The 69,628-nt window shown below is 44.9% G+C and overlaps 3 protein-coding genes and 8 non-coding genes across 12 annotated transcripts; 1 reads left to right on the forward strand and 10 right to left on the reverse strand.

The window, feature by feature from the left end:
- Positions 1-13,992: 13,992 nt before the first annotated feature.
- Positions 13,993-15,570, reverse strand: Rnase11 (ribonuclease A family member 11 (inactive)). 2 transcript variants are annotated; one of them, XM_070024740.1, is made up of 2 exons: positions 15,481-15,570; positions 13,993-14,786 (listed from the first exon to the last, which is right to left on the reverse strand). In XM_070024740.1, exon 2 carries the CDS (start codon positions 14,762-14,764, stop codon positions 14,177-14,179), a length of 588 nt encoding a protein of 195 aa, XP_069880841.1. In that variant the 5' UTR covers positions 14,765-14,786; positions 15,481-15,570; the 3' UTR covers positions 13,993-14,176. The 2 variants fall into 2 exon arrangements, with proteins under 2 accessions (XP_069880841.1, XP_069880842.1); XM_070024741.1 differs by lacking the exon at positions 15,481-15,570 and adding an exon at positions 15,357-15,445.
- Positions 15,571-23,296: 7,726 nt separating this feature from the next.
- Rnase12 (ribonuclease A family member 12 (inactive)) lies at positions 23,297-24,528 on the reverse strand. Its single transcript, XM_070040896.1, has 2 exons — positions 24,421-24,528; positions 23,297-23,968 (listed from the first exon to the last, which is right to left on the reverse strand). Exons 1-2 carry the CDS (start codon positions 24,452-24,454, stop codon positions 23,493-23,495), a joined length of 510 nt encoding a protein of 169 aa, XP_069896997.1. The 5' UTR covers positions 24,455-24,528; the 3' UTR covers positions 23,297-23,492.
- Positions 24,529-33,191: 8,663 nt separating this feature from the next.
- Positions 33,192-33,263, reverse strand: Trnap-agg (transfer RNA proline (anticodon AGG)). Its single transcript has one exon. It is a non-coding gene; the product is annotated as a tRNA-Pro (tRNA).
- A 564-nt stretch (positions 33,264-33,827) lies between these two features.
- Positions 33,828-33,909, forward strand: Trnal-aag (transfer RNA leucine (anticodon AAG)). The gene has a single exon. It is a non-coding gene; the product is annotated as a tRNA-Leu (tRNA).
- Positions 33,910-37,033: 3,124 nt separating this feature from the next.
- On the reverse strand, positions 37,034-37,105 carry Trnap-agg (transfer RNA proline (anticodon AGG)). Its single transcript has one exon. It is a non-coding gene; the product is annotated as a tRNA-Pro (tRNA).
- A 290-nt stretch (positions 37,106-37,395) lies between these two features.
- Trnat-ugu (transfer RNA threonine (anticodon UGU)) lies at positions 37,396-37,468 on the reverse strand. The gene has a single exon. It is a non-coding gene; the product is annotated as a tRNA-Thr (tRNA).
- An 8,180-nt stretch (positions 37,469-45,648) lies between these two features.
- Or6s1 (olfactory receptor family 6 subfamily S member 1) lies at positions 45,649-46,644 on the reverse strand. Its single transcript, XM_070040923.1, has one exon. It carries the CDS (start codon positions 46,642-46,644, stop codon positions 45,649-45,651), a length of 996 nt encoding a protein of 331 aa, XP_069897024.1.
- Positions 46,645-56,998: 10,354 nt separating this feature from the next.
- Positions 56,999-57,092, reverse strand: Trnay-gua (transfer RNA tyrosine (anticodon GUA)). Its single transcript has 2 exons — positions 57,056-57,092; positions 56,999-57,034 (listed from the first exon to the last, which is right to left on the reverse strand). It is a non-coding gene; the product is annotated as a tRNA-Tyr (tRNA).
- A 3,387-nt stretch (positions 57,093-60,479) lies between these two features.
- Trnay-gua (transfer RNA tyrosine (anticodon GUA)) lies at positions 60,480-60,573 on the reverse strand. Its single transcript has 2 exons — positions 60,537-60,573; positions 60,480-60,515 (listed from the first exon to the last, which is right to left on the reverse strand). It is a non-coding gene; the product is annotated as a tRNA-Tyr (tRNA).
- A 3,511-nt stretch (positions 60,574-64,084) lies between these two features.
- Positions 64,085-64,178, reverse strand: Trnay-gua (transfer RNA tyrosine (anticodon GUA)). Its single transcript has 2 exons — positions 64,142-64,178; positions 64,085-64,120 (listed from the first exon to the last, which is right to left on the reverse strand). It is a non-coding gene; the product is annotated as a tRNA-Tyr (tRNA).
- A 3,499-nt stretch (positions 64,179-67,677) lies between these two features.
- Trnay-gua (transfer RNA tyrosine (anticodon GUA)) lies at positions 67,678-67,771 on the reverse strand. The gene is made up of 2 exons: positions 67,735-67,771; positions 67,678-67,713 (listed from the first exon to the last, which is right to left on the reverse strand). It is a non-coding gene; the product is annotated as a tRNA-Tyr (tRNA).
- Between the last annotated feature and the right edge of the window lie 1,857 nt (positions 67,772-69,628).

Raw genomic sequence — 69,628 nt, forward strand, 5'->3', positions numbered from 1 at the left:
ATCCATTTATTTACTCAGTTTGTTCCCACAATGATAACACTTAGCAGAGCCACCTTCCCATCATAGACAAATGCCATAGATGGGAGAAAAAAAGCTTTTATCTGTAATATTTAGCCAGGCATGGTGGTGTACACTAATAATCCCCACAGTTGGGGAGGTATTTGGGGAAGTCATCATTGTTACATCATATTTGTCTTCACCTTAATTACTACAAACAGCTTCCAGACCAGTACTATCAGATCTTCACTTGTGGAATTTCTTTCATTTAACCTTCTTCAAAATTCTGGAGTCATAAGGACACAACCCTTCCTTTCAACAGATTCACACTCACCGTTTGGTATGTTTCTTCCTTCTGTTAACTTGTAATTCACTGCCTTTATTATTTGATTTTACCCACCTACATAATTTCATTGATTTAATAGTTGACTATTTAAGATTTCAGTAATTTGTTGAAGAAGTCAGAGCAATTTTTATGAAAAACAAGAATTAACCTATGATGGAATGAGACATAAGCGAAGAGTATAGATGCATCTTAAGCCAGGAGAAGGTACCTTGTTCTATTGGTGGTAGGCCACTTTCATCAAAAAGCCAATATAAGTGCTTGCTTTTGTTGTTTTTTGGTGGGGAGGGGGTCCGATCGTGGGGCCTGAACTCTGGGCCTGGGTGCTATCCCTCAGCTTTTCAGCTCAAGAATAGCACTCTACCACTTGAGCTACAGCACCACTTCCGGCTTTTTTCTTTTTGCTTATGTGGTGCTGAGGAATTGAATCCAGGCTGTCATGTATACAAGGCAAGCACTCTACCACTGAGCCACCTTCCCAGCCTCCAATCCCATTCTTATATGATACCAACAACTTGTTGCTACAGCTCTTCTGAAGTGCCTCATATGTTTTATTAATAAAATAATGGGCAGCACATAACAGAGTTTGTAGTGAACAATCTTATTCTTAATGCCATCAGTGCTGTATTTCCTTTTCTCTATTCTTCTAGCATTAGCAATGTCCTAGTCTGAATTTTTGTTTGGTAGGCAGCTTCCAAATAATCTAAAAAAAAAAAATCTTTGCTTCAGCTAGAAGCAAAGATTTGCTATATTTGTCTCTGTTTTCACTGGTGGTGGCAGCAGTGGAGGCAACATGTAGAGAGTCTTTATGCTTTTATGCAGGAGAAAAAAAAGTGATGAAGAGTGATATTTTACTGTGATGATGTGATTGTATTCCTATGCAGGAAGTACTTCCACTATCAATTCTGTTCTGTACAACAAGAATATAGACCGTTTGAAAATCATAGTTGACTGTTCAGAATTTATTTCAATACCTCTGAAATGTTGACTACAAAATAACAAAAACACACACAAAAATAACTTTACCAGGTCTTTGTTTGTGCTAAAGACAATGGATTGGGGAAAGAAGGATAAAATAAAGAGAGGGAAAGACCAAGAGGAGAGCAAGAAGAGCAAGGGGGTGGGAGGAAAGAAGAAAGGAGATCAAGACCATGGCACGAGAGAAGAGGTTCATGTGCCACCTCCATCTGAAACAAATTACTCCTGGTAGGTAATTTGCACAAGAAAGAGATAAAAAGAGACTCCCCTTTTTAATATCCTGCTGTGATGAAGAAAGTAAGACTTTCAGGATTCTCATTTTTCTCACATCTGGCCATAGATGACCTCAGGAAGCATCAACCAAGGTACACAGAGCAAATGGATACAATGCTGAGCTTCTTCTGCTGTCTATGTCAATGACTGGAGCAGTTTTGCTCATTTTACAGCCACCTCTCCTTTGTGTAACCCTTACATTGAGCAATGGTAATATATTCCCTTGGGATTCTTCCCACTTCCAAGAAACTCTTGGATCACAACCACATGATAATTATATCACCTCAGTCAATACAGGAAAAAAATTAATGAATTGTAACTTTCAAATTGGCAGCGGTTAGAATTTGTATAAACTGGGACTGGGAAGGTAGAGCGCTTGCCTTGCATGCCTGAGGCCCTGGGCTCTATTCCTCAGCACCACATAAGCAAAAAGAAAAAAGCCGGAAGTGGCACTGTGGCTCAAGTGGTAGAGTGCTAGCCTTGAGCTGAAGAGCTGAGGGACAGCACCCAGGCCCAGAGTTCAGGCCCCACGACTGGACCCAAAAAAATAAATAAATAAAATAAAAACAATAAAAAAAAAGAATTTGTATAAACTCAGTATTGTGTTAGTATTATGAAGTGAGCAATTAAGCATTTTTTTTTTTTTTGGTGCCAGTCTTGAGGCTTGAACTTAAAGCAGGGATGCTGTTCTTCAGCATTTCTGCTCAAGGCTAACATTTTACTACTTGAGCAACAACTCCACTTACGGCTTTTTTGGTACTCAACTCGAGATGAGTCTCAGATCTCAGCCTCCTGAGTAGTTAGGATTACAGGTGTAAGCTACCTGCACCTGGCTAATTATATACTTTTGTTGTTGTTGTTGGTGGTGGTGGTGGTCTTGGGACTTGAACTCTGGGCTTGGGTGCTATTCCTAAATTCTTCAGCAGAAGGCGAGCACAAGGCGAGTGCTCTACCACTTGAGCCATAGCATAACTTCCGGTTGTCTGGTGGCTAATTGGAGATAAGAGTCTTGCAAACTTTCCTGCAATCCTCAGATCTCAGCCTACAGAGTAGGTAGGATTACAGGTGGGAGCCACTGACACTCAGCATATTATATACTTTTTTTTGGGGGGGGGGTCCGGTCGTGGGGCCTGAACTCTGGGCCTGGGCGCTGTCCCTCAGCTCTTCAGCTCAAGGCTAGCGCTCTACCACTTGAGCCACAGCGCCACTTCTGGCTTTTTTCTTTTTGCTTATGTGGTGCTGGGAATCGAACCCAGGGCCTCAGGCATGCAAGGCAAGTGCTTTACCACTGAGCCACCTTCCCAGCCCCAGCATATTATGTACTTTTGATCAGAAAGAAACTATTTGGGGGATACATTTAGGAAACATAATAAAAAATCTTGACATATTTTTCCTCTATATTTTAGTAGCTAGAATATTAACCTCCAAAATAAAAATATGGACAGCATTTTGATGTTAAATAATAGCAAAAGTTTCATTTTATATGTTTAGCCTGTATTTTAAAAAGTTAAAATTTTGAGCCAGATTTACACCTGTAATCCTAGCTACTCAGGAGGCTGGGATCTGAGGATTGTGGTTCAAAGCCAGCCTGGGCAGGAAAGTCTGTGAGACTCTTATCTCTAATAGACCACCAGGAAACCAGAAGTGGTGCTGTGACTTTTTTTATTAATAAGTTTTCTATTGTGAAAATACCGTACAGAGGGGTTACAATTACATGAGCAAGGTAATGAGTACATTTTTTTTTTTTTTTTTTGTCGGTGGTGGGGCTTGAACTCTGGGCCTGGGCGCTGTCCCTCAGCTCTTCAGCTCAAGGCGAGCGCTCTACCACTTGAGCTACAGCGCCACTTCCGGTTTTCTGGTGATTTATTGGAGATAGGAGTCTCACCGTCTCTCCTGCCCGGGCTGGCTTTGAACTGGGATCCTCAGATCTCAGCCTCCTGAGTAGCTAGGATTACAGGCGTGAGCCACCAGCGCCCGGCTATGAGTACATTTCTTATCAAGCATTGTTGCCTCCTCCTTTGTTTCCCCTTCCAATCCCTGCCCTCCCATCTCCCCGCCCCCCCCAAATGCCTTTAATTTTTATTTTACTTCTTTATCTTTCTCCATAATTTCTAGGTTTGATCTTTTGATGGACTCCAGCAGATCTTGTAAGTCCTGTGGTATCTTTTAAGTATTTTTCAGTGTCTTTGAGTGTTTGAGCTTATTCTACTTTATTTTCTGTCACTGATACCTTGTTTTCAACTTCTTCTGCTCTGTTACCTAGATTTCGGATTGTGTGTGTGTGTGTTTGTGTTTGTGTGTGTGTGTGTGTGTGTGTGTGTGTGTGTGTGTGTGTGTGTGCACCCACACACACCTGTGCTGGACCTTGCACTCTCACTTGGCTTTTTTCACTCAAGGCTAGAGCTCTACTTACCACTTGAGCCATAGTTCCACTTCTGGATTTTGGTGGTAAGTTGGTGGTAAGACTCTCATGGACTTTCTGTCAGTGCTGGCTTTGAACTGTGATCGTTAAATCTCAGCCTCCTAAATAGCTAGAATTACAGAAGAGCCATCAGAACCCAGCTGGATTAAGTTGGGCTTCTTTTTTTTTTCAGTCATGGGGCTTGAACATAGGCCCGGGTGCTGTCTCTGAGCTGTTTTGCTCAAGGCTAGCACTCTACCACTTGAGCCAGAGCTCTACTTCCAGTTTTCTGGTGGTTAATTGGAGGAGTCTCATGTACTTTCCTGCCTGGGCTGGCTTTGAACCACAATCCTCAGATCTCAGCCTCCTGAACAGCTAGGATTACAGGCGTGATCTACCAGCAGCGCTGGGCTATGGATTCAGTTTTTTGTTGTTGTTGTTGTTGGTCGTGTGGCTTGAACTCTGGGCCTGGGCACTGTCCCTCAGCTCTTCAGCTCAAAGCGAGCACTCTACCACTTGAGCTACAGCGCCACTTCTGGTTTTCTGGTAGTTTATTGGAGATAGGAGTCTCACGGTCTCTCCTGCCCGGGCTGGCTTTGAACCGTGATCCTCAGATCTCAGCCTCCTGAGTAGCTAGGATTACAGGAGTGAGCCACCAGCGCCCGGCTTGGATTCAGTTTTTTAATTTGGGCAGTTGAGCTATTCATTTCCATCCAGCTATTTATATTTTCTTACTTAATATCTTTGTTGTTTGTCTGACTTCTCTTGGAATTCATCAAATTTTCTAAACATCTGTTCCTTTATGTCACTGTTAATTATTGTTGTTTTATTGAGCTCCTTGTTTGGAAGTTTTTCCTCTTCACTTTCACTTAAGTCCTTCATTGTGGTCTTACTGGTGTTTGATGGCAGCATGTTGGCTTGTAAATTCAAGAATTTTGAGATCATTCACTGGAATTTATACATCTACATCCATAATTTGCATGGATTTCAGCTTCCTTAATTCTCTCAGTTGGTGGTTTCTTGTAGCTCCATTAAGATGGATAATGGCTGCTGCTAGTGTATGGATTGGTGAGTCTCTATTGACAAATAATTGATTTTGATGCTCAAGACACAGTTGGGACTCTTCTCTTCTTAGGGTAGGAACATTGGTTTCGAAGGCTATTGTTGGGACTGGGAATGTGGCTCAGTGGTAGAGCCCTTGCCTTGCATGCCTGAGGCCCTGGGTTCGATTTCTCAGCACCACATAAGCAAAAAGAAAAAAGCCGGAAGTGGTGTTGTGGCTCAAGTGGTAGAGTGCTAGCCTTGAGCTGAAGAGCTGAGGGACAGCGCCCAGGCCCAGAGTTCAGGCTCCAGGACGGACCCCCCCCCCCAAAAAAAAAAGAAACAAAGGCTATTGTAGATATAGTCTTGAATTTAAGTTCTAAAGAAGATGAGTTTACTGCTCCTGTTCCTATCTTTGTAGACAAATATAGAATCCAAGGTGTAGTTCCTTAACCATAATGGTGATAGAAAGGAAACAAAGGAAGTAGTCCTGTTGGAATAATACTAGCTATTTAGTTAGATAGGCTTTGAAAAGGTAGGAGTTAATCATTATGAGAGATGCTAATGCAAAGGTGGAATGAGGTAAACAGAAAAAAATTTTTGGTCAAAATTGTGGTGAGTTCATGCTCATTGGAGGTGAAGTTAGGAAAAATGTATAGATATATACACATACAAAATAAAAAGAAGCAAGCAACACTAATGATCAAGGAGAAAAGAAGAAAAACAAAAACAAACAAGCAATAAAAAACTACCAAAACCCAGAAAACAAAACATGAACGCCCAATTGAAACCAAAGAACAATCACAAAATAACAACAAAAATAACAAAAAAGAGCCTAGTTACCAGGTAAATATTTAGGTACTGAGGAATATGAAGGGGTGGGATGTAGAGGTTAGGAGAGTGAAGAGTTTCATTCACAGATGTAACCAGGGTATAAAAGGGTCTAAGGGAAGGGAATAAAACTGAGTAAAAAGAAAAAACTGAATCATAGGTAATGGGGTTCAGATATGATGGCTTTAGTTAAAATAAGGGAAATAAGCAAACTCCAAGTTGAAATGAGAAGGTATAACAGGTCTATGCTAGAATGTAGAAATAAAAAAAAAATCAGAGCCTTTTATCTTATTTACAAGACAGAAAACCCATACAGCTAAGTAAATAGAGCACTTAAAATGGTTGAACCAATACAGGAACAAAGACAAACAGACATATACAATAATTATAAATTATGCATTGTTCATATATGTCTCTCTCTTCTCTTTCTTCCTCTCTCTCCCTCTTTCTCTCTCCCCTCCCCTCTTCCTCTCTGGGGTGCAATAATTTTAGGCCTAGATGTAGGATATTTGCTTCCCTCAGAAGACCTTCCATGGGGGAAGAGTTCAGAGTTTAAGTTAATGACTGATGGCTCTGTTATTTGACTGAACTGGGAATGTCAAGGCTGCTTATCTAAGCAGGCATGTCCCAAGCATGGCACAATAGCCTCTATCTAATGGTGGGCTGTGCCAGACTGCTGAATATCCTCCTGGGAGAAATGGCCCCTTCTCTTTTTTTCTCTCCATGTGAAGCTGCATATAAGATTGGCCCTAGATTTCCCCTGATTGTTTCTCCAGATGGTTTGCTTATATTTAACATGATTATTAGGTTTAAGTGACCTCATCTGGTTTTCTCTGCTTATGTATAAAACTTTTGTTAGGTTTCATTCCTCACACCTTGTGTAGTTTTTGCCCCATATAAGCTTTGTGCCAGCTGCATTTGGGGCAACTGGTCTTTAAGCCAAGAGTCCATCAGCAGTCCTATGGCCCTCCAATAAAGATTCATAATTTGGCCTCTTAAGTGGTGGCTTCTTTGTTTCTCCAGACTGAATTTCCTTACAACACATGGACCCTCCCCACTCCCCCCCCCCCGAAGGACTGCACATGGCCCTTCCTTAGAAGTCCCCTCTCAGCATATGTAACCCAGGTAACTGGCACACTTGGCAGGGTGCAGTGGGAGGTACCCCAGTTTCTGGGGTCACTTCCTCTTCCTCTGAGATCATGCCTCTTTCAGACAGAGAGAGCTTCTCTGGCTCTGAGATCACTTCCGCATCCACTATGGCAACTCCTCCTCTCTTCCCTCTACCTATATAACCTCAGTCCCACCCTACGTCGACCCTCTACCCGCCTCCATTTTGTGTGGACTGGTAGTTTGATTATCCTAAACAAACTTTTCTGCCTGGCAGTCTCCTTTCAGTAAACCTTACAGTGTACCTTGTTGGTGAGTCCCATACTAGTGCTATATTTGTGGGGTACAAAAGCACTTCCTGAGGTGGGTCCCAGAGCTGCTCCTTTGGTGCCTCTGCTCTTTGGCTTAGAGGGCATTTCCAACTCTCTGTCTGCTGGTATAGTCACTAGAGGGCTTCTTCACCCTCTGGCTTACTGGTTTCAGCCTTTTCCCCCAAGCTTAAACTTTTGTTGTTCTCTGCTGGCAGTCTTCCCTTCCTTCCTAGGCTTTTTATAACTGATTTAAACCCAGGTTATATGGCTAAGTGGCCTGTACATCACCAGATTGTCACTGCCTCTGGTCCCTGAGCTTATAGACAAACTCTCAAGATGATGACTCTTTGTCACTCCCTGGGACATAGGGGACACAGAATGTCCCAATTTTGTCCCAGTTCCCAAAGTCCAGCCTCACACAGAATATTGGTCTCCATATCCCAAGTCCCAGGGCTAGTAAAAATTCTTGGATTGTCTGTTTTCACAAAGCTGAATTTGGACATCCCTCAGCAGGATCCTCTGATTTCACCTACTGTTATTGACCTTCCCATTCCCAGTCATCTGCCAGGAGAGCTAGACCCCAGTTCCAAACGATCTGACATAAGGAATAAAACTATAAAATTATTTTAAATGTGTTTGACTTATGCAAAATAAATGGAAATAATTTGCCTCGCATTAACTGAAGCTCATAAGCGTTATACTGTGCCGTAAGAGGACATGAGATATAGCACACAGAAGAGCCTTAAAAGCTGAGTAGTACAAAATCTGAAGGAAACCTGTATAGAATCTATGGCAAAGTGCAAATGGCAATATATTCAAGAGTAGAGAACAAGGAAATTGTATGAGGTGAGAAGGGGAGAAAGGGGCAAAGAGAATAACCAGGACGTGGAAGAAGTGGACTCTATGTGGCTTCCTTAAGATTCCAGCCTCCAACTCTGCCCCACCAAACCCCCTGGCTTTCACACATTCCTCCTTTAAGGACCCACTGTTTCCTGTACCAAAGAAGACTTCAGAAGGCCATTTACTGTGACATGTCAGAGAGCTTAGCCTCTTTTCTTTCTAGAACAAGGAGTATTGAAGGAGTTGAGAGTTGGAAGAACAAGAACATGCATAGCCTAGAGCTCTCACAAGCCTGAGGCTCTGAGGCTATGCAAATAATTCCCAGGGCCTACTCAGGCCTTGCAATCAGGCCTAACCTCAAGGACTGTTAGAGCCAGACTTGGCTTAGATGTCTTATTTGCCAAAGAGGAGAAGCAGTGTCTGCAAAGAGGTAAAATTGGCCAAGGTGCCCAGGACCAAGCTCTGATTGCTTAGTGATGATTGCTTTCCAGAACAGCAACACTGAAAATAGTTTATTTTCGCATGAGAACATGAGCATGACCTCTCATATTTTTTTCTAGGACTATGTTGTTGTTTTCTTTCTTTCTCTCTGTCTTCCTTCTTATCTCTCTCTTTTTCTTCTTTCTTTCTCTTGTGTGTGCGTGTACATGCATGTACACGCATGCCAGTACAGGAGCTTGAACTCAGGGCATGGACATTGTTCCTTAGCTTTTTTCACTCAAGTCTGGAACTCTACCACTTAAGCCACAGCTCTGCTTCCAGCTTTTGCTGGTTAATTGGAGATAAGAGTCTTGCAGACTTTCCTCTCTACTCAGGAGTCTGAGATCTGAGGATTGCAATTCAAAGCTAGCTTGGGCAGGAAAGTCTATGAGATTCTTATTTCCAGTAACCACCAGAAAACCAGAAGTGGTGCTGTGGCTCAAAGTGGTAGAGCATTAGCCTTGAGCAAAAGAGCTCAAGGAGGGTACCCAGTCCCCAAGTTCAAGCTCAGGACTGAAGGAGGAAAAAAAGTCATCAGTCAGGCATACCAGGGGTCATGCCTGTAACCCCTGTAACCTTAGTTACTCAAGCAACAAAAAACTGGAAGTGGAGTTGTGGTTCAAGTGTAGAGTGCTATCCTTGAGCAAAAACCTCAGAGACAACACTCAGATCCGAGTTTAAGCCCCAGGACTGGCATTAAACAAAAATATCAAACAAAAAAAAAGGTCATCTTATCACAGATCTACCCATATTTTGGTCTTGGGTAAAAAGGATGGATTTCACGTGTGTGCTATTTCTTTATACTTTCCGGCCTGTTTGGTTTCTTCACTCAAGACTGGTTTTCTACAACTAGAGCCACACCTCCACATGTGCATTTTCACTGGTTAATTGGAGACAAATGTCTCATGGACTCTCCTTCTCAGACTGGCCTCGAACAGCAATCCTTAGATCTTAGTTTCCTGAGTAGCTAGGATTACAAGCGTGCACCACCAGCATCAAACCCTCACAGGATTTTTGTGTGTGTTTCCAGATAGGTTCTGTGATGAGAAGCTTTCAGAATGAAACACTACCTTTCTATACTGAGAGATTGGGGTAAGAATATAAACTCAACTCTGAATCTAAAAACAGGAACTTTAAAAAAAATCTCACAAATAGAATTAGACAGTCTTTGACTAGAAAAAAAAATCCCTTTATTCATTTAGACTAGTAGTATTCAAACTTTGGAGCAAATTTATCAACTGCTAAAAGAACGACATGATAAACAAATGCCTTTGATCTCCAGAAGCCAAATCTCTAGTATTGTGGTCTAGGGAAGTACCGTTAGAGCAACAATCAGTTCTTATGTTTGTTAGGGTAATGGCAAGCTCATAGTTCAAAATCTTGGAGTTATAGTAATGAAAATATACATAGTTTTTTTCCTTCACATAACAGCCCCCAAAAGAGCACTCCAGATTGACAAAATAACTGCTTAACACAGTTATTCAGAATCATGGCTTCTGTCCATCTTGCTGTCCCATCTTGTCATAGGTAGGATATTGCCATCATCAGCATGATTATAGTTGATCTATACTCAAATTCATTTGAGGAATATTTGTGTTCAGAAGTGAAGAATTACAGAAGAGGCTAGTCCATTGTGGTGAGACCTGGATTTAGGAGAAGCTACCATCATTCTGCTCAATAACTTGAAAATGAAGTGGGGCTAATGGAGACCTTGAGAATGAGGAGGGTATTCTTTGGGTAGGCAAGTGGAAACTCTGACATTGGGATCCTGATGTACATCTAAGTCTAAGGACCGAGATCCAATCCAGCATCCACGTTGTACAGATAAGGAAATTGAATCCCAGTGCAGTTATATGATATTGAGGGTAAGACCTTCCTCATAAACTATAGGATAATTCATCTGTGATGTCACACTGGCTCTCTGCCTTCTGTACTATTTTAGATGCTTGAGGTTAGGCACTTGCTTTCACTTCAGAATTGTCTGTCATGTAAGAGAAATTTAGTACACTTTATGTTGGGAAAGGGGAGGAACTAGAGACAAGAAGGGTATTTCTCTTGTGCTGAATATCCCCTCTGAGCATCTTGTATGTGCAATCTTCTCTCTCCAATCCCTGTGTCCTTTCTCTATCTAACTCTCCCTTCCATGGCCATTTTATAGTTGGATCTGCCTCCTGTACTCCATTACTTTATAGCCTTCTACTTTTCCTATTAGCTACAGGATTATGTCTACTTATTTTTTATTTACTTATTTTATATGTGCTGGTAGTAGGGCTTAAACTCAGAGTTTCATGCTCTTGCTTGGCTTTTTTGTTCAAGGCTGGCTCTTTGCCACTTGAGTCTCATCTCTAGTTCTGGCTTTTGGTAGTTAGTTGAACTTTTTTTTGGATTTGTCTGGTGGAGATGCAATCCTCAAAGCTGACTTCTGAGTAGCTGGGATTACAGGCATAAATCACCCATACCCAGCTGCAACATCTCATTATTTTTGAACAAATACAAAAGATACTGCTGTTGGCCAGACACCGGTGGCTCACACCTGTATTCCTAGCTACTCAGGAGGCTGAGATCTGAGGACTGCAGTTTGATATCAGCCCTGGCATGAAAGTCTGTGAGACTCTTATTTCCAATAAACTACTCAGAAAAAGCAGGAAGTAGTGTTGCAACTCAAAGTGGTAGAGTGCTAGCCTTGTGCTAAAGAAGCTCAAGGACAGTGCCCACACCGAGTTCAAGCTCTAGGAGCGGCAAAAAAGAAAAATAAAAAGAGACACTGCTGTTTCTAGTTGGGTGCAGCTTGGGTGATTGAGAGGATGAGGGTGAATGAAAAAAGAAACAGGAAGGACAGAGGTTAAGCCAGTGACCAGAGTGAAGACAACGGCACAAATTCTGTGCACAGTGATATGAGGCAGGTGCTGAAGATAGACTGCATGAGCCTGGAGCATTCAGGGCCTGAAAGTCCCTCCTGTTACCTACCCATCTCCAAGGACTTAGGGGTAAGTCTACAAGAACAAAGAGCTTTCTAAGGTTTGGGGGCAGAAAAAGATGCCATGAAAACTCAGTATTTGAAATCTGAAGTCCTTGCTTATTGTCTTATAAATGAAGGACCTATGATGCCCATTATGTCAGGAGGTGACAGACCTGAAAGATCTAAGTGTTGTCACACAGAGCATCTTTTAAACCTCTCAGTATGATGATGGGTTAGGCCCTGGCAGGTCTGAGCAACAAAGGACTGGAGGGTCCAGCAGAGCTTTTGGTTCCCCTCAGAGAAGTGGAATATTTGGTCAATATCTTATCTGAGCCTCTTAAAAAGATTCTCCTGGATCAAAGAAAAATCTTCTTTCTGGTAAGGAAAGAAATCTGTACTAGGCAGGGCTTAATATTGTTATTTGTTTGTTTTCATGTTACTAAAATAAAAAAAAGAAAATGAGCCAGGCATTGGCTGTAATCTTAGCTACTCAGGAGGCTGACATCTGCAAATGACAGTTTGAAGTAGCCTGATTAGAATAGTCAGTGAAACTCTTATCTCCAATTAACCAGCAAAAATCTAGAAGTTGTGGATAAAGTGGTAGAGAGCATCCTTGAGTGGATAAAGCTAAGGAATAGTACCCTGGTCCTGAGTTCAAAGCCCACTACCAATGGAATAAAGAAATGACAGAGACTTTGGGGATTCAGGCATTTCCCTCCTTTCACTACCAAGAGCAAACTGTGTACTAATTGCGTACTTGTTTGGCCAAACACCCAGCAAATGTTGCTTTAAATAGCTATCACATGACAAGATAAAAAACAGCTCAAAGTCACCAAAATGTTGTATTGCTACATACTGTTTGATTGTCCATTTTGTAGTTCCAATATAATGAGGATTCTGTACCAAATGTGAAAAACATTGGGGAAACATACCAACTTGTGTATGACAAGAAAAATGGGGGCTGGGAAGGTGTCTCAGTAGTACAGTGCTTGCCTTACATGCATGAGATACTGGGTTTGATTCCTCAACACCACATAAACAGAAAAAGCTGGAAGTGGCACTGTGGCTCAAGTGGTAGAACATTAACCTTGGGCTGAAGAGCTGAGGGACAGCGCCCAGGCACAGAGTTCAAGCCCCACGAATATTTTAAAAAAGAAAGAAAAAAGAAGAGAAAAAGTTACATCTGTGACATCTGTTCATTTTTGTGCATTTACGAAAAATTAGATCACTATACACAGAGTGTCTCAGGATAGAGGAAAGGTTTCAGAGGAAGAAACGGAAGCACATACAAACTCAAATCAATGAACAAGGTAACTGATCAGAGGTTATGCAGAGTGCTGAACCATGAAGACATATATTACTATATCAGCAAATGACAGGATCATTTTCCAATCCTGCCAACCACTTATATAGAATTTTAATCCTCACCTTTTCTAACTTCTTTATTTCTCCTCAGCATGCCACTCCTCTTTCACAGGTTTAAAATAACAATATTTTGCTTGAGTAAAAAATGACAAGAAGCCAGGTGCTGGTGGCTCACACCTGTAATCCTACTACTCAGGAGGCTGAAATCTAAGGATCAACATTCAAAGCCATCCAGGGCAGGAAAGTTTGTGAGACTCTTTTTTTTTTTTTGGTCCGGTCGTGGGGCCTGAACTCTGGGCCTGGGCGCTGTCCCTCAGCTCTTCAGCTCAAGGCTAGCACTCTACCACTTGAGCCACAGCACCACTTCCGGCTTTTTTCTTTTTGCTTATGTGGGGCTGAGGAATCGAACCCAGGGCCTCGAGCATGCAAGGCAAGCGCTCTACCACTGAGCCACCTTCCCAGCCCCTCGTGAGACTCTTATCTCCAATAAACCATCAGAAAACCAAAAGTGGCACTGTGGCTCAGGTGGTAGAGTACTCACCTTGAGCTGAAGAGCTCAGGAACAGCACCCTGGCCCAGAGCTCAAGCCCCACAACCACCACCACCACCACCAACAACAACAACAAAAACAAGAATTTTATTTTTTCTCTTTATAGCAGCCTATACACCCATCTATGGGGGAAGGATGTACACTACAGGCCCTTGAGCTGTAGGCACTAAGGGTAGCAGCTAAATCAAAGGGTCTTTTAGCCTCTTGCAGGGCCTAGAGGACAGGCAACTCCCACATGGGTGGACAGTGACACACAGAAGAGCAGCAGTTTCTTCCACCCTCATTCACTACCTTTCTCATTAGCAGTACAATTAAAGTTTGTTAGCTATATTAATTCAGACTTTCTGTCTTTAATTTTGTTCAGTTAGATTAACTCAGCTTTTTGGCTTTATAGTGGAGCTAGGATGGAATTCAGTTTGGTTCAGGGATGTGTGTGTGTGTGTGTGTGTGTGTGTGTTTGAAAAAGAGACAGACAGACAGACAGAGAAAAGTGAAAAATGCATCCACATTATGGGATCAGTTACAAATTTTTTAATGGAATAATTCCATTTGAGGTTTTTTTTTTCCAATCTTCCAGTTAATATACTTAATGGGGTTTTCTAGAGTACCTAGGGGTGGGGATGAATCATAGAAAGAAAGGAGCAATGATGAGCATGAGCATGTCCTTCATACAGACCCAAGTCTCAAAGTACTGGAACATTTACAGTTTAGAGCCACTAACTAACCAGCTCATCAGAGAATGACCTGTCAGCACCGTGAACATCTTCTTTAGCGAGGTAACTCTGTGGTATTGGCACCTGTTGGACTGTCTGCCCGTTGAGAGCTGGCACATAGTATTCTCCACTTCTGGGCTCTCCCAGATGTTCATGATGGGGTTCTGTCCACACTCGCATCCAGGGGCCGTGTGGCCATGGTGGGTCACTTCCATGGTGCCAGGGATAAAGTTATTTCTCAATCTGCAGGACCTATTAGCTTCTAAAAGTTTCCTCCAGACTGTTATGTTGCAACACTCTTGATGGTTACCCAGAATGTTTCCCTTGGGGGTGCTAAAATGCGATCTTCTGAATGTCAGTAGTGAGGAAGGAAAAACCTTGGACATGCTGGTATTTTGATCGAACAGGGTGAAGTTCATTAATACCTCAACAGTCTGTTCCAAATGGCCACTTTTTGCCACAGAAGATTGAATTTCTTCCTTTGCAAATTCTTCCTTCATTATCTCCAATATGTTTCCAGAAGCTCCTGTAAGAACCAGCCCCAGGCCAAGCAGCAGCAGAACAAAGGTCTCCATCTTGGATACACTGCAGTCTCTTCTGCAGTAAAGATAAAAGGATAAAGATAAAAACAGGAACAGTTAGGAGACAGTTTTCTTTTCCTTATGCCAATTATTCCCATGAGTCAGTCTAGATGTAAAACAACTATGTATGTTCATGGAAGGATGATACAGGAGAAGGACAGTCCACTGTGGGTCTGACTGTCCATGTTAAAATCCCTGCTTCTCCTCTTATAAACAATTCACTCCACGTCACTTAACTTCAGTCTAGTCATCTCAAAAAAGAAACTGAGATAAGTAAAAAGTGCTGGAAGCAAGTATTTATTTCATTTTTCTCTCCCTTCCTCCCTTTTTTATGTGCCAGTACTGGGATTTGAACTCAAGATCTTATATTCCCACTTGGCTTTTTTATTGAAGGCTGGTGCTCTACCACTTGAGCTACAGCTCCACTTCCAGCTTTTGGCTGGTTTATTGGAGATAGAGTTTACCAGATTTGTCTGCTCTGGCTAGCTTTGAACTGTGATCTTGGTTAACTAGGATTACACTCTTATTAGTGGGGTCAATAGTCTCCCAGAAGAGCCTCTATCATCTGACCCTACATATCCCTTACCACTTCTTCTGTCTCCTACAGCCCCACACAGTTCCTGGAAGGTGGAACAAATAAACACATAATGACATTTCCTCATCTCTCATTTCTTTTCCCCTATTCTCAATCATAAGATCTGTGTCTTTACCAGGTCCCTTGGCAGATGGATCTTGTAGTGAAGGATTCCAGCTGGTAGCAGGGTTAGAAGTGAAACTGCTGATATTCTAGGAGTTTCTGTTATTGGTTGGAACTAAGTGAAGGAGGGGCAAGAGAAGGGCAGAGAGATTTGAATGAGGGTGACGTAGGAGACAATGGGAGCCTAGACTGAACATGGAGAACTGGACAGAGTGTCCATCTGGTAGTCAGAATCTCAGTGACCCAGGAAGTACTCTGCTTCCTCTTCTGTGAAACCTTTTTGATTTCTATATAAATCTAAGAGATACCTTTTCTTTTCTGAAACTCTACAGTACAGATTATGTTGTTGAGTGTCATTTTACAGAATTATTTTCTTTACTTTAATTAGTTGGCACATATCAGTCTTCCACTCCATTCTTTATGAGGCTGACCAAATCCTTGAGCTGGAACAGTTTCTTATAATTACTGTTCACATTATCACAGAACTGTACATACTAGGGCTGGGAAGGTGGCTCAGTGGTAGAGTGCTTGCCTTGTATACATGAGACCCTGGGTTCGATTCATCAACATCAAATAAGCAGAAAAGGCTGGAAGTGGTGCTTTGGCTCAAGTGGTAGAGTGCTAGCCTTGAGATGAAGAGTTGAGGGACAGCTCCCAGGCCCAGAGTTCAGGCCCCATGACTGACAAAAAAAAGAACTATACATACTAGTTTCTCAACAATATTTGTTGCCAGCCTAACTGGCTTGTCTAACAGAAAATTTTTATTTTAAGTTTATGAGAATCCCCAAAAGATGATTATTTACCATGATGATTCTAGGATGATTTTGTTACTTCTTTTCCCTCCCCTAACTGTAAAAGCTTCCTTCTCTTATGCAGTGTCTCCTCCAATATCACCCTTACTTTTTCTAGTTCTTGTCTCTCCAATTCCTTCAAAGAACCATGTATAATGGCATTATCTCAGAATTTATTATCGTGTGTGTATATGTATGCATGTGCATGCACACACCAGTACTAGGGTTTGACTCAGGGCCTGGACTCTGCCTTTTATCATTTTTGCTCATGGATGGTGCTTTACCACCTGAACCACAGCTCCACTTCTGATTTTTGGTGGTTAATTGAACTTTCCTGCCCTGTTGGCTTCAAACTCTAATCCACAGATCTCAGCCTCCTCCTGAATAGCTAGGATTACAGATGTGAACTATCACAGGTGACTGGCTAGAATTTGTGAGATATTTCTGATTGCCTGAAAGAGGAAGTCTAATCTGATCTCACAGTTAAGGCTCTCTACCTACTCTCATCCCAATTAAGTTTTCACAGTTTGTCAATATTTGGCTATAGGAACCTGCTCTGGTCAATCCAAGTGATCCTTTATTTTTTCTTCTGATATGCTTTATGCCATCTCTCCCTTTATGTGCCTTTCTTTTTTGTCTCTTGAAGTCCTTCAAAGCTGAGTTCAGATCCCTTCTCACTTGGACAGATTTTCTCACCATTTAAGTTTACCAAATTGATTTCTCATTTTTCTGAATCTCCTATTATTCATTTTATTTTTACTTTAGACAGAATTCACCATGTAGCCCAATTGATCTGTGTGTGTGCACGTGTGTGTGTGTGTGTGTGTGTGTGTGCGCGCGCGCACATGCATATGCATGTGTACTGGAGCTTGAACTCAGGACCTTGCTCTGTGGTTTGTCTTTTTGCTCAAAGCTAGTGCTCTATCACTTAATCCACACCTCCATTTTTAGCTTTTTGCTGACTAATTGGAGATAAGAGTCTCATGAATTTGCCTGCTCAGGCTAACTTCAAACTGTCCTCCTCAGATCTCAGTTTCCTGAGCAGCTAGGATTACAGGCAGCACATCCAACAGCCCTCACTTCATAAGTTACTTATAAGTACACATGAACTACTTTGTTAACTATGATTTTAAAATGTCTTACAATCAAAATGAACTCCAGGAAACAGAAACAAGAGGTTTTTTTCTTTGTTGTTGTTTTCATTTTCTTTTCTTTTTGTCTTCTGTGTTCATTTATCTGTCTTTGGGAGGGTAATGGGGAGCATAGAAATGGGCAGCTGGGCACTGTTGGCTCACGCCTGTAATCCTAGCTACTCAGGAGGCTGAGATCTGAGGATCACGATTCAAAGCCAGCCCGGGCAGGAAAGTCCATGAGACTCTTTTTTTTTTTTTTTTGTCGGTCGTGGGGCTTGAACTCTGGGCCTGGGCGCTGTCCCTCAGCTCTTCAGCTCAAGGTAAGCGCTCTACCACTTGAGCTACAGCGCCACTTCCGGTTTTCTGGTGGTTTATTGGAGATAGGAGTCTCACGGTCTCACGGTCTCTCCTGCCCGGGCTGGCTTTGAACCGCGATCCTCAGATCTCAGCCTCCTGAGTAGCTAGGATTACAGGCGTGAGCCACCAGCGCCCGGGAGACTCTTTTTTTGGAGTGGGGGAAGGGTCTGATAGTGGGGCCTGAACTCTGGGCCTGGGCGCTGGCCCTCAGCTCTTCAGCTCAAGGCTAGTGCTCTACCATTTGAGCCACAGTGCCACTTCCGGCTTTTTTCTTATATGGTGCTGAGGAATCAAATTGAGGGCCTCATGCATGCAAGGCAAGTGCTTTACCACTGAGCCACCTTCCCAGCCCTCCATGAGACTCTTATCTCCAATAAACCACTAGAAAACCGGAAGTGGCACTGTGCTCAGGCAAGCAGTAGAGTGCTCGCCTTGAGCTGAAGAACCCTGGGACAGCACCCAAGCCCAGAGTTCAAGTCCCATGACTGACAAAAAAAAAAAAAAGGTGGAAGGACAAAGGATGAATAAATGCAGCAGTGGCACTCACTAGACACTATGTTGAAAATCAACTATACAACTTGTAGGTGGGGACAAGAGGGAAAAATTGGGAGGGAATGAGGGAAGGGTGACATTGCCCCTTTACTCTTTACAGGTAAAGAATACATTTACCTGTAACCCTTCTGTACATCACCTTTATAATAACAATACAAAATTAAATATCTTATATGTAAAATTAGCACAAAGACTTAGCCTCAAGACTATGTAAGCAATAATAGTTTGTTGATATATTAATAATAGGTTATTAAGAATTTAGTGGATTAAGGATATTTGTTTGTAAATTATCTCTTGTTCTGAATATACATAGTCAATGGGATTAAATTTTGCATTGTTGCCGGGCGCTGGTGGCTCACGCCTGTAATCCTAGCTACTCAGGAGGCTGAGATCTGAGGATCGTGGTTCAAAGCCAGCCCGGGCAGGAGAGACTCCTATCTCCAATAAACCACCAGAAAACCGGAAGTGGCGCTGTAGCTCAAGTGGTAGAGCGCTCGCCTTGAGCTGAAGAGCAGAGGGACAGCGCCCAAGCCCAGAGTTCAAGCCCCACGACCGACCAAAAAAAAAAAAAAATTGCATTGTTTTGACATAAAAAAATTAGGTGGAATGTGCTGGGAATGTGGCTTAGTGGTAGAAAGATTGCCTAGCCTGAATGAAGCCCTAGGTTTGATTCCTCAGTACCACATAAACAGAAAAAGCCAGAAGTGGCAATGTGGCTCAAGTGCCTTGAGCAAAAGAAGCTCAGGGACAGTGCCCAGGCCCTGAGTTCAAGCCTCAGGACTAAATAAATTAAGAGGTGGTGTTCGTGTATTCCAAGAAATAGTGCCTTGAGCAAAGTCTTGGTGTAACATCAAAGGGAGAAAGGGTAATTTGTAAATAGTTTTGTTTCCTAAATTTCTACATGCCTTTACATTAGTGATGAAGTGGTCATCGGAAGCAGAAGGATTAGAGGGGGAAACACAGTGCAGACTCTTAGGCTTTCTAAAAGATATTTTTCAAGTGGGCAGAATTCACAGCTGTCTGGAAGTTTGTGTTTCATTTGATAGGTGCCCATAAGCCCTTCAACTACAAATGTTTAAAATATAATCATTCATTTGAATTGGATTTGGATTCCTAGTGAATGAAAATACTGTAAGGATAGAGTCTATCAGATTGGTCAGTTACTTGCATTTTTTGTTTGTTTTTTGGTCTAGTATCAGGCCTTGTACTCAGGGCCTTGCACTTTCATTTGGCTTTCTCCTTCAAGGCTGGAGCTCTACCACTTGAGCCAAAGCTTCATCTCCTGCTTCTTGTGGCCAATTAGGTATAAGACACTCAGACTTTTCTGCCTAGGCTGGATTTAAACTGTGGTCCTCAGATATCAGCTTCTTAAGTAGTTAGGATTATAGGTGTAAGCCACCAGTGCCCAGTTTTACTTGCATTTTAATCGAAATGCATTTATCTGCAAATGTGTTTGAGGAAGAAGAAAGGAGGAGAAGATGCTGAGAAGGAAAGAAAGGTCAATAAAGCCTAGGGATGGGGCAAGAAAAGGGGTCAGAGCTTAGGAAATACAAAGAAGGGCCTAAAGAACACTTTTTACCTATTTCAAAGTGTTACCTAGTAAATTATGTCACTGGGACAGTCACATACTAAGGACCACCTGTGCTTGTGCACTTTCTGTTCAATACTGAAGAGTTTGCTCAGTTGGTGACATTCAAAGTCCAGAGGACCACAATGACAATAGGATTCCCACAGAGAAATGAATAAGGTAACTCAAATGAACAAGGGCCATTCTAAGTGAAAGAAGCATGGAGAGAGGTGAGTTTTGCCTATTCACAAGGTTGTGACTGAGCCAGTGGCCAGTGGCTAATGGCTTTAATCCTAGTACCTCAGGTGAGATCTGATGATGAGGGTTTCAAGCTAGCTCAGGTAAGAAAAGTTTGTCAGCTTCTTATCCCCAATTCAATTAACCACCAAAAAGCCAATGTGAAGATGAAGATGTGACTCAAGTGGTACAGTGCCAGTCTTAAATAAAAAAAGCTAACAGAAAAGCTCAAAAGCTGTGTACATATTACCATATAAGATTATGCTAAGTGAGGCACTGGGAAGGTGGCTCAGTGGTAGGGCACTTGCCTTGCATGCCTGAGGCCCTGGGTTCGATTCCTCAGCACCACATAAGCAAAAAGAAAAAAGCCGGAAGTGGTGCTGTGACTCAAGTGGTAGAGCTCTAGCCTTGAGCTGAAGAGCTGAGGGACAGTGCCCAGGCCCAGAGTTCAGGCCCCACGACCGGACACACACACACACACAAAATGAACCCCAAGATATGGACACAAGAGGTTTTTCTTTGTTGTTGTTGTTGTTGTTAATGCACTATGCGATTTTTTTTGTTTCTTTTGTATGCTCTTCCCCCTATGGTATATCCCCTGCTATCATTACATTTGATTTTGGTAACTTGCATCTTGTATAAACATTTATCTAATTTAGGGAGGGGAAAGAGAATAAAAAAATGTGGAAACAAGGACACAGGATGACCATTATAACTATGATACTCAAATGAACTTCACAACTTCGAGGTTGGGGAGGAGTTAGGGAAGTGGGGGAGGGAAGGGATAGTAGGAGAAAAACAAAGGAGGGAGTAACAATGCTCAACAAGAAATGTACTCATTACCTTACTCATGTAACTGTAACCCCTCTGTACAACATCTTTACAATAGAATAAAATTTATAAAAAGAAAAAGCTAAAGAACAGTACCCGATTCCTGAGTTCAAGCCCCAGTACTGGTTCACGCACACATATGCTTGTGTGTGAGTGTGCACGTGTATGAGTGTGTGCATGCACACACACATAATAAAACAAAGAAAATAGCTATGAATGTTACTCTCCTTTCTCCTAAACCTAAGCAGGCAATTAGAACTTGGTGCTTCTAAACGATGAACTTTATGGGTATAGGTCAATTGATATGGGTATAGGTCAATTGATATGTCCTTGAATGAACTCCAAATGGTCAGCACAGCAGTTGAAGTCTCTCAGTGAGATCAGAACAGAAGGTTCCACTGCAGCTGGTGACCCTTCATGACAGTTCTGGCTCACTCGCTTGTAAGGATTTTTCTGTCATACACACTAAGAAATGCTACTGGTAAGAACCAGTCATCTTCTAAGCTGGCCTTTACTTGCCAAGGAACTGTTTTGTTGTTGTTGTTGGTTGTGGGGCCTGAACTCTGGGCTTGGGCACTGACTCTGAGCTCTTCAGCTCAAGGCTAGCGCTCTACCACTTGAGCCACATCACCACTTCCAGGTTTTTCTGCTTATGTCTTGCTGAGGAATCAAACCCAGGGCCTCAGGCATGCAAGGCAAGCGCTCTACCACTGAGCCACCTTCCCAGTCCCAGAACTCTTATTTCTTACTATTTCGAAATACTAAGCAAAACTAGTTTCTATACTACCTAAAAATAAAAAAGTGGTAGGGTAATTGAGTTGAAACAAACTTCCAAAATCATCTAGTTAAGACCTCTAACTTTATAGATGAGGAAACTAATGATCAAAATACAGGATTTGAAATTTCCAGTTACAAGACACTCCTTGTCTTGTTTTTCCTCTGCTACAAGGTTACTAGGCCCATCACTGAACATGAGGTAACTAAATGACTTAGGGCGTTGCAAGCACTAAAAGAGGAAAGGAGTCAGTGATCTCTTCAAAGTCTGCTCTACTCCCTCCAGAGTTTTACAAAGGAGAAATACTGAATTCATTGAGTATCTCAATCCCTCCATGGAAAATCCACATCCTCTCCAGTTTAAGGAAAGTGCTTTCTCATCAGTCAGATTCCTTTAGATCCCCTTTCTCTTTTTTTCAAGGGACAGAGGAGCTGCAGAACAATACGTGCAATATGAGTGTGTGTTCCATTTTCAGAAAATACCTGAAGGTAGCTCACTTGTGTAATCCTAGCTACTCAGGAGGCTGATTAGCTGATCTGAGGATCAACGGTCAAAACCAGCCTGGGCACTAAAATGTGTGAGATTCTCATCTCCAATTAAACACCAATAAGCCAGAAGTGGAGCTGTGGCTCAAGTGGTTGAATGCTAGCCTTGAGTGAATGAAGTTGCCAAGGCCCTGAGTTCAAGCCCCAGTACTAACACAAGAAAAGAAAGAAAGGAAAAAAATAAAGACCCTAAGAGATGACCCCAATGATTTCTACATCTAAGCCCAGGCTAGGATTAGGCACTTACTCAAGGCACAAAATTTAGGAGTGTGCCCAAACCTCAATAATCAAGAGAAATAATATTGTAATGCAACACTTTAAAAATTAATGCAATCCTTTGTGTATAAAGTTAAGTTTTTTTTCTTCTTTGTGCTAGTACTGGAGCTAGAAATCAAGGCCTCACATTCTTGCTTTGCTTTTTTTGCTCAAAGCTGGTACTCACTTCAGCCATACCTCCACTTCTAGCTCTTTGCTGGCTAGTTGGAGACAAGTATCTCACAGGATCTTTCTGCCCAGGCTGGCTTTGAAACAAGATCCTCGTATCTCAGCCTCCTGAGTAGCTTGGATTTCAGGTCTGAACCATCAGCACCCAGTGAAGTTAGGATTTTAAATAAAAAGATCCATCTCACACTATGGTAGTACAACTTGCCCAACTCACTCCTCTGTCAAATTGGGTCTTCAAAATGTAGGTGTTTATGTTATCAAAGATTTTTGCATTTTTTCCTTTTTTAATTATGAAAATACTGTACAGAGGGGTTACAATTACATGGGCAAGATAATGAGTACATTTCTTATCAAGCCTTCTCTGTTTCCCCTTCCCATCCCTTCCTATCCTTCCCCTTCCATCCCCCCCCTCAATCCTTGCATTCATTTTTAATAGCGTAGACCATTGACTTAATTAGTATTTATCTAGATTACTAGAAGGGGTTAATGATCTCCCTAAAGTTTTTCCCCTGAAGTGTCTTTCTCCCTCATTTCATCTGAATTCCACAGCTTTCCTCTCATGGCTCAAAGACAAGGATAAAAAAATAAAAGCACATACAGAGTTTATGGTTTAATTCAGTAAAGTTTTTTTTTCTTTTTTTATTGAAACAAAGTGATTGCACTTCAGCAATACTGGAAGGATAAATTGACCATTCATTTCACTCAAAGCATTACCGCTGGTTCATGGTTCAGCTTTGTCCCAGAGCAGCTGGGCAGAGATGAGAAGGTCTCAGACTCAGGCACCGATCTCAAATTATTCAATATATCCTTGGAAATTGACTGGCCCAAAGCCATCACATGTGATGAGCACAAACCCTGTTGTGAGGGAAATATGGTACCTACAGGCAGGGTATCTGGTGCCATCAATAAGCTGGCAGACTGTCATTTTGAGCCTTGTCTGGCTCTGGAAGCATAATACAGTAGAATGGTTTTGGCAAGGCACTTTCTTGGGAGAAGTACAAATGCTATTGATCTTTTGAGGCCTCTCATGGATGAAGACATGCTCCTTTTTGCATGTGTGGTCAGGTTCTCTTATTCCTCTCTGGAGGATCATATAGTTGCAGTACCTTAGAGGAACACCATTCTGAGGGTAGTCTACATTCAAGTGTTCTAACGATGTCATCACAACATTATCATTCAGCTCGTTTTCCCAGAACAGAAGTAGCAAGAAAATGATCACCATTAGCACCATCACAGGTAAAATCCCCTTCACATCTCTGCCTTTAACTCCTAGAAAGTAAGAGAAACAGAAAGGCACAGAGAATAGTCAGATGTTTTGCCTCCAAGCCCTGACTGCTCCTCTGTCTTTTCAGGCTGCTTCATTTCCTCTTCACTGCTAATTAAAATCATGTCTGCCTCACAAGATCTAGCTGGAGGTACAGCTCTCTAAGAAAATCCTTTCCAGACTTATTTCAGTGCTTAGAGTTTGGTGTTTCTCTCCTGGATTCCATTGTGTTTGTTCTGTCGCTAGCACTTTGCTAGTGAGCAGATCTGTTTCTCCCAAAGCTTTCAAAATGCTTCATGTAGAATTGGACACATAGACATTAGTTAATCTATATTGAGGAATAACATCTGTTCCTGCAATTTTTTTCAACCCTAATCCCACCCAGTTCTGCAGTTAGTATAATATACTCATCTGTTTTTCCCTGATCTTCCCCAATCTCTTCTAGAGCTCCACTCACCTGCCGGATTTGCAGTTGCTCTCACAGGTAGCATGACCTTGTGATCATGGAGCTGTGAAAGAATCCCCTGTGCCTGGCTGCTTCCTGACAGCAACTGATAGAAAGCTGATTGAATGTGGGAAGGACGGAAAGAGCAGAAAGGGAGGGACCTGTGGGTAATGGGCTTAGATGCCACTGAGAAGGAAGAGAGTTGCTTCAGAGGGAGAAGTGAAGAAGGTAGGTTTGAACTGAGTTCTCATAAAAACAGCACGGACTCTTCAAAACATATGATCAAGTGCTGATGTGCACCTGCCACAGTATTTTTCATTTTCTAAATTTTTAACCAGTCTTTACTATAGAACTGTGAAGGAACTATTATTTTCATTTCATTCACAAAGAGGTAAGTTGCAGAAAAGTTAAGGTAGAGAAGTGAAATTATAAGGTAACAAGAGCCTCACCAAGTCTCAGTGGGGAACCCCGTGAGTTCCAGGTTTAACAAATTTCATTCACATGTAGTGTCTAGACCAAGATAAAACATTCCCTCTTGCATTGGTATTCATCACCATAGTGGGCTTCTGAAAATCATGGCAACATGATTAGCTCATCTAAATATTGAAAAACACCTGGGGATTTTGTTCATTTTTTTTTTAAATCCTTTAGTTGTTCCTCTTTAAGTCAGGCACCAATGGTTCAAGACTATAATTCTAGCTACTCAGGAGGCTGAGATCTGAAAATCATGGTGCACAGGCAGGAAAGTATGTGAGACTCTTATCTCCAATTAACCACCAAAAAGCTACCAGTGGAGCTGTGGCTCAAATGATAGAGGACTAGCTTTGAGCTAAAAGGCTAAGTAAGGGACAGTGCCAAGGCTGAGTTAAAGCCCCAGTATCATCACACACACACACACACACACACACACACACACACACACACACACACACACACACAATTCTGCTTTACTTGGGTATGGTCTATCTGAGTTAGGGGGATATTAAAAGATCCTCAAGTGAGTCTCTACTTGGGAAGCAACATGGGAAATTAGCACATAAGGGCTTAGTAAAATTGCTCAAGTCAATGTACACATTTTTCTAATCTAGCTTCAGAAAAGTAAAAGGAGCAAACCATTTATCCTGGCTTCTTATTCCTGCTTCTCCTTGGTACTGTGTCTGCCTGTGCCCTGCCCCACCTTCCTGTCAATGACTGGGTTTGACTGGCTTCATTCTTTATTCTCTAATTATGTTGACCACAAGGATACATTGTTGTAACAAACTTTCTAAAAATCCTTCCTTGCAGAAGAGAAAAAAGTCTTAACCTCACTTTGTGTATCCACTGCTCCTGCCATCCATAAACACAGGCCCTTTGCAAGGTCTCTTGATTCACTGTCCCTTTTGCTAGCTACACTGATATGGGATTTGCTTTTCTTCCTCATCTTCCTCAGCAATGTTATCTCCTCCTCCCCCAAGTCCTGGGATCCCGTTGCTCATCTTCAGTGGTAACTACAAAGTTTCCAACAAGGAGGGCCCAGAAGACAAGGATTGTTCCAGGAGGGCTGGCAGGAGAATGTGTAGTTGTTTGGAGTTTGGGTTTTTGTTTTGTTTTGTTTTTAGGGGTTTGAACTCAGAGCCTGGGTGCTGCACCTTAGCTTTGTCACTCAAAGCTAGCACTCTACCACTTGAGCCACAGCTCCACTTCTGGCTCTTTTGGAGAGAGGAGTCTCATGGACTTTCCTACCTTGGCTAGCTTCAAACCATAATTCTCAGATATCAATCTCCTCAGTAGCCGTGATTACAGGTGTGAGCTGACTCCATTCTGCTTTTACACACTACAGTACTGAGACTAGTTTAAATGTGCCCATGGTCTATTTTCAAGGTGACAGTTGTTGGCTGCCAGTTTGAGTTTCTTGAATCCTGATGGCATAGGGAGGGGGCTCTACCTCCCAGACTAGAGTGAGAATGAGCAATGGGAAACAGGGAGCCAGCTTGTTTCTGGGTACCAGAAACCCAAAGTGAGAAGTCTGACTTAGCAGTGTGGGACAAGTATTTCTTTGAAATAGCTAAGGAATTAGAAAATTGATCAAAGGAAGAAGTCCTTTAATGCAGAGCAGTGAGTACTGGGGGGAGACATGAGGTGCCTTGTCCTTGCGCTGGGAGTTCATTGACCACCACTGGCAATCTCAGAGCTGCTGTTGACCCCAGTTCATCCCTGAAGGATTCATGTGAAGATGATGCAAGTTCCTGGGAACTTTCCAACTTCTCCCCCACTGCCCTTCTGGTCAGCTTGTTCAGGTGAGATGGACAGGCTGGGACCTGCATGTGACCAAGAACAGGCTGTCCCTGGCCTGGGACAAGGTGTGTTCTGAGTCAGTGGCTCTCATCCTGGTCTTGCAGTTACAGCCCTGGGCTATGCACATGAGGTCCTGTTCCTTCTTTGGGGGAGTGTGTGGGGAACCAAGCCATTTCTTTTTTTGCAACTTTTTTTGTGTTCCTGAAAAGACTGCCTACCATAAGGCATTAGACCAACAAAGACCATATTGAGGAGATTCACCAGAAGCATTCCTCTGTAATGGCTGTGAGGCAGGACCACCACCCTCCAGTCTTTCCCTTCCAAGACTGTTTGATCATAGCATATCTGGTTTCTCATGCTGAGCCTTTACCAGTCCCCTCAGAATCTGGAGGAGCAGAACTGTTAACCTAGCCTTCCTTTCAGCAACCTGTGCCCCCCCCAGCCCCCCCGCCCAGGTCATTTCTACCTTTCTTACCACTGCTAGACTTTGCTCTACTCTGGACAAGTTCCATTGGCCCTGAAAATCAGATGAACTTCCTTAGAAAAAAATGGATGAGGGCTGGGAAGGTGGCTCAGTAGTAGAGTACTCCTCTTGCATGCATGAGGCCCTGGGTTCAATTCCTCAGCACCATGTAAGCAGAAAAAGTCAGAAGTGGTGCTGTGGCTCAAGTGGTAGAGCACTAGCCTTGAGCTGAAGAGCTGAGGGACAGTACGCAGGCCCAGAGTTCAGGATGATATTCTCCCAACCCCAAGACATTGCTATAACGCTAAAGAACAGATATGTTTTAAACAGCCAGGCCCTGGTGTCTCATGCCTGTAATCCTTGCTGCTCAGAAGGCTGAGATCTAAGGATTAAGGTTTAAAATCAGCCCAGGAAAGAAAGACTTTTATCTTCAATTAAGCTGAAGAAAGCCAGAAGTGACAGTATAGCTCATGTGGGATAGCACCAGCCTTGAGTGAAAAAGTTAAGCAAAAGTATGAGGCCATCAGTTTAAGCCTGAGTAGCAGTACACATGCACATATATATGCATGCATGCCCACACCCATACCCACACCAATGGATTTTTTTAAAATAAGTTTTTTATTGTGAAAATACTGTACAGAGGGGTTACAATCACATGAGCAAGGTAATGAGTACATTTTTAAATTTTTTAAATATATTTTTATTTTTTATTGTGAAAATACTGTACAGAGGGGTTACAATTACATGGGCAAGACAGTGAGTACATTTCTTATCAAGCATTGTAGCCTCCTCCTTTGTTTACCCTTCCCATCTCTTTCCAGACTCTCCCCGTCCCCCCACCCAGTCCTCCCCCCCCAAAGTTGTAAAGTTCGTTTTCGACATGAAAACTTGTATTTCTCATTGTTGCAACGGGTCCATTTGTATCCTTATTTAAATGACTTGATTTTTCCCCTTCCCCTCCACAAATTATACCGACATCAAATACAGTAAAAGCAGGGGTTATACTGTGGGGGAGGGACATACAAAGCAACAAAGAAATAATCTTATAAATGCATTAGAAACAAATGCATGAAAGAAAAAAAACATTTAAATACATATCTTAGGGTTCATTTTCCCACCAATGGATTTTATTATGACATTCTTACACATGTGTTTAATGTTCTTTGATCATATCCACTGCCCCATTACCCTCACATCCCTTCTCCTGCTAATTCTCCTCACAAATAGCTCCCTTCTACTTTTATGCCTGAAAAAAATCTAGATTCCAAATAGAAGGAAGAAAATTTGATATTTGTCTTAATATAATGATCCATTTCCCAACAAATAGCATAATTTCATTCTTCTTCATGGTTCAGTAAAACTCCCTTGTGTATAAATCTCAAAGTCTCTCTATCATTCATTTCTTGATAAGCATCATAGCCTGGCTATTATAAATAGAAAGACTTTCCATTCATTCATTATTGGGCTTCTGATTCCTCACTTCTATTGTTAGAGACCCATAGGGAATTTTGCTACTGACTATTTGATCTGTTCTTCCCTGTCCATGAGATACCATCTACCTTAATAAGTAGTTCATCTTAGTTGCTTGAACACAATTTCCTTGGTAAATAACACAGCTTTCTTCTGTGTAGGTTTTACATCCTACCTTATTCACACAGAGTATCAGCCAGAAGTGGCTGATGCCATGTACAAGTGGTCCAAGACAGTTAAAGAAAGACCCATGACAGTACTACTTTTGTCCACAAGAGGGCAGAGTCCAGTTTAACCTGCAGCAATCACTTGGTCAAACAGCTGACAGTAGATTCTCACCTCCTATTCCTTGAATTCCTCCCTCTACCACCCTACAAGCCAGCAGTGTCCTCAGTACTGCATAATAATGGATCCTTCCCCAACATCAGTTTTCCCTTCCTCTCTGGTAATAGAATGTTTGTTCCTCTTTGTATTAAATCAGTTCTCTTACATTCTCTTCTAGAATGAACCTGTAGCCTAACCCTCTAAACACCACCTAGTTGAGAGTTTGCTCAATTCCAGAAGAGATAGTTACAGTCCTGTAGTAAGAGCCCTGAGCAGTGAGCACAAGGCAATGACACTAACTCTCTGTAGCCCCTAAGCACCAATTGAGAGCCTTCCTTCCTGCCCAGTAGGGAATACCTTCTAAAGCTCTTGCAAAACTTGTATAAAGCCATGATGTGGCTAGAAGGAAAAATGCAGAAAGTATTTTCCAAAGTGACCTAGCTGTCTTTCCCCTGGAAGATGGAATATTTCTCACTCAGCAAAAGTCCTCTGATAATAAGCCCTCAATTCTTCCATAAGCCTATCTCCCCTAGGGTCGCAGGATGGACACTATCATACAAGACTCAATGATTTTTGGATTTAAAACATCAGGAACACAATTAATTAACCATTTATTTCTTGTATGCTAAAACATAGTCTGAAACTATGGCTGTAAATAAAAACCTGGGTACTTGCATTTCAGTGGAGAGAGAGAGAGAGAGAGAGAGAGAGAGAGAGAAGGGGGAGGGAGGAAGGGGGAGGGAAGGAAGGAAGAAAGGGAGAGGAAAGGAAGGAAGAAAGAGAAAGTGGTGATGGATTATGTGTCTGTAATCCTGGCTACTCAGGGAGGCTGAGATCTGAGGATCATGGTTTAAAGTAAGCCCAGGCAGATAATTTTGAGGGATTAACCAAGAAAAAATCTGAATGTGAAGCTGTAGCTCAAGTGGTAGACTGCCAACTTTGATCAAAAAAGCCAAATGAGAGAGAGAGAGGCTCTGAGTTAAAGACCCAGTCAGGTATAAGGGGAAAAAAAAGAAGGAAAAAGAATGACAGCAACAGTGGCAGTAGTGTGGTAGTGGTAGAGTTGGTGAGGAATGTGTGAATTCTGGAACGATTCTGGTATATAGCCAGTATCATTTGTGAAGGAAGTATACTTGCATTGAGAGAGGATTAAAGAATGATTCAAGCTGGGTGTCAGTGACTCACACCTGTAATCCCAGCTACTCAGGATGCTGAGATTTGAGGATCGTGGTTCAAAGCCAGCCTGGGCAGGAAAGTCCATGTAACTTTTATCTCCAATTAACTCCCAGAAAACAAGAAGTGGCACTGTGGCTCAAGTAGTAGAGCAGTAGCCTTGAGCTGAATAGCTCACAGACAGTGAGCCCAGAGTTCAAGCCCCCCAACACACACACACACACACACACACACACACACACACACACACACACACACACACACACACACAGAATGATTAAAAATTGGTTTGTTTTACTGTTTTTCCAAACATGGGCAGAGTTGGGGAAATTACAGGCTCAACAGCATTGTTAGGAGTGAGTTCAAAGTACTTGTGGCTTCTAGCCTTTGATCATGTAGGTAAGTCAGGACACATGACTGAAGTCAACTTGGCAGGAAGAAAGGAAGAAGGGCTGACAAGTCAGACAATATCTGTGACACTGAAAGTTTCCCCATATACATCTATATGTTCTTCAAAAAGGGGACTGAGCAACTGGGCTGTTTCTGCTGCTGCTTGCTCTTAGCACAGTCATTTCTGTGGTCTGAGAAAGGGAAGTTACAACAGAAACGAAGCTGTGCACCTGCTTGGGCCCAGTAATAAACCAACTAGGGGAGGCGAATTACAGATGGAAGCAGGTGGCTTTGAGGAGTGGGACTTTGAAATGAGCACACCACGGAAAGAAAACAAAAGCAATTCATTAAGGCACGTACTGCTGTTCCCGTTATCAAGTCACTTCGCGGGAAGATGGTGAGTAAGGTGTCCATGGGTGGCACTGGGGTGTGCATCAGGCCGCGTAGCTTTTGAGAAGGTGCAGTTTCTGGCACAAGCACCGGCAGGAAATCCCCTGCTTAAGTTTTGTTTTCCCAGCCAGGCCAGACCCTACAGACCACGTGCCCAGAGTTACAGGTGGGAGGTTGGACCCAGCAATGCCTGTACTAAGTGTGGGGTGGGGGTGGGGAGGTCCCTGTTGAGAAGCTCATTCCTAAGGGACCCGGGCGGGCGGGGCTTCCTTCGTCCTCACTCCCTACAGACCCACAGACCCGCGGACCTTCGTGGGACAGGGAGCGCACCCCGCGGACCTTCGTGGGACAGGGAGCGCACCCAGCTCCAAGTGTGGGACCTTGGCTAACTAGTTTGGAGCAAAACTGAGAGCTACGCGACAACAGTATAAAATACATCTTTTACAGTGACAACAGGGGTTGTACCATGGGGGAAGAAAATCCAAAGAAACAACAACAAAAATCACATAGTACATTATAAATAAATTAAAAAGAACAGCAACAAAGATGTGTCCCTATCTTGGGGTTCATTTCGCTTAGCATCAGATTATATGGTCATATAATCTGATACATATCATATACATACATACATACATATCATATCATATCATATCATATCATATCATATTATATCATATCATATGTACATAGCTTTTGACCTCTTCTCCTTGTCCTAGACATGTACTAGTTATTGCAGATAAGGGAAACCATGGGACCTATGTTTCTTTGGGCCTGGCTTACTTCATTTAATATAATTTTTTCCAAGTCTTTCCATTTCCTAACAAATGAGGCAATGTCATTCTTTCTGATGAAAGCATAGAATTCATATGTATATGTATGTATATATGTATATATGTGAATATATATAATATATATCACATTTCCTGGGTCAAAGCTACATGAGCAAGGTAATGAGTCCATTTCCCATCAGGCCTTGGTACACCCCAACTCCTCCCTCTCCACCCCCACAAAGTTGTAAAGTTTGTTTTCAACATACTGTCTTGTACATCTCATTGTTACAATATGTTCAGCATTTTGTTATTTCCCTTCCCCTCCCCAAATTAGAAAAATGTATATACAAGATGCAGTGACCCCTCTGTGCAGTATCTTTGTAATAAAAAATATATATTAAGAAAAAAAGAAAAAAACTGTAAAATAAAATACATCTTTTTAAGTCCTCAACGGACAATTTCTAGAAATTGCAAAAGAAAAAATGATGTCTTATTTTAGCATAAGGACTTTTTTTAATTTTTTAAAAATCTTTTATTTTTTAATTTTTTTAAACCTTTTTTGGGGGGGTCTAGTCGTGGGGCCTGAACTCTGGGCCTGGGCGCTGTCCCTCAGCTCTTCAGCTCAAGGCTAGCGCTCTACCACTTGAGCCACAGCACCACTTCCGGCTTTTTTCTTTTTGCTTATGTGGTGCTGAGGAATGGAACCCAGGGCCTCAGGCATGCAAGGCAAGCGCTCTACCACTAAGCCACCTTCCCAGCCCATAGCATAAGGACTTTTTTAAGATGAGAGAAAAGTTTATTAAAATAGAAAGATGACAGGACTGGGAATGTGGCTTCATTGGTAGAGTGTTAGCCTAACATGCATGAAGCCCTGGGTTCTATTTTTCAATACCACGTACACATAAAAAGCTGGAAGTGGTGCTGTGACTCAAGGGGTAGACAGTGCAAGCCTTGACCAAAACAAGTTCAGGGATAGTGCCCAGGCCTGAGTTCAAGCTCCGGACTGGCAAAAAATGAAAATAAAAAACAGGAGGACTATAACAGAATGTGGCATAGGCATGCCAGGGGAAGAAAGGCAGTTTAGTCCAAGCGACCATCGTTTTGGCCATCTTCTTACGGAGTCTGACTTTAGGTTAAATAGTGAGGATTTGGATGGCTTTCTTATGGATGGGTTTCCTTTCTGTTTCCTATAAGGTTGTAATGCCAAAGATTGACTGTCCTTTCCTTATTTCCTCATTATTTTGTTCTTCTCACTTACTCATTCTGTTGTAGCCCCCAGCCTCCATCTGCAAGCTGCATAGACCACAATCCAATGATTGACTGATTTTTAATTCTATGTAACTGCTGGGGGTAGATTCTAGGGATTTAATACAGGCCATGAGGTGGATGGTTTAGAAATAAAGTGAGTCTGAAATCCTGGAGCATGAAGTTGTATAACTATCCTAAACATAGGTTATTTCTACTTTGTGTGATGGCGTTTAAGGTAATTCTTTGGATTTATTCGGGTTAGAGATTTTTTTTTTAAAAACGGGCTCGTCCGGGATTTGAACCCGGGACCTCTCGCACCCTAAGCGAGAATCATACCCCTAGACCAACGAGCCACCCCCGGAAAGCTCTGGGGATTTACAACTCCAGTAAGAAAAAGTTTTAGCCATGTCCACAGTTGGCTTTAAAGTTTCTTTTGAGCGATAGGGGCTGTAGTGCTCCCTACTGGAAGAAGCTGGTCACTGCCTTATTTTCGTCCAAATGAGGATGAAGAAGGAAGCTGTAAATCCTTTCACAAGAGTGAAGGAGGCGATCACGGGCTGTGTGCGTGGCCGGTGCCCAAACGCGGCCCTCTTTACCGGGGACGCGCTGCTTTGCTGGCAGCCGGCGAGGCAAGGCTGCGGCCAGTCCCGGGGGCGGCACTCGGCCACGCTCCCTCCGCCGCCGCCTGCCGCCCGCGGGCTCCGCGTTCCCTGCTCCGCGCGTCCCCTGCAGGACCACGGCTCTTTCCACCAGCGCCAAGCGCCACGGCTTCAAAGAGGACGAAAACAATCAGAAAACGGGGGAAAGGATAGGGATGAGAGGCAAAATTAGTAAAATTATAAATATTTAAGCTGCGGAAGGGTGGAAATCTGTAGAAATAGAATAGTAAAGAATATATTTCAGCCCCCTGGCTGGTAGGTAGCGTGGCCGAGCGGTCTAAGGCGCTGGATTAAGGCTCCAGTCTCTTCGGGGGCGTGGGTTCGAATCCCACCGCTGCCAGTAGTACTTTTGAAACGGAATCTGAAAAGGCTGTCACGTTAGATTCCTTCTAAATTATCTCACACAACGTAATGAGGGAAAAGAAGAAAAACACCTAACCACTTTGCTCGTCGTACGCTTTTTAAAAAGAGAAAAGAAGAATGTAGAGTCTTTATCCTGTTTTGGAACTTCTCATATTTACAATATTGCAAAACAAGAAAGAGAAAGAAAGAAAGGAAAGAAAGAAAGGAAAGAAAGAAAGAAAGAAAGAAAGAAAGAAAGAAAGAAAGAAAGAAAGAAAGAAAGAAAGAAAGAAAGAAAGAAGGGAGGGAGGAAGAAAGGGAGGAAGAAAGAGGAAGGAAGGAAGGAAGGAAGGGAGAAAGAAAGAAAGAAAAAGAAAGAAAGAAAGAAAAAGGAAAAGAAAAAAGTAGCACCCACACAAGCTGCCCTTGAACCCCTGTAGGGTGTATTTTGAGCTTATGCCCTGTTATCGCCTGCCAATTACCAAAATTGGCCCTTAGACATGTGTAACATCATCAGAGAATAAATGTGGCACAGGAAGGTCAGGGCAGTGCCACTGGAGTCAGGACAGCTAGGAGACCCGGTGTCAGGATTCCAAGTCTCCCATTACTGAGTAACCTTAAGCAAATGGCTTACTTCTTGTGGTTCTCAATTCCTTATTTCTGTGTAGTTCTTTACTAGCCTTAAATATGAAAACCTGTAAGTGTAGACCATGGAGAGATGAGGAACAGTTTAAGTTTTCCCAGTTTAAAGTACACACATGGCCATGGCCCTGATTCTTGAGGAAATTCCAATCTGAATCTCTAGAAATGAGAAATAAATATTATTTCATTGTGCCTTTGGAGACCAGTAGATGTGGACAAAGTAGAAATATTAATTCCATCATTATTCATCACTTTGTATCATACACATGGCTCAGTGCTGAGGGGTACAGTAGGCACTCAATAAAAGGGTGGAAGTAAAAAAGAAACCATTGTAAATAATAGCTATAGTAACATGTGCTAAGAAGGAAAGTAGTGTAGTGTGGTGATGACAGGTGGCTATTTTGGAAAGGTGGTCAGACAGGTGTCTCTAAAGAATGACATATGAAGGCAGGAGTAGAGAAATGGTACCAAAGATACTCTAGGAATAGGAGACAACATCTGTAGTTGAAGAGCAATGAGGAAGCCATTGGAGCTGGAATAGAAGGTTGGAGAGGCAGGGATCTGAGATCAGAGAGCCATCTTGGCCAGAGCACACAAGAGCAAGATCACAAATTTTGTCCTAAGTGTGAGGAAAAGCTATTGGACATTTTCAAGCTGGGAAGAATATTAGTTTGCTTTTATTTAATAGTAGGATAGAACTTGTTACCTGCGCATTAAAGAATAGACTTGGTAGCCAGTGACTCATATCTGTAATCCTAGTTACTTAGGAAGCTGAGATCTGAGGACTGCAGTTGGAAGCCAACCTGGGCAGAAAAGTCCCCATGAGACCCTTGTCTCCAATTATCCACTCAAAAACCAGAAGTGGCAATGTGGTTCAAAGTGGCCCTGAGTTCAAGCCCCACCACGGATGGGAGGCTGGGGGTGGGGGGGAACATGGAATTGGAAGATGAGCTAGAAGGTTACTATGAAGAGGTGGTGGCTAGACTATGTTGAGCAAGTTGAACATAGTGACTGTGGGGAATGGGTGATGCTGAAGCAGCAGGCAGCACTCTTTAATGGTAGATTCCAGGTGTTTCCATGCAAGGGGATGAAGAATACATCTCTGTAGGGGGAGGGGGTGAAGGGCATAGCTATCATGTGATGTGAGAGATCTATTTCCAGAGAGGTGGATGCTAGTGGGATTACAACAGGAGCGGTAGACCAAAAACACCAATTGTGACAAGTTGATTTTGAGGTGCCTGTAACTCATTCCCATGGGGCACACAGGTGACAATAGGGACCAAACTGATTATTAAAAGTAGATTTTGTTTCAAACCACACAACTGAATAAGTGTAGACAGCCACAAAGGAGAGGCAAGAAAACACTTGAAAATTGTGAGGCCTAGGAAAAGAGTCATAGAAAGAATTTGGAAAGTGGACTCCTGAGTGGAGGTGTGCAGTACCTATGCTAATGAGAAGTGGAGACTGAGAATTGATCAGTCATTGGTAACCTTGATGAAAGGAATGGAGAGATGAAAATGCTTGAATCATAGCTGGTTGAGGTGAAGGATCTGGTTAAGGGAAGGAAACTGAGACAAAGAAGGCCCAACTTCTAAGGATTTTTTAAAAATTCGATATTGAGAAAAGCTAATTGGTGTGGAAGGAAAAGGATGGTTAAGACGGAAGAAGTTTTAAAAAATTTTTACAGCACATCTCTCTGCTTGTGGGGACTGCCCTTGCTCACTGGGACAAACAGCTGCTGTGTGTATTAAAGTGGAAAAAGGAGCCTGTGGGGAGGGAATGGTTGACTGGGGAAACCAGGTCCCAGCTTGGAGAGCAGTAATGAGAATCACCAGAGGAGGCAGGGTGTCCTTAAGTAAATGTGAAAGCTGAAAATCCAGCCTTTAAGCAAGCCAGAAGTCAAGACTTCATTGTAGATAGGATGGCCCTCTACTGCCAGAAAGGGAACTAAGTTAACTTCTAATGGATTAGTTATCCATTCAATAAAGTAAGCTAAGAGTCCACAAAGCATTCTATTTTAATTTAGCCTTATGAATTTTGCCTTTGGTAATGTTCATTCTCTCATCACTATATTGCTCTGCTGGAGTGAACAGGATTTATGGTTTCACTCACTGGGTTGTGTGGGAAAAATAAGGAAAGAATGAAAACAACAGGTTTGGGGAGGGAGAAAGAACTGAAGAAAAGGAAAAGACCTTTACTATTTGGTAATCTTTTTTAAAGGATACACATCACTCAGATAAACGCACATACACAGACAGGAAAATGGCATGTTGCTTTGCCCATAAGCACCACCCCCCCCCCCCCCGGGGGCCGTGAAGCATTTGCTGGTAATGAGAAGCACTTTGTAAAGCACAACGGGACATGTAACTGCAAGCTGTCTGCTTGGCCACTTCAAGGTCCTGATAAGAGACTTGGAAGGCAATTTTCCTAAGCCGAATACAGAGAACAAAACACGAGACTTTTCTCCTTTAAACAAAACTGGGCTCGTCCGGGATTTGAACCCGGGACCTCTCGCACCCTAAGCGAGAATCATACCCCTAGACCAACGAGCCGCCCTAACAAGCTCTTTTTGATTCCGCCTCAAGGCTCATTTGCGTCATTGTGCGTGTAAAATGTGTGATGTGCAGTAGCGTCGCCTGCTGGCCAGAACGCGCCTACACACACATCGGCTCCCGCACCAGTCAAGTCCGGGTGCTGGGAAGCACCCGAACAAAACAACTTCCGGCAGCAGAAGTAAATCCCTGCCACTTCAAACATCGCAGAAAGGAGCTGGGAAGGCGGGGATCGTAAGAACTTCACGAATGGGTGTGTGCATTCACGGAAGAAAAGAATAAGGAACTACAGGCCCCAGCGAGATTTGAACTCGCGACCCCTGGTTTACAAGACCAGTGCTCTAACCCCTGAGCTATGGAGCCCTCACCTATCCGTTCTTTTTCTTCTTCTCACCTTATAGATGCATAGTGTAAGCTAATGTGTTGAGCAATTAATAGGTTTTTAATCAAATCATCAAACCCAAGGTCTTCCGCTGCTACAAACACGGAATTTACCAGCCTCTACGAGATTCCGACTTGAGCAGAGCCACTGCCCGCCGTCTTCCTGCCCCTCGTCTCGATCGCTTGTGCCCGTGCTGCACGGAAAGGTGGTAGAGTAAGAATTCCGCACGTGGAGCCCACGGGGAGGCCCCTGAAACTGAGAGGACAGTAGAGGCTGCCTGATACTGACGGTAAAATCCAGGGGGAGGTGAGATGTACAGGGCTTTAACCTTTTCCAACCCAGAAAGTTAAGCCCCTCATTTTGCTTATTTGGAATTAGGGGAAGAAGGAAACAGGGAAAATAACTGTCATGTTGGAGATAAAGACTCCCTAAAGACACAGATATCTCCACGCACGGTTGGTTCCAAAAACGATTATTATTTTAAAATAACATTTACAATTTTCAAAACTTTGTTCTACTAAACAAGAACTAAAAATACATTTTGCTAAGAAATATTTTACACCTAAGTATCACTGAGGATCTAGGAGTACGGAAGGGCTGAGCAGGAGCGCGTCTCGGCCTGATCCAGAATTGAGCTGGAGTCAGGCCTGTGCTCCGCGCCTGCTCCGGGCTGTTTATTTTTCACTTTCATTGTCCAGGACCACAACGTTTGTCAGAAATCTGCTCACGATTCTTGGTCTCCTTCCTTTTTTTATTATGTAAACGAAAATTTACAAATGCCGTGGCCCTAATAGTTCCTAACCCTTCCACCTTCCACCTTCTTTCAGAACATGCAATGAATCCCCAGAGGGCTTTTTTTTTTTTTTTTAAGCCCACCTCCAATTTTCCTTTCCTCTGTGTCTAGACTAAAGAACATTTATGCTAATAATTATTGATTACATGTGCTAATTTTTAATAAAAAGGTTACCCAGGAAGACTCTCCAAAGAATGCTTATGTTTACTGAGGAATCACAGAACATTGCAAAGGGAACACGCTTGCTATGTAAGACCTCTGCCATTTCAAATCAGTGTAACCGACTCCATTTTGTGAAGTACTCTATGATGCCTAGAAGGAAAGCTGTTTTACTTTGCTTTGCAGTTATTGTTTTTCTGAACTCAAGCAGAACCTTCTTTGCAACCTGTTTTGACAATATATTTCCTAAAAGTAACTGATGATTCCAGCAGCATCCTGTAACAGTTAAATGAACTAACACTGCCAGACAGAACTGTCTTCTACCATACCAGCGTTTACATGTTTGAAATCAGGGTCTGGGTGCTAACTCTGTCCTTCAGTTTTTGCTTCCCCCCTCCCCTCAAGGCTATACTCTACCATTTGACCACAGCTCCACTTCTTGCTTTTTGCTGGTTAATTCCACCAAAGAAAAATAGCACTTTTCTAGACCACTGAGAGCACTGCCTCGAGTATCATGGATTTGTCTTCCTATTCTGGCTTGGAACTGTGATCCTCAGATCCCAGCCTCCTGAGTAGCTAGGATTACAGGTGTAAGCTACCAGGACCCAGTGCCTTCTTTTTTGTATATTTTCTTCCTCCTCTCCCTCCTTTTCTGGGTCCTCCTGGGATCCTTGCCTTCCACTCCTCCAGACCTTCCCTTCCTCTTACCTACCTCTCACCAAGAAATATCTTCCTGGGCCTCCAAGGTCTTGATCAAAGAGAAAGATTTATTTTTCCCTTGGTGGGGAGAGTGGATGGTTGGTTTGTTGTAGCAGAAATTGAGAGGTTAGGTTTTGCTTTGTTACTAGTACTTACTAGGAAGAAGGGAGAAAAAATAAGTTTGGACTGTAGCTTGGCAGTAGAGCTCTACTAAGAATGAATAAAATTCTGGGTTCAATCCCAACACCAAAAGTAAACCCCCCCCCCCAAAAAAAAAGAAAGAAAGAAAAGAAAAGAAAGAAAATCATGAAGCCTGGGTACCTGTAGATAAATTGGACATTCCTGACATTGCTACATAGTTCCTTTCTTTGTGTAATTTTCACATCACTTCCTTTTCTTTCTCTAAAAGGTAATAGCCTGTCTTCCAGTGTTTATTTTTCCTTCTTTCTGAAATTTAGTTCTGTATTATTTTTCCAAGATTCCTTTAACTTTGGTATTGCTGTTCATCTTCTTCTAATGACTCCCAGAATCTGCCCTGTCTAGTCTGAAGTTCTAACACCCTAGAAAGTGTCTGTTAAGCCATCCTTTCCTTCCAAAACAGAGTAAATAGACTGAAATACCCGCCCAGCCTCCCCACTCTCCGGTCCCTACCAGGCTGCTGGTTTCCCAGCATTCTTTACTTCCACTAAGGAAAATAGAATTTTCTAGAACATTGAGAGCACTGTTGTTGTTGTTTGTGTAGTTTTACTCCTATGACATTTTTGTCCCCAGAACCCTCACTGTTCCTCAGTTCCATTCCATTTCATCCCCTTGCTGATAAAAAGATGTTTTCTGATTTCTGTCTCCACTGACTTAGGCCATTTGTTACTTCTTGCCTTATTTCTGCTTTCCTCACTTCTCTAGTCTTGAACCCCTATGTTTCCTTTGTCCCTTTTCTTCTTTCTGTTGACATCCTCTGCCAATTCTCCAGCTACAACCTTCACATCTACCAAAACCCCACCCCACTCTTCCTGTTACTTTTTTCAACACTTCTGTCTCTCTTTTTCATGATTCACTATACACACTTTCCTAAAAGCTTCCTTACTGAGACTATAGCAATATTTCTGTCAGTTTCTAGATCAAAATTCTCTTTTCATTTTCATCACTCCTTCTCATTGTCATAAATATGTTACCATGTTGTCTTGTAAAGTTTATTAGCAGTGCTAGATATACCTGTAATACTAGCACTCAAGCGGCTGAGACAGGAGAATCTTGAGTTCAAGGCCAACCTGACCTTACTTTTAAAAACAAAAAACAGAACGAAAGAAAACAAAAAAGAAAAAACCCCAAACAGAACACTGATGGCCCATGCCTGTAATCCTAGGTACTCTAGAGGCTGAGATCTGAGAAACATGGTTCAAAGCCAGCCAAAGCAGGAAAGTTGATAAGACTCTTACTGCCAAAAAGCCAGAAGTGGAGTTGTGGCTAAAACCCGTAGAAACTATCCCTGAGGGGGGGTAAGCTCAGGATTGGCACAAAAACATGAACAAACGATCAAAAAACAAAACAGCCATAGTTAAAGCCCCAGGACCAGCACAAAAATAATTTTTTAATTACCTCTTTTATCTGGCTTTTTTCTTTCCTTTTCCTTTTCTTTCTTTCAGGTTGTTGTTGTTGTTGTTGTTTTTGTTTTTTCGTGGGGTGTGAGCTCTGGGCCTGGATGCTGTCTTTGAGTTCTTCAGGCTCAAGGCTAGCACTCTACCACTTGGGCCATAACACCACTTCTGGTTTTCTGGTGGTTTATTGGAGATAAGAGTCTCAGACTTTCCTTTCCAGGCGAGCTTCAAACTACAATTCTCAGCTCAGCCTCCTGAGTAACTAGGATTACAGGTATGAGCCACCGGCTCCCAGACTGACTTTTTTTTTTTTTGCGGGGGTGGGGGGGGTGGGGGGGTGGGGGGGTGGGGTGGGGTGGGGGGGCATGGTTAATTGGAGACAAGACTCTCAAGGACTTTTCCTGCCAGGGCTGGCTTTGAACCATGATCCTGAGATCTCAGCCTCCTTACAGGCGTGAGCCACTGGCACTGGGCAAATTATAACTTTCTAGAAATGGAAATAGATTATTTGTTCAAATGCAATGTTTTTTTCTAAGCTGGCCACTCCTGAATATAATGACATTAGAAACATTCTAGAATAGTGACATTCTAGAAGAATATGTCACTGCTGGGTACCAATAGCTTACACCTGTAGTCCTAGCTACTCAGGAGGCTGAGATCTGAGGATCATGATTCAAAGCCAGCCTGGGCAGGAAAGTCTGTGAGACTCTTATCTCCAATTAACCATCAAAAAAACAGAAGTGGTGCTGTGGCTTAAGTGGTTGGGTGCTAGCCTATATCTGAAGAGTGCAGGGACAGCATCCAAACCCAGAGTTCAGGCCCCATGACTGACAAATAAAATCCTGCTTTCTTTTCAGGATTAGATAGCAAACAATTTCCCCTTGTTTTAATGATTATTTCTTACTAGCAAAGGGATGTTTTCCACATGCACATCTACCTTTTGTATTACTTATTCTCTGTGTTGTTTATAACTTTCCAAAGGGCATGCATTTTTGAGGTATGTTTCCTTAATTGCCATATTAGTTATTAAAGATAATGGAAAATTAACAGAATCAGGATGACCAGGCTACCTAAAATTCAGCCAGTGCAAACAGGTCTGAAAGATTATGAGATAATAAATTCTAATTTAAAATTCACATCTCATGATTAGATAGATACATCTACTCAATAATCACAAAAGAGACTTGTGAAATTAAGGCTCACAGTCATCAGAAAGTTGTTCTCTTTCCCGGTGCTGGTGGCTCATGCCTAGCTACTCAGGGAGCTGAAATCTGAGGATTGTGAGCCAGAAAACTCCATAAGACTCTCATCTCTAACTGGACTGAAACACACACACACACACACACACACACACACACACACACACACACACACACACACACACACACACACCACAAAAACCTGTTTTCTGAAACACACACACACACCACAAAAACCTGTTTTCTTTTTAAAAAAAAATCAGGATAAGGATTCCAGTAATTGGATTGAGATAGCAAAACCCTTTTGTGATTGAGTAGACAAGCAAAAAAAAAAAAAAAAAGCCAAAAGCTCAGAAAAGATAAGCCATACTTCTTCAAGCTGGAAACAAACCAACAACCTAGGGATGACTATAGCTTCCTGCAGTTCCCTGCCCTGTCCACTAAACCACCGGAGGAACAGAGTGAAAGGAGCTGTGTAGACTCCCAGGAATCCCGTAAACGCTGGCGGAAGGCGAGCTCTAGGCTCGGGATCGGAGGTTTCTAGGAGATCTATGAAATAAGCGGAAGCTGAGATGTCTGGCAGAGGAATGGCAGGCTGAAGCTGGGAAAGCAATACGGAACGGCGGGGCCAAGGACAAAGCGGCCGCAGCCGGGGGCAGGGAGTGCGCGGGGCTCGAGAGACTCGTTCCTAAACCCGGAACGAGGGCCCCTCGGCCGGGCGGGTCGGGCAGCGCCCTCCGCTCGCTGGGGGACGCAGGCGCCCCTTTTGGAGGGATCGATCCCCGGGCTTCCCACCCTGAGCTTTTCCCTTCCCAGTCTCCAGGATCTGATTTTCGTTTAAAGATCATAAAGTGCTTGCTTCCTCTTAAAAAAAAATTAACTAAAACACTCCTTTTTTGAGAAAGGGATCAGAAGTCCAAGTAGGATATGAACTCACAAACTTCAACTAGTAAGGCCAAGACTCTTAACACCTATGCTACAAGGCCACCACCTACACAGTTTTTCTGCACTGGTATCCTCTAACCTGAGGTGACCACAGATTGTTTTAGCCCTGATCCTTTAAACTCAAACTACTCAAACACATGAAGAGGAAACAACACACTGTTGCATAACAGCTGGGTCATGAAGAAATAAAAGGCGGAATCGGAAAGTTCCTGCAATCCAATGAAAATGAAAACATCATACCAGAATCTCTAGGATACAGTAAAAACAATGTTGAGAGGAAAGTTAATAGCTCTAACTGCTTACATAAAGAGAACAGAAATCACTCAAGTAAGTAACCTCATGATGCAACTAAAGCCTCTAGAAAAACAGGAACAAACCAACCCCCAAACTACCAGACACAGAGATAGTAAAGATCAGAGTAGAAATCAGTGAATTAGAGACTAAATAAAATTGTACATCGAATCAACAAACAAAAAGCCGGTTCTTTGAAAAAGTTAATGACAAACCCACCAGGCACTAGTGGCTCATGTCAGTGATCTTAGCTACTTGGGAAGCTGAAATCTGAGGATTGAGTTTTAGAGCCAGCTTGAGCAAGAAAGTCTGTGGCTTTTTTTGCTTTCTTTTTAATTTTTATTGTAAAGGTGATGTACAGAGGAGTTGCAGTTATGTAAGTCAATAAATGAGTATATTTCTTGTTTTTTGTTGTTGTTTTGGGGTTTTTTGTAGATCGTGGAGCACTTTACCACTTGAGTACAGCACCACTTCCGGTTTTCTGGTGTTAATTGGAGATAAGAGTCTCAAGGACCCTGATCCTCAGATCTCAGCCTCCTGATTTAGGGAAGTATAACTCCTTTGTACAACTACTCACTAATTATAGTAATAGTAGTAGTAGCAGTAGTAAAAATAACTTTCTAGGAGTTGGACTGTGAAGTCAAGGACTTAAAAGAAGACACTTGTCTTGCTCAGATGTTTTATGATATCTCCTTTGTTATTTAGTGAGTTTTCATTTTCTTTTATGGATAAGAGTGTGCTTCTTGGTGTGGGTATGACATTCCAACTCCTTAGGATCGTGTGTGTGTGTGTGTGGTGTGTACATGCGCTGAGGTTTGAACTCAGGAACTTGTGCTATCCCTAAGCTTTTGTGCTCAAGGCTAGCTCTCTATCATTTGAGCCACAGCTGCACTTCTGGCCTTTTTTGGTGGCCAATTGGAGATATGAGTTTTGTGGACTTTTCTGCCTAGGCTGGCTTTGAACTTCAGTGCTTAGATCTCAGTCTCTTGAGTAGTTAGGATGTACCACCTGGCTTCCTTAAGATCTTTATGACCAGCACAGATGAAAGTTGTGCCATCATCCCATCTGTGATGATGGTAAAGGGCAGAAATGCTTACTGAGCTCTATTATTAAGATGGAAAGGCCATCAGGCACCAGTGGCTCATGCCTATAATCCAAGCCACTTAGGAAGCTGAGATCTGAGAATCTCAGTTTTGGCAGAAAAGTCCATGAGACTCTTATCTCTAATTAACCACCAGGATGCTAGAAGTAAATCTGTGGCTCAAGTAGTAGAATGCTGGCCTTAAGCATAAAAGCTAAGAGACAGGGCCCATGCCACAAATTCAAACCCCAGTACTGATATGAGAGAGAGAGAGAGAGAGAGAGAGAGAGAGAGAGAGAGAGAGAGAGAGAGAGAGAGAGAGAGAGAGAGAGAGAGAGAGAGAGAGCACAAGTGTAGAAATAAGAGAAAATCAAGGTGTCCTCCCAGGGAAGTAGAACAAAACTATTCCAAGAACCTATGGTTTCAAATTTGTCTGTTCATTTTTATTCCTTTATATTATAATGACATTTTTTAAACATTCTGACTTTTGAAAACAATTAGAAGGCATTAAGACATACTGAAACTCTGCAATTTTATTTTATTTTGGTGGCAAGAGGTTTGAACTTTGGGTCTTGCACTTGCTAGGCAAGTACTTTCTCCCTTAAGCCATGCACTTAGTAATTTTAAATTTCAATATGTGCAGATATCTTTAAATATTTGACTAGTGGTATGATTCTTCTTTCCAGGGACAGTACCAGCACCCAGGCACTGAACTCCAGTAAGGACACAAATACAAAAATAGTGTGTATTATTATTAATAAAGACCCTGTGATCTTTATCTGAAAAAGTGCAGAACTAAAGTTCATTAATAGTTCCAGATCTCAGGCCTTTGGTGATGTTTATAATAATGATGAAAAGTGACAATGGAGAGGTTTGCACTTAAGGCCAGACATCATTAAGTTCTTCAAAGTGTGTGTGTGTGTGTGTGTGTGTGTGCACGCGCCAGTACTGTGGGGCTTGAACTCAAGATTTTGGGCATTGTCCCTTTGCTTTTTTGCTCAAGGCTGGCATTCTACCATATGAGCCACAGCTCCACTCTGGTAAATTGGAGATGAGTCCCTTCGATTTGTTTTCCTAGGCTGGCCTCAAACTGCAATTCTTGGATCCTAGCCTTCTGAGTAGGTGGAATTACAGGCATGAGCTATCGACACCTGGCAAGTTACTTAACTTTCTTTTTTTTTTTGGTCCAGTTGTGGGGCCTGAACTCTGGGCCTGGGCGCTGTCCCTCAGCTCTTCAGCTCAAGGCTAGTAGTGCCCTACCACTTGAGCCACAGCGCCACTTCCAGCTTTTTCCTTTTTTTTGCTTATGTGGTGCTGAGGAATTGAACCCAGGGCCTCAGGCATGCAAGGCAAACGCTCTACCACTGAGCCAACTTCCCAGCCCCAAGTTACTTAACTTTCATCTTACAGTTTTCTTATGTGTACAATCAGCAAGCAAAATATTCCCTAAAACCTCTGCTACTACCTTCCTGAACATGTCCTTCAAAGCTTCCTTTACTTGTTCATTACGCAAGGCATAGATTAATGGATTCAGCAGTGGTGTCACAAACGTTGTTACCACTGTCACTGCCCAGTTAGTATCCACAAAGCTGCTCTGTGATGGCCGCACGTACAGAAAAGTGGCACTTCCATAGAAGAGGGTGACCACCATCAAGTGTGAAGTACAGGTGGAGAAGGCCTTTTGACGGCCTGATGTGGAGGGGATGTGCAGGACAGCCAGGATTATATGAACATAGGAGGTAGCAGTGATCATCAGTGAAGAGATAATGACAAGTGAGGCTAGGATGAAGTCAGTTTCTTCCAGTATCCTGGTATTGGTGCAGGCCAGGTGGAGCAGTGGGCCACTGTCACAGAAAAAGTGCTGCACCACAGCACTCTGTTTGCAGAAAGGAAGTAAGGCCACTGCCACTGTGGGGCCAAGTACAGGGAGGACTCCCCCCATCCAGCAGGCCAAGGCCAGACGAACGCACACAGCTCTGCTCATGAGCAAGGGGTAGCGCAGAGGGTGGCAGATGGCCAGGTAGCGATCTACAGACATGACTGCCAACAGTAGGAATTCAGAGGCCCCAAGAAAGAAGTAGAAATAAAATTGAGTAATGCATGCAGCAAAGGAAATTGTGTGTTTTCTCCAGAGGAAATTGCTCAGCATCTTAGGAACGATGACAGAAGTGATGAGAATCTCTAGACAAGACAGGTTACCCAAAAAGAAGTACATGGGGGTCTGTAGGCGATTGTTAGCTCCAACCACCCCCACGATCAACGTATTACCCGTCAGAGTCAGCAGATAGACAAGAAGAAACATGGAAAACAATTCTACTTGTGTGCCATTGAGATTTGGGAAGCCTGCCAAGACAAACTCTGTCATCCTACCACTCTGGTTCCCACTGGGAGTCATTCTTGTTTTCACCTGTGACATCATATGAGAACCATCTTGGTAAGAGTAGAGCCTCTTTGGTCCGGAAAGTCATCTAACCATGGAATGGCACACATATTTCCACTTGCTTCAGTCATAAGTCCTATAAATATTTAAAGTATCAAAGGTAATCATCAGATTATATAGCTAGAGAACATTTTAATAAAGGGTGGCTAAAGCATAGCCAATAAAATACCTTCATTTTCACCTTTCTTATGGTCAGATCTGAAATGATAATAGCTCATTGTTATAACAATGTCACTAAACATTTCAGTTGGGTGAAAAATTCAGAAAACAATGATTTTGTGAAAAATATGATTCTCATTCAACCAGGATGAGAACTTGTCCAGATACCTAGTTTTGTGTGTGTGTGTGTGTGTGTGTGTGTGTGTGTGTGTGTGTGTGTGTGTGTGTGTGTGTGTGTGTGTGTGTGTGCGTGCGCGCGCGTGCATGTGTGCTTCTGCCAGTACTGGGGCTTGAACTCCAGGGCTCTATCCCTTACTTTTTACTCAAGGTTGGTACTCTAGCACTTGAGTCACTTCTGGCTTTTTGATAGTTCATTGAGATAAGAGTTTCACAGACTTTTCTGCCCTGGCTGGCTTTGACCCTTGATCCTCAGATCTCAGCCTCTTGAGTAGCTACGACTATAGCATGAGTCACTGGTGCGTGGCTAAGAATTGATTTTAAAATTGTTGGTTCTTTGTTAATAATATTGTTCTATAGCACATCCAGCAATTTTCATTCCCAAAACATGAGGCTGTTAACTTACAAATTCTTACCTGTGGGTCCATCCATCTAGAATGGAGTGGTCCTATTATCGGTCTTCCTAATGATTCTTCCAGTGTCTCTTCTCCAATATCTGTGGAAAGTATTTTCTTATCAGGAAAGTTATTCAGCATTTATTCTACATTTATTATGTCCCAAATCTGTGCTTGGTGACTCAGAGACTAAGGAATCATTATTGCTCTGTTTGTGTAGCTCACTGCCTAGTGAGCTGTCAGAAGTTAAGCTGTTGGCAGGTGTGTCCAGAGAACTAGGGGGCGCAAACAAAGGAAACAAATATGAGACTTAGGCAGGTAGTGCTCTGGAGAAAGTGATATCTAAAGTCAATCCTCTAAAACTGGTATGGGTTTGATAGACAAGAAGGAGGATTTTCAACGGGAAGAAAAGCAATATAAGTAGTATATACTTGGGCTAAAGAACACTGTATAAAAGATGTATAAAGGGAATGTAATGAAACAGGTACTAGTAATCACAAAGGAAATCCATTCTGGCCCTCCATTGCTCCATTGAATTGAACCTAAACTATATCTTAAGTGAATGAAAGATGAGTCCCTGCTTTAAAAGCATGACATGATAGCTCATGCCTGAATCCCAGCTACTTCAAAGGCAGGTAACAGAAGATCATGATTTGAAGCCAGCCTAGGCAAAAAAAAAAAAAAAAAAAAAAATTAGTGAGAACCTATCTCAACAAACAACCTAGGTGTGGCAATATATTCTGGTACATAGGAGGATTAAAGTCCAAGGCCAGCCTCCAGGTAAAAACACAATAGCCTATTGAAAAATGACTAAAGCAAAAGCTGGTTTGTGACTGTGTCCAAACCCACTTACCCCAAACAATGAGCCCTAACTCTATGCCCTTGATGTTTCCACAGTGTGTATGTGGGTGTGTGTGGGTGTGCGCGCACAGGCACAGGCACATGCACATGTGGTCACTCTGAAGGAATTTTCTCTCCTGGTTTCTCTCCATCCATCTTTGAAGTCCTGCCCATACCTTGCACTGTAAGGCTGACAAGAGTTGGGGTCACTGATGTTCAGGAGGTTGGCACACTTGGGAAAACAGAAGTTGGGCAATCTGCTTCTTCTCCTGAGCTTCCTTCCCTGGTCCATTTCTTCAGATAGTGATCCTCTGCCTCAGGAACAAAGGGGCTTTCTGATCTGTCATGATGTTCCTTCTTGTGGTTATGAGAAAGTCAAATATCAGAGTCTACCTCCCTTCACCCCACCCAGAATAAATCATGTCCACATTGTGATCCTATCTTTGGAGACATGGTTCAAGTGAAAGACAATGCTTCCCAGTGCTCTAAAATAGGTCACCACAAGACCAACCTGTGCTGGAAGACAGAAGATGGGAGTGCTCCACCACTAACCAAGCTATTACCACACTTACCCTTTGCTCCATTTATTTCTAGTGGTTGAAAAATGTTTTCTTTTAGCAAGGCAGCAATGGCTCACACCTGTAATCCTAGCTACTCAGGAGGCTGAAATCTGAGGATTGAGGTTTTAAACCAGCTGGGGCAGGAAATCTGGAAGGCTTTTTATCTCCAATTAACCACCAAAGAATCTGGAACACACACACACACACACACACACACACACACACACACACACACACACACACACACACACACACACACACACACACACCCCACATACTAACGTTCTCTTTGAAGCCATGTCTTCACTTTTTTTCACAGGTGGACTTCAAGTACAAGGTATCAGTTTTCTATTTTTTGGCTCCATCTTTTCTGGCCGTTGGTTTTTACTGAGCCCCAGTGCAGGTCAGATTGGTGTTGATTTCTAGTCAATCTCTATTGAAAAGCAGGGTCCTTCATATAGAACATGGGTTTTCAAGTTCTCCAAGTTTTTGGAGATGCCCCCCAAATAAGCACTAATGCAGGTATCAGGAGCCTATCTAGAAGCAGTGCTATCTAGAGAAAGGTTACCAGAGAGAAAGGGAGAAAACAAATTTCTAAGAGACCCCGGAGAGACTGCCAATTCAAAGACAATTTCCCAGACTCTGCTTGGTAAGTCTGAAAAGGCTTCCTTTCATCCAGCCAAGGCTGGCTGGGAATATGTCAAGCCAGGCAACAGCAAGGGGATTATTGACAAAGGAAAGAGGGAAAATGTGGAGTCTGACCAACCATAGAACTGTGACTGCCATCCACCTTTCCTCTTGCATGACACTCAGGGGAAAGGTCTATGTCCCAAGGAACATAGACATTGTCTCTTCTCCCTGCAGATTTAAAGTGATATTGGGACTCCTTCCCCTGGGTTCTAGGGTAGGAAATGATGGAGTCTCAAGGGTATGTAGTGATAGGGAAGATAGTGCGTAATGATGGTATCTCCTACTGATGATATACATGGTTCTACATGCACAAAACATTTGAGTTCTGGATCCTGTTTTCCATCTGTGTCCATTGTGTGCTACTGAATAAAGATTTGACTGCATCCTATTCATGTCCAAGACTCAGTTTTCTCAGTTATTTTCCCTTTCTTTCCTTTTTAATTTTTTTTTTTTATTTCTGTGTGAATACTGGGACTTGAAATCAGGGCCTGGGCACTGATCCTTAGCTTTTCTGAGTGAAGGCTAGAGCTCTACCACTTGAGCTCCAGTACTACTTCCCAGTTTTTGGTGGTCAATTGGAGATAAGAGCCTCATGGTCTTTCTTGCCTGGACTGACTTCAAACCAAGATCTCCTTAGATCTCATCCTTCTAAACAGCTAGGACTATAGGTGTGAGCCACTGGCATCTGGCACAGTTTTCTCAGTCCTGAGAAGGTTCTTCTACCCATTCCTCTCCTTTCTACTTTTCAAACAATTTCCAACAAGAACCATGACATCCTGATGATCTTCCTCCAATCTGCTGTTTTAATGCACTGTATGCAATAGAACTCTGCTTTGTTTTCATCTGTGTCCTCTGCTTGTTTCCAAATTCCTAGAATATGTTTACATCTCTGCTTTCTTACCACCATCACAGAACCTGGCATAGACTAGATGCTCAGAAAATGGCAGATTAACCAAACTGCTCTGAATCCCAGACTTAAGGAGCAGCAGCTGCTCTTCTGTGATGAATACTGAGTTCAAGCCCCAGGACTGGCCAAAACAAACAAACAAACAAACAAACTCATCTAAGCTAATACTGGAAAGTCTTGTTTGTTGGTCTGAAAGAAGATGAGTTCTAGAAAATAGGCCCTCCATGTCTGAGAGCTAATAAACACTGAGCTACATGTATTTTTAAACTTTAATTGAACTATTACTATAACTAAGATACTTCAGGAAAAGATGAGAAAAATGTTGATAACTTTTTTCTTTTTTTTTTGCTGCTGGTCTTGGAACTTCGACTCAGGGCCTGGATGCTGTCGCTTAGCTTTTTGGCTCAAGGTTGGTACTCAACCACTTTAACCACACCTCTGCTTCCAATGTTTTAGTGGTTAATTGTAGATTCCCACAGATGGAAAGTTTCCTGCCCGGGCTGGCTTTGAACCATGATCCTCAGATCTCAGCCTCCTGAGTAGCTAGAATTACAAATTTGAGACACCAATGCCTGGCTAAGGTTTGGTAACTTTTAAAACTTTCAGAGTTATTTATCGAAGTGACAGTGACTTGAATATTCATCTATTACCACTTTCAAACCTACTTTACCAGAAATGTATGCATTATCCTGCCCATGTAATTGTAGCCCCTCTGTACAGTATGTTCTCAAATAAAATAAAATACAATTAAAAAAAAAAAAAACAACCTACTTTACCAGGATATTTTCCCAGTGTTTGTATGACAGAATAGCACACCAGAAAAAAATTTATATTTATCATTTTATAATTCTTAAGCTATACACTATACTTTAGGTTTTATTTTTAAAGTATACTCAAATAAATTAAAAAAATAAAGCTTTAACAATATATATAGATTAATGGGCTAGAGATGTAGCTCAATGGTAAACTACTTACCTTGCATGTAGGAAGCCCTGGGTTTGATCCCTGGCATCACAATAAGAAAATAAATCTTATTCTCCCACTTTAGAATAGTGTCTTCTCTAAAAAAAAAACTTTCATTATTTTAGTCTGCATTAGTACAGTGGTTTTTGTATATACACAAATAGCAGGGGCTGGGAAGGTGGCTCAGTGGTAGAGCGCTTGCCTTGCATGCCTGAGGCCCTGGGTTCGATTCCTCAGCACCACATAAGCAAAAAGAAAAAAACTGGAAGTGGCTCAAGTGGTAGAATGCTAGCCTTGAGCTGAAGAGCTGAGGGACAGCACCCAGGCCCAGAGTTCAGGCCCCACGACTGGACCCCCCTCCAAAAAAATAGCAAAATGTTTATTTTCTTGTGACTTTTTTACACTGCTTATGCTTTTTTTCTTGTTTTTTTTTTTAAGACACTCTGAAAATTTGTCCTCTCTGTACATCAGGAGCAGAAGGACAAAATGGCAGGTCTCTTGGATTAATAATGGATTACAACATTCTTGAACTGTTGTTTTATTTTTGTCTTGCTTATTGTTTGATATGTCTTTTATTTCCTCACTAGTTCAAAACTCTTCTGTGTTCAACATTAGACTTGTATCAAAAAAAACTAATTATCACTTAACAAATAAAATCAAGTTATAGAAGTCTGGGACTTTCTTCAAAAGAAAATGGGGCATTTAGACAAAACCAGCTTGGTCACACTTGGTAACACTGTTACAGTCTTCTAGCTGCTTATAATATGTCTGAAAAATTTCATAATAAAAGGCCTCAGAAACAAATAGTTACACTTAGGTATCTTAGAGAACACTCAAGTTTTTAGAAATATAAGATTTCTTTGGATAAAAATTAATGAATGTCAGAAATACATGGAAGCTAATTCCACAAATTAACCAATCATATCCACAGAGAATGTCAAATGCCAGATGGGTTATCCAGACCCCAGGAAATGTAAAACTACCATTAACTTGGACTCCAAGAGGAATTCAGCTCTTTAGTCTTGTGCCTGATCCAAAAGAGTGGGGCAATATGGAACCCCACAGGTACACACACAGGCATGCTTCAGAATGGGGAGACTCTATTAAGTAACAGAAAAGTACAGAAACCGTTTTTGCTTTTCTTGTGCTGGTACTTGGGGTCTGAGCCCTGTCCCTTAGTTTTTTCACTCAAGGCTGGTGTTCTACCACTTGAACCATAGCTCTCCTTTTGGCTTTTTACTGGTGAATTAGAAATAAGAGTTGAACTTCTCGGCTCGGCCTTGCTTTGAACTGTGATCCTTAGCTCTTGGTTTTCTGAGTAGCTAGGATTACAGGTGTGAGCCACCAGTGCCCAGTTCAGAAGCCTTTTTCATCATAATAAATTCCTTTAAATAAAATACCATTTTTTCTCTTTTCGTTTTCTTCTCTTTTCATTTTTAACAATATAGGATTACAGTATAGCATGTTGTTACAGTGCTATAATGGTGTGTCTTGGTTCAGACTACTATAACTAGTTACCATGTATTAGGTAGCTTAAAGGATAGACATTTGTGGGCTAGGGTGTAGTTCAGTGGTAGAGTCTTTGCCTAGCATGCACAAGGCCTGTAATTCTTAGCACCTCAAAAGCAGAAATGAAGAAAACATTTATTTCTCACATACAAAGCTAGAAACCTGAACCAGGGTATCGGTATGATCAAGTTCTTAGTGAATGTCCTTTTCCTAGCTTGCAGATAACAATTTACTTGCTTTTCCTCACAGAGAGGAAAAAGAGCAAGTGATTCTCTAACCAACTCTTATAAGGCGCTAACACCATTCAAGAGGACTCCATCCCCCACTGGCTTTCAATCACTATGGCAATTCTTAAGATAATCAATTTATAGAGAAACATGTTAATTTTGATTCACAGTTTTAGAGTTTCAGTCCAAAATCTGAAGGACCTATTGCTTTTAGGGCCCTGGTAAGGATGCTAGATGGCAATAGCAGGAGCAAAATGCACTCTTCTCGTGGCCGTGAAGGAAACAGAGTGTGAGAGTGGGTCACCATCCTCAAATCCCCTTCAAGAGCACACCTCCAGTGACTTACAGACTTGGTTCCACCACCTCACAGAAATACCAGTCTGAGACCAAGCCTTAGAATTTGGGCTTTGGGAACATTTAAGCAATCCATATAATAACATTCCACCCTGTAAGGTGGTATTAGTTGATGGAGTAAGAAATTCTCATCTCACAAACATTTAAAAAACATTTGTAGGGGCTGGGAAGGTGGCTCAGTGGTAGAGTGCTTGCCTTGCATACATGAGGCCCTGGATTTGATTCCTCAGCACCACATAAGCAGAAAAAGCCCGAAGTGCACAGTGGTACAGTGCTAGCCTTGAGCTGAAGAGCTAAGGGACAGCCCCCAGGCCTAGAGTTCAGGCCCCACAACTGACAATAATAATAATAATAATAATAATAATAATAATAATAATAATAATAATAGTAATAGTAAGTCTGGCACCAATGGTTCATGTCTATAATTCTAATTACTTAGAACACTGAAATCTGAGATTTGGTTTGAAGCCAGTGTGGGCAGTAAAGTCTGTAAAATTCTTATTTACATTGCTAAATTGTTGGAAGTTAACTAAGTTATAATTAAATTCTGTTTAACATTACTGAGCAACTGTACTTAATGTAATTTTGTGGGTTTTGGGTGGTTATTGTTTTGTTTTTTCCTCTATGCTGGTGATCAAGCCCAGGGCCTTGCCCAAAATGGGGAAGCACTCTACTACTGAACTACATCACAGCTACATTTCATGAATTTAGTGAATTAAAACCAAAATCTTGCCAAGTGCCGGTGGCTCATGCCTGTAATCCTAGCTACTCAGGAGGCTGAGATCTGAGGGTCACAGTTCAAAGCCAGTCCAGGCAGGAATGTCCATAAGACTCTTATCTCCAATTTACCACCAGAAAACTGGAAATGGTACTGTGGCTTAAGTGGTAGAGCATTTACCTTGAGCTGAAGAGGTGAGGGACAGTGCCCAGGCCCAGAGTTCAAACCCTACAACTGACAAAAAACAAAAACCCAAAATATTTGCCCATGTGGTTCCTAAAATTCAGGCACCTCCTAGTCCAAGGTGCTGTTCTAGGTGTTGAACACACATTATGAGAAATGCAGTGAAAAAAAAAAAGCCCTCCAATATGGAGATTAATCCCTAGTGGATCACATCTCATTATGTAGAAAAAAACGAGCCTAAGGAGAGTGGATGACTAAGTAGCAGAAGGATGAGAGAAGAGGAAGAAGAATCTATAGTTTGGATCTTAAGTATTCCCCCAATGACCATGTCTTAAAGGCTTGCTCCCCAGTCCATGATGGTAGTAGAGGTGTTGAAACTTTTAGTAGGTGGGACCTAGTAGAAGGGAGTTAGGTCTCTGGGGTAGTCTTTGCAGAAAATATTAGGACCCAGCCACTCCTCTTCATCTCTACTTCCCATCTTGGCTGTGAGCTGCACAGCTTCTTCTACAACATGCTCACTATGATGTGCCACATTACCACAAGCCCAGATGCAACAGGCCAATTGAAAGCCACAATAAATTTCTATTTTTAAGTTGATTATATTGTTAGTCAGCTGTCAGTTGCTAGGACAAAATACTAAAGATAAACAATTTATAAAGAGGAAAAGCTTAGTTTGTCTCATGGCTTCATTAGTTTTAGTTCATGGTCAGTTGAGGGTTGTTTTGAGGCCTGTGGCAAGGCAGACTAGCTTGGCTAGGAGTTTATAATAGAAAAGCTGCTCACCTCAAGAGACAGAGATAGACAGGAAAAAAAATAGAGAACAAGGGGGGGGAGGATTGGGTGGGAGGGGTGGGGGGCGGCTGGGAAGGGATGTGAAGGGTAAACAATGGAGGAGGCTGCAATGCTTGATAAGAAATGTACTAATTATCTTGCCCATGTAATTGTAACCCCTCTGTACAGTATGTTCACAATAAAAAATAATAATAGAGAACAAGAAGAATGTAATACCAAGTTCCTTTCAAGGGATTCCCCAATGACAATCTTAATACAATCTTACGAAGATCTTAATTTTAAGTAATTCAAACAATATATTTTTGTCTTTATATAGTGAATTCTATAATGCATTTAAGAGATATTTGGAGCTTTGGACATGAACTGTCGTGCCTATAATTCCAGCAGCACCCAAAGGCAGAGGCAAAGGGAGCACTAATTTAATCTAGAAGTATTATAAGCTTAGTGTAAAATGGTAAATCTTCTCAGAACAACTTATGATTTTAAAAATAATTTCACAGTTGGGGCTGGTGTCTCATGCCTGTAATCCTACCTTTTCAGGAGGCTGAGGTCTGAGGAACACAGTTTGAAGACAGCCTGGGCAGGAAGGCCTGTGAGATTCATCTCCATTAAACACCAGAAAACTGATAAAATACTAGACTTGAGTGAAAAACTTTGAGACAGCACCCACACCCTGAGTTCAAGCACCAAGACTGAAAAAAATTTCACAATTGAACAGGACAACTTCAAAAGAAAATTCTAATAGGTCAAAGATCAAACACAATAGACTCTTGGAAAGGAAAAAGAAATGTTTTATTAAATTCCAATTAATATAAAGAAACAAAACCTGGGCTAGACATGGAACTTACTGGAATTTAATTCCTTAAATTTGGCAAGATCCTTGGTTTATCTATATAATCAACAAAAAAGTGAAAGAATACATAGAAAGTGGTAGACAGCCCCAAATACAAATAAACCCAATGAAAGATACAAATGGTGATCTGAGTGCAAATGGCTCCAAGTAAAAATAATTATCCTGGAGGAAGAGATCTAAAGATCACTAGGTCAAAGACCACCAGGGAAAGAAGACCTCAAGGTATTTATCTAGAAATAAAACATGAAAAGTTGAAACAAAGTGTTGACCAAGTGAGAGACACACAGGAATGAGGAAAAGAGCAGAGTCAGAAAACACAGATACAGAGTTCAAGCTCAAACACGAGTAACAAAAAAGAAAAAAGAAAAGGAAACAGAGAGAAGGAGGGGGAAGACAGGACAGGAGGGAGGAAGACAGTACAGAGAGAGAGAAAGAAAGACCAGACAGAAGGAGGAAGGGACAGAGGGAAGGAGAGAGAGAAATTAGACAAAAAAAAAAATAGATGGCAAACACAATGACAAGCATTGACAGTGAGCAAAAACCAGTAACTTGTGTGAAAAACGGGAATATAAAAACAACAAAATTCTTTGATGAGTTACACAACAGGTCTCCACCAGCTAAAAATACATAAGAACACAAGTAAGAGGAAAGGCAGGAAACGAAATGAGATGAGCGGCAATTGGAAGGGGTATGTAAGGATATTCATGGGGAGCTAGGGAGAATTTAAAAAAAAAAAAAACAAACAAAAAGTTGTGTGTGACATTCTGGGAAGAAATGACTATGTCCCAGAAAAAATTGTGTGGGTGGAAGTGTGTCCAGGAGGGAGCCCGGCTGTGTGCCTTAGCCACTTGGAGGTTTGAGGTCCAAAAGGCTCAAGCAAGGCTCTGCTGGGTTTTGCCTGGGAGGCTTGGGGACACTGCCTGGCAGGTAGAACAAGGCATGGCTGTGTGTCTGTGTGTGTTTGCCAAAAGCTTCAGGCACTTCCTTCGAGCCGGAATCGAACAAACGACCTAAGGATGGCCATGGCGGGGTATCCAGTCTACAGTCCTCCACTCTACCAACTGAGCTATCGAAGGGTGTGCACTGTGGTGGGTTGGGTGCTTGGTCTTTGTGACTAGCAGGGAGGCCAGGTGTGTCCCCGGAAAGCAGCAGGTCTCTAGAGACTGACTGAGTCTGGTTGGGAACCTGCCCAGCCTCCCTTGGGCCCGCCTCCAAGGCCTACTGGGAGATGCCAGCTCTCCAGTATGGGACCTGAGAAGCTCAGGGAGCCATGCTAGTGGCACTGGCACTGCTGACAGAAGTGGCTGCTCATTGCTGGTGTTAGGGGTGCTGCTGCAGAGGGGTCAGGGGAGTCAAAGCAGGAGGAGGATCTGGAGGTTAGAGGAGAAGGAGGAGGAGGAGGGGCAGGAGGAGCAGGAGGAGCAGGAAGAGGAGCAGCACAAAGAGGAGAGGGAAAGGAGGAGGAAAGCAGAAGGAAAGGAGAAGGAAAGGGAAAAGAAGGGCAATGCTCTGAGTGGGCTTGCTGGTCAGCCAGCTGGACCCTTAAGAAAAGGGAAGACTTCATTGGGTCAATCAAGGTGCTCAGCTGCGCCCCTTGGCCAAAAAGCAGAACATGAGTGGGTGAGGAAGGAGGACTGCTGTTGAGGAGAGAAAAAAGGCTGGCAGGGGAGGCAAGGGTCAGGTAGGAGAGACCAAACAAAGGGAAGGCAGGGCAAAGAAAGCTGGAGCAGGGCAGGGTGGGGACAGGGGAGGAGCTGAGAGGAGAGGGGAGGGGAGGCGAGGGGAGGGCATGGGACAGGAGAGGAGGCAAGGGAAGGCATCCAGAGATGCCATCTCCTCCCACCATCAGGGAGTCCTGTTGGCCATACAGTCAGAATGGGGCTTTCCTCCACAGACTTCTTTCTCCATGCATTCCAGGACCTTCCAGCCCAACATTGTACTGTATTGAGGGCACAAGGAGACATGCTGGAAAACCACCCACAGAGGTCCTGGGTTTGCTTGGGTCAACGGGCTAGGGGCACCCAGGACTTTGCCAGGCCTCTGGGGTAGGAGCCAGATGCATGAGGGGGGGTTGGAAGAGACACCCACCCTCCCCCTCCCCCCCTCCCCCCAAAGACAGACACCCCTTTTCTCCCCTGCCATCCTCCACAATGGGACTCAGAATCCATTGCCAGAGGGAGCACTGCGTTCCCTGAGCTTGTAGCTGGTCATGTGGTCATGCCAGCAGTGTGTCAGGCTGGTTTCAGTTCCCGCCTTGCGTCCCTGTACCCAGGGTGCCCGGACCCTCTGCTGACTGTCCCAGCCGCCCAGACTAAACAGAGGTGCCCAAGAGAGACCGGCTGTTGCCAGCTACTCTGAAAGGAACTGAACTCCCACTGGCTTGGTGGCCACTACCCCCAAAGCAAGGTGGTCGGGAAGGCACCTGGGTCAAGGTGACTTTATCACAAGCAGCCCACTTTCCTCCCCAACCTTAGCTCCCCCTCACTCCTTCTCTCCCCATGCCCCAAGGCTACAAAGATCAGGACCCTGGCACCACACTCCATCTGGCAAGAAGCCAGGAAAGCGCTGGCTGCCCCATGAGGCTCTGCCTCCAAGGTTCCAAATGTGGTGACTCCTAGCCTAGAGGGTCAACATCCATGCAGGGTGACTTCAGCACACGTCACGTTAGGCACATCCAGCCATCTCCAGGGCCAAGCTGAGTCTGGGCATGCTGTCACCCAAGGTTGGGGCCTCTTCCTGCACCTGGGATCCCTTCACCTTCGTGGCTTGATGGGGGGAAGCGGAAGGAGTAGATGGAGGACAAGGGGTTGGTGGTAGAACCTTGGCATGTGAAGGTCACAGCTGCTCCGGAAGTCATAGATGCTCCTAACATCTCTTGTGCCAACTCTCTTCTAAACACCACTGATGGGAGCGAGTGTTTGGAAGGAGAGGCACTGGAGGGAGTGTGTATGTGTGGAGGTGGGGTGGGAGCATCCCCTTCTCTGCCCTAGCTTGGGAAGTCTAGGTTCCTTAGCGCTACCCGTGGGTGTGTGTCCTGTCTGTGTCCAGCTTCCTGTGTCCATGAGGTGTGTGGAGACTGCTCCAGAGGACCCTTCTTCTGGGAGCACTGGACACAGATCCACCACACCCACTCCGTCCTCTCAGAGGGGCTTGACAGCCTTCCTCCTGGAGACTGTCTACCCTCTTCCTGCTGGGGTCACTTGGGACGGGGAGGGAAAGGATCTAGGCTGCTCATAGGCAGCAGCAGGCCCATAGGTGGCCAAGGAAGGGCGCCATTGATGTGCCTTTGCAAGGACGCTGATGCCCCTGAAGCTATCCTGGCTGTGTCGGTCCCTTTGCCCCAGCAGTCCAGCGCCCACTGAGTGTCCTGAGTGCCTTGAGATCTTGTCAGGCCTCTGGGTGTTCACTCTCTGTGCCTTGTGTGAGTCACTTGCACAGGGATCATTGGGGAGGGTACAGGGCTGTGGGAAGGGTCCAGGCACTAATGCCCACCATCCACCCAGTGCCAGATGTCCCTGTTCTCTCCACTGCAGAAGGCCAAGGCAACACCCCTGTAGGGGGTGCACAGCCAAGGTGGGGTCCAGGAGATGTGGGCAGCTGGGCCACATGCCTGTCAAATCCCAGCCCTCCTGGGCAACACTACCTGAAGAACCTCTGCTGCCTCCTGCCTCCTGTCCCCTGTGCCCTCCAGAGGTCTGTAGTTGGCACGGAAAGGCCTCAGGCATTCCAGTAACTAGGGAGACACAGGGGAGCAGGAGAGTTAGTGTGGGACAGGGAAAGAGACAGGAAGGGGCCCACAGTGACCCCAGGAGAGGCAGGGAGAGGGAAGAGACAGAGAGAGCCCAACACACGAGAAGCCAGATAGAAACAAGTGGAGAGACAGGGACAGAGGAAGAGCTGGAGGGAAGGGTGAAGATGAAGGCGTGAGATGAGCAGGCACTGGGACACTGTGAGATGCCTTTGCAGTGCTGGGCCTCAGAAAGAGAATGGAGGCAAGAGTGTGGGTAGGCAGGAGGAGGTGGATTCCTTGTTGGGTTGGTCCAGGGTAGGGCGGGGTCAGCAAGAGGTGGGGCTGACAGTCCTGTGCTCAGTGGCTAGAGAGGCCCAGGGGTCAGGGGCAGCAGAGCTGTGGTGAGGGGCAAGGTAGAGGTGGAGTGTTGGGATGGGGTTGGGGTGTCAGGCAGCTAAAAGTGAAGGTGCTGGCAGGCGGGGGTTGTGTGTCCAGCTGGCAGGAGTCAGGAGGCTGCAGGCAGGGGATGGCTGTGTCCCTGAGGAGCTTGTGTGGGTGGCAGTGTGTCCAGGAGGGAGCAGCAGGGCTGTGTGCCTTGGAGGTGTGAGGTCCCAAAGGCTCAAGCAAGGCTCTGCTGGGTTTTGCCTTGGAGGCTTGGGGACGCGGCCTGGCCAGGTAGAACAGGGCGTGGCTGCGTGTCTGTGTGTGTTTGCCAAAAGCTTCAGGCACTTCTTCCTTCGAGCCGGAATCGAACCAGCGACCTAAGGATGGCCGTGGCTGGGTGTCCAGTCTACAGTCCTCCGCTCTACCAACTGAGCTATCGAAGGGTGTGCTCGGTTGTGGGCTGGCTGCTTGGTCTTTGTGGCTAGCAGGGAGGCCAGGTGTGTCCCTGGAAAGCAGCAGGTCTCTAGAGACTGACTGAGTCTGGTTGGGAACCTGCCCAGCCTCCCTTGGGCCCGCCCCCAAGGCCTCCTGGGAGCTGCCAGCTCTCCAGTCTGGGACCTGGGAAGCCCAGGGAGCCCTGCTAGTAGCACTGGCACTGCTGACAGAGGTGGCTGCTCATTGCTGGTGCTAGGGGTGCTGCTGCAGAGGGGTCAGGGGAGTCAAAGCAGGAGGAGGATCTGGAGGTTAGAGGAGGAGGAGGAGGAGGTGCAGCAGGAGGAGTAGGAGGAGGGGGAGGAGGAGGAGGAGGAGGAGAAGGAGGAGGAGGAGGAGGAGGAGGAGGAGGAGGAGGAGGAGGAGCAGCAGCAGCAGCAGCAGCAGCAGCAGCAGCAGCAGCAGGAGGGGCTGGAAGAGCAGGAGGAGCTGGAGGAGCAGCAGCACAAAGAGGAGAGGGAAAGGAGGAGGAAAGCAGGAGGAAAGGGGGAGGAAGGGCAATGCTCTGGGTGGGCTTGCTGGTCAGCCAGCGGGACACTTAAGAAGAGGGGAGACGTCATTGAGTCAACCTTCAGGGCGCTCAGCTGCGCCCCTTGGCCAGAAAGCAGAACATGAGTGGGTGAGGAAGGAGGACTGCTGTTGAGGAGAGAAAAAAGGCTGGCAGGGGAGGCAAGGGTCAGGTAGGAGAGACCAAACAAAGGGAAGGCAGGGCAAAGAAAGCTGGAGCAGGGCAGGGTGGGGACAGGGGAGGAGCTGAGAGGAGAGGGGAGGGGAGGCGAGGGGAGGGCATGGGACAGGAGAGGAGGCAAGGGAAGGCATCCAGAGATGCCATCTCCTCCCACCATCAGGGAGTCCTGTTGGCCATACAGTCAGAATGGGGCTTTCCTCCACAGACTTCTTTCTCCATGCATTCCAGGACCTTCCAGCCCAACATTGTACTGTATTGAGGGCACAAGGAGACATGCTGGAAAACCACCCACAGAGGTCCTGGGTTTGCTTGGGTCAACGGGCTAGGGGCACCCAGGACTTTGCCAGGCCTCTGGGGTAGGAGCCAGATGCATGAGGTGGGGTTGGAAGAGACACCCACCCTCCCCCTCCCCCCCTCCCCCCAAAGACAGACACCCCTTTTCTCCCCTGCCATCCTCCACAATGGGACTCAGAATCCATTGCCAGAGGGAGCACTGCGTTCCCTGAGCTTGTAGCTGGTCATGTGGTCATGCCAGCAGTGTGTCAGGCTGGTTTCAGTTCCCGCCTTGCGTCCCTGTACCCAGGGTGCCCGGACCCTCTGCTGACTGTCCCAGCCGCCCAGACTAAACAGAGGTGCCCAAGAGAGACCGGCTGTTGCCAGCTACTCTGAAAGGAACTGAACTCCCACTGGCTTGGTGGCCACTACCCCCAAAGCAAGGTGGTCGGGAAGGCACCTGGGTCAAGGTGACTTTATCACAAGCAGCCCACTTTCCTCCCCACCCTTAGCTCCCCCTCACTCCTTCTCTCCCCATGCCCCAAGGCTACAAAGATCAGGACCCTGGCACCACACTCCATCTGGCAAGAAGCCAGGAAAGCGCTGGCTGCCCCATGAGGCTCTGCCTCCAAGGTTCCAAATGTGGTGACTCCTAGCCTAGAGGGTCAACATCCATGCAGGGTGACTTCAGCACACGTCACGTTAGGCACATCCAGCCATCTCCAGGGCCAAGCTGAGTCTGGGCATGCTGTCACCCAAGGTTGGGGCCTCTTCCTGCACCTGGGATCCCTTCACCTTCGTGGCTTGATGGGGGGAAGCGGAAGGAGTAGATGGAGGACAAGGGGTTGGTGGTAGAACCTTGGCATGTGAAGGTCACAGCTGCTCCGGAAGTCATAGATGCTCCTAACATCTCTTGTGCCAACTCTCTTCTAAACACCACTGATGGGAGCGAGTGTTTGGAAGGAGAGGCACTGGAGGGAGTGTGTATGTGTGGAGGTGGGGTGGGAGCATCCCCTTCTCTGCCCTAGCTTGGGAAGTCTAGGTTCCTTAGCGCTACCCGTGGGTGTGTGTCCTGTCTGTGTCCAGCTTCCTGTGTCCATGAGGTGTGTGGAGACTGCTCCAGAGGACCCTTCTTCTGGGAGCACTGGACACAGATCCACCACACCCACTCCGTCCTCTCAGAGGGGCTTGACAGCCTTCCTCCTGGAGACTGTCTACCCTCTTCCTGCTGGGGTCACTTGGGACGGGGAGGGAAAGGATCTAGGCTGCTCATAGGCAGCAGCAGGCCCATAGGTGGCCAAGGAAGGGCGCCATTGATGTGCCTTTGCAAGGACGCTGATGCCCCTGAAGCTATCCTGGCTGTGTCGGTCCCTTTGCCCCAGCAGTCCAGCGCCCACTGAGTGTCCTGAGTGCCTTGAGATCTTGTCAGGCCTCTGGGTGTTCACTCTCTGTGCCTTGTGTGAGTCACTTGCACAGGGATCATTGGGGAGGGTACAGGGCTGTGGGAAGGGTCCAGGCACTAATGCCCACCATCCACCCAGTGCCAGATGTCCCTGTTCTCTCCACTGCAGAAGGCCAAGGCAACACCCCTGTAGGGGGTGCACAGCCAAGGTGGGGTCCAGGAGATGTGGGCAGCTGGGCCACATGCCTGTCAAATCCCAGCCCTCCTGGGCAACACTACCTGAAGAACCTCTGCTGCCTCCTGCCTCCTGTCCCCTGTGCCCTCCAGAGGTCTGTAGTTGGCACGGAAAGGCCTCAGGCATTCCAGTAACTAGGGAGACACAGGGGAGCAGGAGAGTTAGTGTGGGACAGGGAAAGAGACAGGAAGGGGCCCACAGTGACCCCAGGAGAGGCAGGGAGAGGGAAGAGACAGAGAGAGCCCAACACACGAGAAGCCAGATAGAAACAAGTGGAGAGACAGGGACAGAGGAAGAGCTGGAGGGAAGGGTGAAGATGAAGGCGTGAGATGAGCAGGCACTGGGACACTGTGAGATGCCTTTGCAGTGCTGGGCCTCAGAAAGAGAATGGAGGCAAGAGTGTGGGTAGGCAGGAGGAGGTGGATTCCTTGTTGGGTTGGTCCAGGGTAGGGCGGGGTCAGCAAGAGGTGGGGCTGACAGTCCTGTGCTCAGTGGCTAGAGAGGCCCAGGGGTCAGGGGCAGCAGAGCTGTGGTGAGGGGCAAGGTAGAGGTGGAGTGTTGGGATGGGGTTGGGGTGTCAGGCAGCTAAAAGTGAAGGTGCTGGCAGGCGGGGGTTGTGTGTCCAGCTGGCAGGAGTCAGGAGGCTGCAGGCAGGGGATGGCTGTGTCCCTGAGGAGCTTGTGTGGGTGGCAGTGTGTCCAGGAGGGAGCAGCAGGGCTGTGTGCCTTGGAGGTGTGAGGTCCCAAAGGCTCAAGCAAGGCTCTGCTGGGTTTTGCCTTGGAGGCTTGGGGACGCGGCCTGGCCAGGTAGAACAGGGCGTGGCTGCGTGTCTGTGTGTGTTTGCCAAAAGCTTCAGGCACTTCTTCCTTCGAGCCGGAATCGAACCAGCGACCTAAGGATGGCCGTGGCTGGGTGTCCAGTCTACAGTCCTCCGCTCTACCAACTGAGCTATCGAAGGGTGTGCTCGGTTGTGGGCTGGCTGCTTGGTCTTTGTGGCTAGCAGGGAGGCCAGGTGTGTCCCTGGAAAGCAGCAGGTCTCTAGAGACTGACTGAGTCTGGTTGGGAACCTGCCCAGCCTCCCTTGGGCCCGCCCCCAAGGCCTCCTGGGAGCTGCCAGCTCTCCAGTCTGGGACCTGGGAAGCCCAGGGAGCCCTGCTAGTAGCACTGGCACTGCTGACAGAGGTGGCTGCTCATTGCTGGTGCTAGGGGTGCTGCTGCAGAGGGGTCAGGGGAGTCAAAGCAGGAGGAGGATCTGGAGGTTAGAGGAGGAGGAGGAGGAGGTGCAGCAGGAGGAGTAGGAGGAGGGGGAGGAGGAGGAGGAGGAGGAGAAGGAGGAGGAGGAGGAGGAGGAGGAGGAGGAGGAGCAGCAGCAGCAGCAGCAGCAGCAGCAGCAGCAGCAGCAGGAGGGGCTGGAAGAGCAGGAGGAGCTGGAGGAGCAGCAGCACAAAGAGGAGAGGGAAAGGAGGAGGAAAGCAGGAGGAAAGGGGGAGGAAGGGCAATGCTCTGGGTGGGCTTGCTGGTCAGCCAGCGGGACACTTAAGAAGAGGGGAGACGTCATTGAGTCAACCTTCAGGGCGCTCAGCTGCGCCCCTTGGCCAGAAAGCAGAACATGAGTGGGTGAGGAAGGAGGACTGCTGTTGAGGAGAGAAAAAAGGCTGGCAGGGGAGGCAAGGGTCAGGTAGGAGAGACCAAACAAAGGGAAGGCAGGGCAAAGAAAGCTGGAGCAGGGCAGGGTGGGGACAGGGGAGGAGCTGAGAGGAGAGGGGAGGGGAGGCGAGGGGAGGGCATGGGACAGGAGAGGAGGCAAGGGAAGGCATCCAGAGATGCCATCTCCTCCCACCATCAGGGAGTCCTGTTGGCCATACAGTCAGAATGGGGCTTTCCTCCACAGACTTCTTTCTCCATGCATTCCAGGACCTTCCAGCCCAACATTGTACTGTATTGAGGGCACAAGGAGACATGCTGGAAAACCACCCACAGAAGTCCTGGGTTTGCTTGGGTCAACGGGCTAGGGGCACCCAGGACTTTGCCAGGCCTCTGGGGTAGGAGCCAGATGCATGAGGTGGGGTTGGAAGAGACACCCACCCTCCCCCTCCCCCCTCCCCCCAAAGACAGACACCCCTTTTCTCCCCTGCCATCCTCCACAATGGGACTCAGAATCCATTGCCAGAGGGAGCACTGCGTTCCCTGAGCTTGTAGCTGGTCATGTGGTCATGCCAGCAGTGTGTCAGGCTGGTTTCAGTTCCCGCCTTGCGTCCCTGTACCCAGGGTGCCCGGACCCTCTGCTGACTGTCCCAGCCGCCCAGACTAAACAGAGGTGCCCAAGAGAGACCGGCTGTTGCCAGCTACTCTGAAAGGAACTGAACTCCCACTGGCTTGGTGGCCACTACCCCCAAAGCAAGGTGGTCGGGAAGGCACCTGGGTCAAGGTGACTTTATCACAAGCAGCCCACTTTCCTCCCCAACCTTAGCTCCCCCTCACTCCTTCTCTCCCCATGCCCCAAGGCTACAAAGATCAGGACCCTGGCACCACACTCCATCTGGCAAGAAGCCAGGAAAGCGCTGGCTGCCCCATGAGGCTCTGCCTCCAAGGTTCCAAATGTGGTGACTCCTAGCCTAGAGGGTCAACATCCATGCAGGGTGACTTCAGCACACGTCACGTTAGGCACATCCAGCCATCTCCAGGGCCAAGCTGAGTCTGGGCATGCTGTCACCCAAGGTTGGGGCCTCTTCCTGCACCTGGGATCCCTTCACCTTCGTGGCTTGATGGGGGGAAGCGGAAGGAGTAGATGGAGGACAAGGGGTTGGTGGTAGAACCTTGGCATGTGAAGGTCACAGCTGCTCCGGAAGTCATAGATGCTCCTAACATCTCTTGTGCCAACTCTCTTCTAAACACCACTGATGGGAGCGAGTGTTTGGAAGGAGAGGCACTGGAGGGAGTGTGTATGTGTGGAGGTGGGGTGGGAGCATCCCCTTCTCTGCCCTAGCTTGGGAAGTCTAGGTTCCTTAGCGCTACCCGTGGGTGTGTGTCCTGTCTGTGTCCAGCTTCCTGTGTCCATGAGGTGTGTGGAGACTGCTCCAGAGGACCCTTCTTCTGGGAGCACTGGACACAGATCCACCACACCCACTCCGTCCTCTCAGAGGGGCTTGACAGCCTTCCTCCTGGAGACTGTCTACCCTCTTCCTGCTGGGGTCACTTGGGACGGGGAGGGAAAGGATCTAGGCTGCTCATAGGCAGCAGCAGGCCCATAGGTGGCCAAGGAAGGGCGCCATTGATGTGCCTTTGCAAGGACGCTGATGCCCCTGAAGCTATCCTGGCTGTGTCGGTCCCTTTGCCCCAGCAGTCCAGCGCCCACTGAGTGTCCTGAGTGCCTTGAGATCTTGTCAGGCCTCTGGGTGTTCACTCTCTGTGCCTTGTGTGAGTCACTTGCACAGGGATCATTGGGGAGGGTACAGGGCTGTGGGAAGGGTCCAGGCACTAATGCCCACCATCCACCCAGTGCCAGATGTCCCTGTTCTCTCCACTGCAGAAGGCCAAGGCAACACCCCTGTAGGGGGTGCACAGCCAAGGTGGGGTCCAGGAGATGTGGGCAGCTGGGCCACATGCCTGTCAAATCCCAGCCCTCCTGGGCAACACTACCTGAAGAACCTCTGCTGCCTCCTGCCTCCTGTCCCCTGTGCCCTCCAGAGGTCTGTAGTTGGCACGGAAAGGCCTCAGGCATTCCAGTAACTAGGGAGACACAGGGGAGCAGGAGAGTTAGTGTGGGACAGGGAAAGAGACAGGAAGGGGCCCACAGTGACCCCAGGAGAGGCAGGGAGAGGGAAGAGACAGAGAGAGCCCAACACACGAGAAGCCAGATAGAAACAAGTGGAGAGACAGGGACAGAGGAAGAGCTGGAGGGAAGGGTGAAGATGAAGGCGTGAGATGAGCAGGCACTGGGACACTGTGAGATGCCTTTGCAGTGCTGGGCCTCAGAAAGAGAATGGAGGCAAGAGTGTGGGTAGGCAGGAGGAGGTGGATTCCTTGTTGGGTTGGTCCAGGGTAGGGCGGGGTCAGCAAGAGGTGGGGCTGACAGTCCTGTGCTCAGTGGCTAGAGAGGCCCAGGGGTCAGGGGCAGCAGAGCTGTGGTGAGGGGCAAGGTAGAGGTGGAGTGTTGGGATGGGGTTGGGGTGTCAGGCAGCTAAAAGTGAAGGTGCTGGCAGGCGGGGGTTGTGTGTCCAGCTGGCAGGAGTCAGGAGGCTGCAGGCAGGGGATGGCTGTGTCCCTGAGGAGCTTGTGTGGGTGGCAGTGTGTCCAGGAGGGAGCAGCAGGGCTGTGTGCCTTGGAGGTGTGAGGTCCCAAAGGCTCAAGCAAGGCTCTGCTGGGTTTTGCCTTGGAGGCTTGGGGACGCGGCCTGGCCAGGTAGAACAGGGCGTGGCTGCGTGTCTGTGTGTTTGCCAAAAGCTTCAGGCACTTCTTCCTTCGAGCCGGAATCGAACCAGCGACCTAAGGATGGCCGTGGCTGGGTGTCCAGTCTACAGTCCTCCGCTCTACCAACTGAGCTATCAAAGGGTGTGCTCGGTTGTGGGCTGGCTGCTTGGTCTTTGTGGCTAGCAGGGAGGCCAGGTGTGTCCCTGGAAAGCAGCAGGTCTCTAGAGACTGACTGAGTCTGGTTGGGAACCTGCCCAGCCTCCCTTGGGCCCGCCCCCAAGGCCTCCTGGGAGCTGCCAGCTCTCCAGTCTGGGACCTGGGAAGCCCAGGGAGCCCTGCTAGTAGCACTGGCACTGCTGACAGAGGTGGCTGCTCATTGCTGGTGCTAGGGGTGCTGCTGCAGAGGGGTCTGTGGAGTTAAAGGAAGTGGAGGAGGAACGTTAAGAGGAGAAGAAGTTCGGGGAGGAGGAAGGCGAAGTGGAATGGGAAGGCACAGGAAAAGAAAAAGAAGGATAATAAGAAGAAAGGGAAGGCGAAGGCGAAGCAGAAGAAGGAGAGGAGGAGGAGGAAGAGGCAGAGTAGGAGCAGGAGGAGGAGGAGGAGGAGTAATGAGTATTATTGAAAGAGAAGGCAGGGGATGATCTTGGGCTTGCTTGTTAGCCAGAGGGACCTGTAAGAGCAGGGTAGACCTCACTGATTCATTCTTCTGTGCTCTTGGCTAGAAAGTAGAACATGAGTGGGTGAGCAGGGAAGACTGCTTCTGAGGAGATGAAAAAGCTGGGGAGGGGATGCTGGTTTAGTTAGGGGAGAGAAAGTAAAGAGAAGGTACCTCAAAGAAAGCCGGAGAAGGGGAGGGGAGGGGACAGGAGAGGAGAGGGGAGTGGAGCGGAGGGGAGGGGATAGGAGAGGAGGCAAGGGAAGGTATCCATAGATGCCATCTCATTCCACCAGCAGGGAGTAGTGTTGGCCATATAGTGAGAAGAGAGCCATCCTCTATAGACTTCTCTCTCCATGCATTGAATTCCCCTCTACCCCAATGTTGTCTGTATTGACGGCAGGAAGAGATATGCTGGAAAATGTCCCAAAGAGGGCCTGGGGTTGCTTGGGTCAGTGGACTAGGAACATCCTGGAATTTCCTAGGGGTCTGCTGTGGCTTTCAAGTGATCCCCACATTTTCTTTCTTTCCAATATGGGCTTGGATTCAGAATCTATTTCCAATGTGAACAGTTCATTCCCTTAGCCTGTGTCTTACCTTGTGGTTGTACTAGCACTCTCTGAGCATATTTTCACATCCTGCACCTTGTTCTGTGCTCATAGTGCCCAGACTCTTTAATTGCTCTCAAAGTCTCCTGTCTTCAATTAACTATCAGAGATATGGTTTCATGGAGTTGTGGTAGGTATCTAGCCTTGAGCCAAAAAAATCTGAGAAACTGTGCTCAGCATCTGTTTTCCATTCCCAGGACAGACAGTCAGATAGACAGTCACACACACACACACACACACACACACACACACACACACACACACACACACACACACACACACACACACACACACACACACACTCCACACACAAAAAGAAGGAATCCATAAATATAAATGATACATATTATGTAAATAATTTTAAGACTATATAGTTGGAGGACTCACTTGTACTAACTCAGTTATTAGATTTATGGTTGAATTGATTTTTATCATTATATTCATTTATTATAAAGGTGTTGTAATTAACATAGCACCACAATGGCATTAAGACAAAGAAGAATGGAATTGTGCATTATAAGTACAGAAATAAAACTGTCCATAATTTGTTAATAAAAAGAAAAGTAGTTATTTTATACAAATGGTGGTAAAAAATTGCAAGAAGAAATAATTTTGATCCCTATGTCACATCATATACCAAAAAATAACTCAAAGTCATTCATTCATATACTTAACAGTACAACTCAAGACCTTTTTTTCTTTTTTTTGGTCCGGTCGTGGGGCCTGAACTCTGGG

This window comes from Dipodomys merriami, unplaced genomic scaffold (assembly GCF_024711535.1).
Source record: "Dipodomys merriami isolate MVZ:Mamm:240054 unplaced genomic scaffold, mDipMer1.0.p SCAF_1, whole genome shotgun sequence".
NCBI lineage: Eukaryota > Metazoa > Chordata > Mammalia > Rodentia > Heteromyidae > Dipodomys > Dipodomys merriami.

Bases quoted from the DNA above. Each gene is read 5' to 3' on its own strand.
- Rnase11 (XM_070024740.1), bottom strand. From the start codon at position 14,764: ATGGAGACCTTTGTTCTGCTGCTGCTTGGCCTGGGGCTGGTTCTTACA.
- Rnase12 (XM_070040896.1), bottom strand. From the start codon at position 24,454: ATGCTACCTGTGAGAGCAACTGCAAATCCGGCAG. The intron at 23,969-24,420 runs GTGAGTGGAGCT...CTTACTTTCTAG, and splicing joins AGCAACTGCAAATCCGGCAG to GAGTTAAAGGCAGAGATGTG.
- Or6s1 (XM_070040923.1), bottom strand. From the start codon at position 46,644: ATGACTCCCAGTGGGAACCAGAGTGGTAGGATGACAGAGTTTGTCTTG.